Genomic DNA, 72,089 nt, shown 5'->3' on the forward strand with positions numbered 1-72,089 from the left:
TGAAGGTCTTGGAGAATGTGGTCTTCAGAGAGATAAATTAGAGGGAAGCCAGGACGTAATCTGTAGAGAAGGTGGATGGTTGGTGAGGTCTTCCTCCGATCAGTGGTTGGAGTGGGATCCCAGGAGCGGGCATGGAGATGTGGTCGTCTGCCCGAGCTTGGTTTACACGGTCGATGAGGCAACAGGAACATCTCACCGCGGCATATAAAAGGCAGATGAAAAAGAGAAGCATCAGGATATACACTCCCACTTCCTTCAACCAAGATCCGATGGAGAACAGGAAATCTCCCAATCCTCCCAAACCCTTGAACAGATTCCAACCCTCACTAGCTATAGCTCTAGCTTTTCCCTGTAGTTCACTAACTTTGTCCATATGGGCCTGGACCTTGTCATCGGTGTCTTCTATCCAAGTACAACAATCCTCTCCGATGAACTCACAGAACCCCCCTTTGGCGGCTAAAAGATAATCAAGGGCCATCTTCTCCTGAAGCACTAAAATTCCCATCTGCCGTTGTTCTTGGGCAATTTCTCTGACAGCCTCTACGGTCTCGTTAAACATACTATCCACGATGACAGAAAAATTGTTCAGGCGCTTCATAAGTTCTATTCCCCATCCTATCCATGAGGGGAACCAAGCCCATGCCTGGTCGCCCTCAGAGAACAGCTCCCTGCGAACTCTCCCTGCCATCCTTACCTTCTTGTGGACCATCAACTCTTCATGGTCCATCACTACATAGGATGCGGGGACTAGCTTTATGAGGGCACACGAACCTTTCGCGTTCTGGGGAAATGTTCTATAGGCTGCCGAACCACACAGAAAATAGTATGGACCTGTCAGAGCAGAGCAGGAGGAGTTCCTCGTTCGGCCTCTGGCACTGAGCAACAGTTGCACAGACTGGGGGATTGCTCCCTCAGTCTGCACATCACATCCATCCTTCCAACACACGTGGTCTGGTCGGTCAGTGTGGTTACTCAGAAAGGAAGTCTGGTTAGTCAGATTGACAGTTATACCTCCCTCGCAGGTGGTAGTCCCAACAAACTTGTTACCTGTGCCAAAGCTGATGTTAAAGCACACCTGAGGGCTGCCTAGCTGCCCAGTTACCCATAATGGACTGACGAGGGCCCTACAGGAGCTAGAGCTAATATTGGTGCTGAAACTGATGTTACCTGCTAAAAATGTGTCATTAAGTTCTACCGATAAATGTCTACGTGGGGGCTGACCAGGGGTCCCTTGCTTTTTCATGCCGACGCGGATGTCATATAGGGCATGAACAGCGGCCATTGCGGACATGTGATGACTGGGTGGGGGCTTAGAGCATACCCAACAGTTGGTTTTGTTGGCGGTTCTGGCTAAACGCAGGTGCATTTTAAATAAAAGGTTGGGGTATCTGCCGTCTTTTCCTCCGTTCACACACATGTATGACATACAAACAAAAAGAAAAAGGAAAATGACACCCCTCATTCTCTGGTGTAGCTGAGAAGCTTCTTGCAGTGGCTTGCGTGCACCCAGTTGTCTCGTCCCTCGAGCTTGAGTGAGGTAGGTGTCGTCAGCTGGACTTGGTATGGTCCGGTGAACCGTGGCTCGAGTCCGGTTCTTTGATGTTTCTTTAGGACGACCCAATCACCGCTACTCTCGGGGTGATATGGGGTGTGTCGCCGCTGACTCCAGTTCCACCAAAGAGATGCAGTCGTGTCCTTTGGAAGAGAGATTAGTAGTGGACAAAGAAGACATGTTAGCAGAAGAGGTGTTAGTATTGTTAGTCGTGTTGCAAAATTCAGCACTGTCATTGCTGTCCTCCCCCCCCTTCTCATCTTCCGACACAGGAAGAAGAGAAGCTGGGTTAAGAATAGTGCATCGTTTGATAGTGAGGTTAGTAGGGGTTAGGAGGGCTTTCCCCTGAGAGGGGTACCTTGCCTTGGATGTCCTGTTTTCGCAGGACCGTTCTTGCTGCACTGGTGTCGGTGAGGCAAGGGAGGGGATATTTTAATTCCTCTAGAAAAAGATGGATCTGGGCCGACACCGATTTGTCAACTTCCTATGAGAATTCATAGGAGTTACTTACCATGGTGGTCATAGGGGCGGAGGACTCATCAGGAATGAACTGCCACCGACCTTTAGGTAATTGGGGACAGCTCCTCCTCATGTGCCCCGTTTGGTGGCACTGGAAGCACCTGGGTGGGGGCCTATCCTTCCTGTGACCCAGATCCCTTGGTTTTTCGTGTGGGGTCTGGGACATAAGAACTTTGGCCTTGTCTTGTTTTCTTCTATCCATTTCCCTCTCTATTGCCGCAAGAGTGGAAAGGATAGCAGGGATAGACATCTCATTATATTCGGGTCGGGCCAGAACCAGCCTTTCCCGAATTTTAATATTGATGCCTTCCAAAAATTTGGCCCGCAACAGAATGTGCGTCGCGGTCACCTTTACCCCTTCAGTTGGAGCATCAGGTCCAACTTCCAGATCTGCATCCAGTGCCGTTTGCTTGAGACGGCGCCAGAAGCAGGCGCTTTCCTCATTAGGACCCTGGGTGAGCTTCATCATGTCCGTAGTAGAGGTAGCACCATACATTTCTGGAAGCTTTGCTGTGTACAGAACTCTTTGCCCCCTGAAGTCATCTCCTCATGCGTGGTTATAGAGCACCCTGCAATCACTGTACTGGCCACTTCCATGCCCACCTTTGCCCGTAGGATCTGTGCACAATCTGACCCGCTCATACCATAGCTGAACTGGTTTTGTCCAAACATTCGAGCAAATCCTCTCGGATTGACTCGATAGTCCGGGAGCTCAGCCAGAATAGTGCGGATCTCTGCCGGGGTGAAAGGGACATGCCAAACTACCCGTTCCCCTAAAGTCCGTTCCCCCCGTGCATTGGGAGGACCTTCAAATTGCTGCACCCTGACTGGATAGGCCTCGGTCCGGGAAGAGTGCAAGGGCTGACCCAGCTTCATCGGTGGGCTTAGATTAACCACCTCGCTTACTGCACCTTCAGGTTTGAGGTCCCTCAGATCAGGGTATAGCTGGGGGGCAGGGGTCTGATCAGTGGTTCGTAGCGCTTTGATGCAATCCGCCCTGTTTTTTAACCGGGTGTCTACTCCCCTTGATTCACAGATAGTCTGCAAATCGGTTGTTGAGAAGGCTTCATAGTTGGAAACAGAAGGAGCTGGGGTGAAGCAGGAAGAAAGGAGAGGTAGAGGTAGAGGCTGAGGCATAGAGACAGAAGACACAGAAGGTACATCAAGAGTGACGTCACTAACAGAAGAGACAGGTGCAGTTATACTTATCTCAGCCACTGTTGGTTGTTGGGGAACCCCAGCAGACCCTGATCCTGCCTGCCTTAGTAGAGTCAGCCCTGAAAGAGCTTCTTCCACCTCTGACACTGGATCCTCCTGTTTTATTCCCTCTGGAGGCCAGGTATACATCACCTGGTTCTTCCGGACAGACACCAGTTTATGTATGCCTTGCTTCCCTAATCGGATTGACCTGTGAAGCCATAGCTGTGCGATCTCTAGTTCTGACGCCTGCATCCGTGGTTCAAATTCAGAGATGAATTTTTCCCACCTCCATGCGTCAAATGTACCTTCCCGGGGAATTTCCCATCTGGTACCCTACGACCATTTATTCCACCTTTTGAGGGGTTCTGTAGACTTCCCCCCCAAACTCACCTTCATCAGTTGTGCAGCTGTCCTTACCCTGAAGAGGGCTGGTTCCCCCTCTCTCTTCATGGACTGACTACTGCCCATCGTGACTAGTCACTGGTATATATCCCGCGTCCGGGTACCTGTTTACCCCCTGGAGCACTCGGTGGGATCCTACCGAGAGGCCTGATTCCACCACTTTCCCAGCACAGCGTAATTTATGTGATACTTATCGATCACCCGAAGCGCATCAAGTGGCGGTCAGACTGAGAGCACACCTCCCACTCCCACAGCGCAATTTGTGTGATCCTGACCACCCGAAGTGTTTGTGGTAACCAGGATTTCCCTGGACCGCCCACTCACACAGCGTAATTTATGTGGTTCTCATCACCCGCTGTGTTTGGCAGGCCACACCGCACAATGATGAAAGTGGCTTTTCTCTCCCTGCACACAGTAGCTAACACAAGTCAAAACAAAAAGAGGGGTTCTTGGATGTTACTTAGGGGTCACTGGTTGGGCAGAAACCTGCTAACTGACCTTTAGGAAATTTGTGTAAAGAAAAAAAACTTTCCTAATACACACAGAAAAACCCTTTTTCAACCTGAAAAACTGTTAAAAAGGACAAAGTGGATCCTTATGAAAAACACGGGACGTTTCACAGTAAAACAATTACACAGAGGTAAACCGAAAAACTGCGCCAAAAGTAACCTTGTTGCTGACGCAAAAATCACTCCTATCAGCACCGCTAAACGATCTGCGCTACACACGCAATCTTTACTGCAACCACCTAGAACCGTTTACACAAAAAGTCTGCTGGACGTGAAACACGCGACACAGCAGCTTAAAACAAACCCGCTTTACAATAAGGAACTACTTTTAACAGGAAAAACACAAGAAAAACATAATCACTATACAAGAAATCTATGTGCAAAAACCCAGACTACACCGCGCTCATTAAATGTGGAACACGTGAAGGGAAAACTCGCTTAATACACTTTAAATTGGCTGGCAATACGCAAATTTAAAGCTAAAAGCAAACAAATGAAACTGTAAAAAATTTGGATTAAAAACACAATATGGGTCAAATGCATATAGGAAACTTCATGCACATTGCATAGAGATTACTGCACATTTGGTAGCCAACAAAATGGCCACCAAACAAAAGGAGTCCATGTGGTTTAGTCAAGAAAATGACCCCCCACAGAGGAGCACATGGCAGATACTAGAATGACCCCCCACAGGGAAACACACTGCAGACTCTAGCCTCAAAATTGCCTCTTACATAAAACAGACTTTTAGACAGAACATACACTGGACAATTACACAACAATATGAAGCACACATACAACACAATTTGGGCACAATCACAGAACGGACATAAAACACCAACATATCACACTAACATGCACATGTAACAGAAAGGACCCCCTGCTGCATGCTTGCTGGGAGCAGTAGTACCACAAAACATTGTACAGATCACATACACACAGAGATCTTACAACAGTTAACAATTAACCTAAGCCTTTCAGCACTGTAATAATTACCTCACGTGGAGGGGGGTAAAGCAATCACCACAGTACCTACAGCCCACAAATACTTACCTAACACTATGCAACAACTTTTACCCACTAAAACATATACCCGTTTAATTTTTGGTTGGAAGATTTTTAAACTTGACCAAATCCAGCCAACCAAACCCACCCCCCCTGCTGCTCTCAGCAGAGACAAACCCTCGTCTTTTCACCCACAAATCAAGAGTTTAGGACAAAAAATGAGGTCCTTACCAAGCGGTATTTCTTGTTAGCTAACAGAGAGCGAAATCAGCCACACGAACACGCAAAAAGCGATCCTCTTAATGGCAGAGAGACCTGAAATGTGCCGGCATACTTTTTGCTAGTTCATGATGGCCATTCCCCCCTCGTTCTAGGTTAGCTACGCAAGAATACGCGTTAGTATCCACCAGGCTCGCCAAACTGTCTTGGAAATTCGCTTTAACGAATTTCTCCTTACCGTGAGTACTCGCAGTTGGATGCGCAGAAATCCCCCATAAAGCTGTGCGAATCTCGCTTACCACGACTGCAGCCAAACTACACGATTCCTGCCCATCCAAATACTTTGGTTCTGTTGAATTTGTGGGTGATTGGAGCTCCGTTACCCTAGAATGATCACACGACACTCTAAGGCTGGTTGCAATCCACATAAGGGCCGGCTTTAGGCTCAGCTCTCTGTTTTTATTAAAAATACACACATGCCCCCCACATGAATAAAGTCAATCCCTCCCACCGAACAATACAATGGGGATTGCCTATACAGAAGATGTACATTCCAATTGGAGCATAGCCTTTGCTATTATCTATCACTGGTCCTCCCCCATGAACCTTCTGAGGTCAGCAGACTTCCTCCCCTTCCCCCCTATGAGCCATCTGAGGTCATATTTCCTGTCCTACTAGCTTCTATTGGTATGTAAAATTCTCTGCACAAGCATCTCCTAAAAATATCAGTCTGTACCTGGATGGGCCCGATACGATCTTTATTAAAACACATCCATCCAAGATACAGTTTCAAGTTGGTAATGGGTTGTAAGATATGCATAAGCCTACACGTGGAGTTCACACCGCTTGCGCATTGCGTTATGAAGCCCACGTGGTACCATGCTGCTGATATGTGGATACAGGCCCACGGTCTACTGACAGCAGCATTCGCATGGAATGCCGTGGTGGTATACACGCCGGTCTATAAGCGCAGATCTGCCATCTCATCCATTACCAAGCTGAGTACTGTAATACATACATTGTACATGCGCATGGCCCAATTGCAGCCTTCAGAGCTTTAATTAAGCCACACGAGAGACATATGAATAACACGAATACATGACACATTTAAAGTTCGACCAACAATACAAAATTTCCATGACAGCAGTGGTGTACATACCTTGGGTTTGGTCACTCTCCCCATATTTGGCTTTCCATCTCTCACTTTCCCTTATTCTGGGTCCCATCTCAGATAGACTCTTGCTTTAGCTAGGGATCACAATGCAGAATTTGTGGCCTTGCCTCCTTTTACCATGGAATCAACCGACCACACCATGGAACTACTTCCTATGCTTACATACAACTCGGGATGTAACTTTAATGTCACCCCACTGATCCAATAATTAAACAGTTAAAGAAATTTTAAAGCAACCTTGTCCCCTGCACACATACATAAATGCAAATGCACCCATGAAGCACACGTGTGCCTGTTTCATTAAAGCCCAGGATGGGCCACTGATGTCACCCAGGGGTGAGGTTGGCATGTACATGTGCACAGACCTTTTTTCTAGAACTTTGCTGATGACTGGGAGAGAGAACACCGCTCATGTGCTGGATTTGAATGAGGAACACCACTCATTCCTGTGATACTGGGGGTGAGCAACCAATGGGTTGTGGCAATAAGGCAGGACAGAGAACGGGGGTTTTTAGCAAAAATTCTGGGGGCTCAAATGGCTTACCTATAGGGCGTGTACATTAAACAACATTATACCAGACTGCACAGGGAGGGGAATTTACTAATAATGGAGAAATCAGAATCTGGAGCAGCTATGCATGGGAACCAATCAGCCTCTATTTGTCATTTTCAAAGCTTATCTGAACAACCTGAAGACAGAGGATGATTGGTTGCCAACATTGTACCCAAACTAAAATTTTATCATTTTCTTCACACAACTAGAGCTTTCTTTTGGTGGTATTTAATCACCGCTGGGGTTTTTATTTTTTGCTAAATTAACAAAAAAAGACCAAAAATTAAAAAAAACAATACACGTTTTTCTTTGTTTCTGTTATAAAACTTTGCAAATAAATAATTGTTCTTCATAAATTTAGGCCGAGATGTATTCTGCTACATGTCTTTGGTGAAAATAACCCAAATTAGGATGTATTATTTAGTTTGTAGGAAAGTTATAGAGTTCACAATCTATGGTATAGATCTGAATATTGATCAATCCTGAAGTACTGACAGCCAATCTAATTTCTTGAGGTCCAAGAATGTCAGAATAGTACAGATATCCCCCAAATGTCAGGATGGTACAGATATCCACCCAAATGTCAGAACGGTACAGATATCCCCCCAAATGTCAGGACAGGACAGATATCTCCCCAAATGTCAGGACAGGACAGATATCCCCCAAATGTCAGGACAGGACAGATATCCCCCAAATGTCAGGACAGGACAGATATCCCCCAAATGTCAGGACAGGACAGATATCCCCCAAATGTCAGGACAGTAGAGATATCTCCCCAAATGTCAGGACGGTACAGATATCCCCCCAAATGTCAGGACGGTACAGATATCCCCCAAATGTCAGAACAGTACAGATATCCCCCAAATGTCAGGACAGTACAGATATCCCCCAAATGTCAGGACAGTACAGATATCCCCCAAATGACCCCTATTTGCAGAGTAGACAGTCCGACGTACTTCATAAGAGGCATGGCGAGTTTTTTGAAGTTGTATTTTTTGTCATAATTTTTTGGAAAATGGAAAAATTAAAAAAATTATATTCACTATTTTGTTTTTACATACTGTCACCAGTGCAGTACAGCGTCATCATATAACTGGCATGGCGGTGATCAGGGACACTGACTGGTGATAGTATGAAAAAAAAAATATATTTTTTTTATTATTTTTTATTAATTTTTTCTTTTTTTAAAGTTTTTTTTTTCATATTTCACTATGACCAAAGTAGTGCAATGTTACCATAGTAACATTGTACTTCTTTGGGGAAGTGATCAGTATTTTTTTTTTTACACACAATTTGCTTATAGCAAAGAATTACTTTGCTATAAGCAAGCATTTACCTGAATGACATCGATTCATTCAGGGCTTTTTTTGTGTGCTTAGCTGTGATTTGGCCACAGCTAATCACATGACATGTGTATGTGATTAGCTGTGACCATTCACAGCAAGACACTAGTATACAATGGATGGCATGAATGAAGCCATCCATTGTATACAACTGTCATGTGACCTGCTGTGATTGGTCACAGCAGGTCACATGTTACTGGCAACGGGGGACGATACTCAGATCTGTCATCAGCTCCTAGACATAGAGGCCTTGTAGAAAGCACCCCTCTACCTGATCACATCTGATTGCATACTGAGTTTATCATTTTATTGCTAATAAACTCTTTTATTGCACCAGATCCATTAACTTCATCTCTTTTGCTTTTGTTTTATGGCCTGCATGCATTCCTTGTGCCGTATATTAGACAGCTGCAGGACCATATAGTGCAATTAAGGGGAATATATGGACATTGCATTGGGCCGGTAGATGCATGGATTGGAAAAGTTGTATGTTCTATGTAACCAAGTTAAATATAGTATATATCAGCGTAGTCCTATTGTTTTACAGCAGCCCTAGAGTGAGTAGCTGTTGTAGGGGAATTAAGGGCTGGATGTGAGGCTGGAGAAGGTATGTACTTCGTTTTATTAGAAAACAAAAAAATAAAGATGAGATCTTGTGTGCCATTTATATATTATATTTCTCATATTTTCGTTGTATAATAACATCCCGTTGAAATCTTTCCAAATATCTTATCCAGATCAGTTATCGAGTCGTTGACACTCCCCGTATTAATGGAAAAATGTACCCAACTTTCTTCCGTATGACACCAGACGACCGGGCCCGGTATACAGCTCTTTTTAAATTGTTGCAGCATTTTGGGTGGAATTGGGTTGGAATATTAACAGCATGGGATGGCAGTGGTGATGAAGAATCCCAAGAACTGAGTAAGATGATGAGCCAACATGGGATCTGCACAGATTATATCATTCAAATCACTGAAGGTATTGAAAGTGATATTCGGAAAATAAAGATCATTAGTGAATCAACAGCTAAAGTTGTCATAGTGTGTGGACCTTGCACAAACCTCTTTTATCATCTTACTTTCCATATACCCTCTGTTATAGGAAATATCACCTTTATTTTTCCACCATCATGGAGTAAAATAAGTAATCTGTATGACGGCAACCGAACACCAATCAACTGCAGCTTCATATTTTTATGGCCACCAATACTGGACCTAAACTATGATAATTATAGTCACGGCAACGTCTCTAGCTGTCTATATGACCCAATACTGGAAGATATGTGGATTTTATGGTATCGCTGCCTTTCCCCTAACCAATACAAAAATGACATTTTAAAACACACCTATAGGTTTTCTTTAAAATATTGTCCAGATTTAACAGATTGGTCAGAACTTTTTGCCGGTTATACACCTATACCTTCCTATGCCTACAGGGCTGTACATGTTCTGGCCAGAGCTCTACATGAAATGTACATGAAGATAAACAAATCTGAACCAAATAGATTCCAGCACATAGTAAGTTGGGTAATAAAGGTTTATATTACTATAATCCTATTGTATATGATATAAGATCCCTCTTTTGGTCTGGATGATTAGGAAAACTGAAATCACCAATTTTTGTATTGTATTGATTTGTTTTTTTTTTTTTGCTAATTGCTTTGTGTACACCATAGTAAGAGACACATTCTAATAGTCCAAATTTAAATTGTTTGAATGTAGATGGGGTTCCCTAGCAGTCCTGCAGAGTTCATGCCTGACAGCAGCTTTCCACGTCACTGGCCGAAAAGGTAGTCCTCCAGGAGATGTCAGTAGCAGGGGCGGACTGACCATTTGGCCCGGGGTCAGTAGGGGGCCCCATGAGATGCCCCTGGTACCTTTTTCATAGGCTTTTTTGAGTTTGGGCAAGGACACAGGGGGCCCCATGAGTTGTCAGTCCGCCCCTGGTCAGTAGTCAGCTATTCCTCCCTTTATCTCCACTCTCTCACTCTACGGCCCAGTCTTGTCCTCTGGCGTTCTGCACAAGCTTCTCCTCACACCTGCCTTCCAACTCTCCCAGCTCACTTCCTGTCATATATATATATATATATATATATATATATATATATATATATATATGCATGCCTCTGCCCACACGCCAGCTCCTCTGGGAAATGTAGTCTATTAATATGCTGTCTCCCAGCAAAATCCTACGGTTCAGCCTAAAAAATTCATAAAGCTTTTCACCAGAGCGCGTGCCACTGAGTTGCAGGACATTGCCACCTTGCGTCTCTTTTAACATCCTCTGAAGAACGGCAGGGTGTTACATATTTATTTATTTCTCGGAGATCTCACCTGGACCCACTCACCCAGGCCCAACGGTCGTAAAGGTGGTGGGGTTGGTCTGCTTCTGTCACTGCAGAGCACCTTCCGAGTCCTCCCAACCCCCCCTCCCTATCCTTCTCCTCCTTCGAGGCCCACTGCGTCCGACTATTCTCCCCAACCCCCCTGAAGATTGCTGTGATATACCGGCCTCCTGGATCCATACCCCGCTTCCTGGATGACTTCTCCTCCTGGCTACCCTTCTTCCTCTCCTCTGAGCTACCCACCATCATCCTTGGGGATTTCAACATCCCTGTCAACCTCGACAACCCGGACACATCCCATCTCCTCCACTTAACATCCTCCTTTACATTTGCACAGTGCATACAATCCACCACCCACTCCGACGGCAATATCCTTGATCTCGTCTTCTCCAACCGCTGCGCTCCCCACAACCTCACTAACACCCCTCTCTAACACCCCTCTCTAACACTCTCTCTGACCACAACCTGATTACCTTCTCTATCTCCTCGTCCTCCAACACCTACCCCTCCAAATGTCACACTTCTACCAGCCGTAACCTCCGCAAACTTAACCCTGCCCCCTCCACTCTGCAGCTGATCAACTCCATGACAGCATCCTCCCCCTGTCCTGCCCCGACTTGGCTATGACCGCCTACAACAATGCGCTCTCAACAGCCCTTGACTCACTAGCGCCTTTAACCACACGCAACATCAGACCCCGACTGCTCCAGCCCTGGCAGACTGATCACACCAAAACCCTCAAACGACACAGTCGTGCCCTGGAGCGACTATGGCGCAAAACCAAATCCCAACAAGCCTTCACCCGCTACAAATCTGCCTTTCACTCCTACAGCTCCTCCCTCCATGCAGCCAAACAAGCCTACTTCCTGACCCTCATCAAGGCCCTCTCCTCCAATCCTCGCCGACTCTTCTCTGCCTTCAACTCTCTACTCTCTCCACCCCCACCTCCACCCAGCACCTCACTCACTGCCCTTGAGATTGCCAATCACTTCAAAAACAAGATTGACACAATTCGCAAGGACATTGACGCAACTCACACGTCCTCTCAACCCGTCCCCTCTCACACAGCTACCCCCTCATCCCCCCTCCCCCTCGACATAACCCGCAGGGACTTCATCGCTGCTCATACTCTCTCCAACCCCCTTCACCCTCACTCAGCTACCCCCTCATCACCCCTCTCCCACGGCCCCACCACTGCTCTGACCTCCTCTTCCACCCCACCCTACATTCCTCATATTGAAGCCCCCCCAACACTCCGCACCTTTGACCTTACTACCATCGAGGAAGTCTCCAAGATCCTCTCTGATGCCCGCCTCACCACCTGCCCCCTCGACCCTATCCCCTCACAACTCCTACGACCTCCCTCCCCCTCCATCCTACGTTCCCTCACCCACATCTTCAATCTCTCCCTCTCCTCCGGCACTTTCCCCTCCCCTCTTAAACATGCACACATCACCCCCATACTTAAAAAGCCCTCCCTGGACCCCAATGACCCGAACAACCTCAGACCCATTTCCCTGCTCCCATTTACATCTAAACTCCCCGCCTATGCTCTCACCTCAACGACAACAACCTCCTCGATCCCCTACAGTCCGGCTTCCGTCCCCTACACTCCACCGAAACTGCCTTACTCAAACTCTCCAACGACCTGCTAACTGCCAAAGCTAATGGCCACTATTCAGTGCTCCTACTCCTTGACCTCTCTGCGGCCTTCGACACAGTCGACCACCCCCTCCTCCTCAAAAAACTACACTCCCTCGGCCTCAGAGATTCTGCTCTCTCCTGGCTCTCATCCTACCTGTCACAACGCTCCTTCAGCATTACCTATAATACTACCACTTCCCCCTCACTCCCCCTCTCTGTTGGGGTCCCTCAAGGCTCTGTCCTCGGGCCCCTTCTCTTCTCCATCTATACCTCCTCCCTTGGCCAACTCATACACTCTCACGGCTTCAACTACCACCTCTATGCCGATGACACACAAATCTATCTCTCAACCCCCCACCTCACCCCCTCGGTCTCAGCCCGAATCACACACCTACTGAGCGACATATCAGACTGGATGTCGCTCCACTTCCTTAAATTGAACCTCTCCAAAACCGAGTTTCTTGTCTTCCCCCCAGCCCGGACCCCACCCCCCATTGACTTCTCCGTCACATCCAACAACGCTACCATCAATCCCGCCCCGCAGGCCAGAGTACTTGGTGTCATTCTGGACTCCATCCTATCCTTCCAGCCCCAAGTCCAATCTTTAACAAACTTGTGCAGACTCCACCTCCGCAACATCGCCAAAATCCACACGTTCCTAACCCCAGAAACCACTAAACAGCTCATCCACTCCCTCATCATATCACGACTCAACTACTGCAACTCCCTCCTCACTGGCCTGCCTCGCCGCTGGCTATCCCCGCTTCAGTCCATCCTGAATACGGCTGCCAGACTCATTCACCTTTCCAACTGCTCTGTCTCCGCCACCCCCCTCTGCCAATCCCTCCACTGGCCTCCACTCAGTGTCCTCCACCCCCCTCTGCCAATCCCTCCACTGACTTCCGATTGCGCAACGGATCAAATTCAAAATCCTAACACTGACGTACAAAGCTGTCCACCATACTGCCCCGAACTACATCACTGACCTAATATCCAAGTACCGCCCAGCACGCACACTCCACTCCTCACAAGGCCTCCTCTCTAGTTCCCTGGTCTCCTCCTCCCATGCCCACCTCCAGGACTTCTCCAGGGTGTCACCCATCCTCTGGAACTCCGTGCCCCAACCCATCAGATTATCACCTACTCTCCTCTCCTTTAGGCGCATTCTGAAAACCCATCTCTTCAGGGAAGCCTACCCCACCCCCTTGCTACTGTACAGCGCTGAGCATACCCATTGGTGCTATATAAATACTGTATAATAATAATATTTATTTATTTCAGGTACTTATATACCGCCATCTATTAACGCAGCACTTTACATATATATTGTACATTCACATCAGTCCCTAACCCTCAAGGGGCGTACAATCTAAGGTCCCTAACTCACATTCATACATACACATATTATGGCCAATTTAGACAGGATCCAATTAACCTACCAGCATGTCTTTGGAGTGTGGGAGGAAACTGGAGTACCTGGAGGAAATCCACGCAGGCACAGGGAGAACATGCAAACTCCAGGCAGGTGGTGCCGTGGCTGGGATTCAAACCAATGACCCCTAGTACTGCCAGGCGGAAGTGCTAAACATTTAGCCACTGTGCTGCCCTATATACATATTTGCACTGATTATTGTATTACTGCCACTGGAGATGTCAGTGAGTCTGTTACCCAGAGTCAGTTAGTGTCAGATTGCCTGCCACCCTATCACAGCCCCATTATAAGTCGCTGATCACCACCATTAAATAAATACATATGCCTGTATTTATATATCATAGGTTTTAGATGCTTTAACTTTCGCACAAACCTTTTAACCATTAGCCGCCCGGCCAATAGCCGTTTGGCGGCTTGAAAAGCGCTGCAGCTTTCCGGGTCCACGCCATTTGGCGTGCTCCCGCACATGCGCCGTTTGCGCTATTGCAGAGCGGCGCAGCAGCGGGATCTGTCACCGCCCGTGCACCTCGGACACGGCCGATGACAGATCCGAGTACCGGCTCCCGTTGCCGGTACCATGTGACCTGCCGCGACCAATCACAGCAGGTCACATGACAGTTGTATACAATGGATGGCTTCATTCATGATGCCATCCATTGTATACTAGTGCCTAGCTGTGAATGGTCACAGCTAATCACATGCACATGTCATGTGATTAGCTGTGACCAAATCACAGCTAAGCACAAAAAAAAAAAAAAAAAAAAAAAAGCTGAATGAATCGATTTCATTCAGCTAAATGCTTGCTTATAGCAAAGTAATTCTTTGCTATAAGCAAATTGTGTAAAAAAAAAAAAAAAAAAAAATACTGATCACTTCCCCAAAGTAGTACAATGTTACTATGGTAACATTGTACTATTTTGGTCATAGTAAAATATGAAAAAAAATCTTAAAAAAAATAAAAAAAAATGTAATAAAAAATTAAATATAATAAAAAAATAAAAAAAAATTAAAAAAAAATATAATTTTTTTTTTTTTCATACTGTCACCAGTCAGTGTCCCTGTTCACCGCCATGCCAGTTATATGATGACGCTGTACTGCACTGGTGACAGTATGTAAAAAAAAAAATAGTGAAAATAATATTTTTCATTTTTTCATTTTCGGAAAAATTATGACAAAAAAATACAACTTCAAAAAACTCGCCATGCCTCTTATGAAGTACGTCCGACTGTCTACTCAGCAAAAAGGGGTCATTTGGGGATATCTGTACTATTCTGACATTCTTGGACCTCAAGAAATTAGATTGGCTGTCAGTACTTCAGGATTGATCAATATTCAGATCTATACCATAGTTTGTGAACTCTATAACTTTCCTACAAACTAAATAATACATCCTAATTTGGGTTATTTTCACCAAAGACATGTAGCAGAATACATCTCGGCCTAAATTTATGAAGAACAATTATTTATTTGTAAACTTTTATAACAGAAACAAAGAAAAATGTGTTTTTTTTTCAAAATTTTTGGTCTTTTTTTGTTAATTTAGCAAAAAATAAAAACCCCAGCGGTGATTAAATACCACCAAAAGAAAGCTCTAGTTGTGTGAAGAAAATGATAAAATTTTAGTTTGGGTACAATGTTGTATGACTGCGCAATTGTCATTCAAAGTGTGAGAGCGCTGAAACCTGAAAAATGGCCTGGGCAGGAAGGTGTAAAATTGCACGGTATTGAAACGGTTAATATACACTTACCAGGATTTTTTTTTCTATCAAAGACATGTAGCAGAATACACTTTGGTCTAAATTTATGAAGAAATTCGATTTTTTAAATATTTTTTTTATGTATTCTGTTTTATAACAGTAGAAAAATATTGTCTTTTTTCAAAAGCTTTAGGCTTTTATCATTTACATAATAAAAATAATAAAAGACCCATTGTTGATAAATACCACCGAAAGCTCCATTTGTGTGAAAAAAATTATATAATTTACATTTATTTACAATGTTGCATGACCGCACAATTGCCAGTGCTGAATAGCAACAAATGATCTGGCCATGAGGGTGAAACCTTCCGGAGTGAAAGTGTCACAAGTTAGCCTGCAGTTTCTTGCTGTGTATTCTTTGCTGCAGTGCTTTTCCTGCCCTGATCCCTTTCACATGTGTGGTTTGGCTGTGCTCACCTATGGGCATCGCCTGCTGTTTTCTGGATTTTATTTCCTTCCCTTCCATCATTTCCTGGCCCGCCCCCTTGTTTGGTTGCCTATATAAGACATGCTCAGCTCAGGCCACTTTGCCTGAGCAACTTCACAGTTCTCTGGGCACCTGGTCATTGTTGTGCATCTTGTGCCTGACTACCTGTGTACTGACCCGGCTTTGTTCACCATCTGTGCTTGTTTGCTACCCATCCTGACCTCGGCTTGTCTCCTGGATTTCCTTTTATCTCCTGCTGGTTGTAGTCTGCACAGGCAAGTGGTCTCCGCATCCTCAGCTGGACATACCTGGGGGGCCATGACCTGGTTCCAGCTTGCTGCAAGTCCATCCCCACCATCAGGGGCTCTGGTAAAGAAGCAGGCTGCTGCTTAGATTCCATGCCCTGGGGAACCCTGAGTTGGCAATCTACAAGAGCGCACTACCACAAACTCTGGACATCAAGTGCTTAAAGGATAAGTTGACCTTTAGTAACATTATATTCTGCATCCGCATTCAGGGAGTAACATGTTACCAAAACACTTGCCAGCACCCTGATCTGACCCCTATTGTGACACCCACACAGCTGCATCATTCATTTACATTTTAGTTAGTCCTGTGAATTAATGAACTACAACTACCATCTTCCATTGTGGCAGATGGCTCGTAGATCTCAATGAACTGCAAGGGCGCTGGTGAGCACTCTCGTAGTTCATTGATCTTCCTGGACTTCAGTAACTGCCTGCCTATGGGAGTTATGGACAGAGAGCTATAATGACAGTCTGCAGAAGTTTGACATTGCATCCGAAATCTACTGATCATGGGTACAATGCGTTACAGGCTCCTAAGAAAAAAAAAAAAAGTAATCAACTTTACCTTTAAATATTTTGTGCATCTAGATTATGTGCCCCTGTCTCTAGGACAAAGCCCGTAAGAGTGAAACATGTCAGAGAAGGGAGGTCCTCAGGTGTGAACAAGAGGGTGTCTTTGGTTGTCTCAAAGTTTTAGTGAGAAAGTGATGCCACCATTGTTCAGCCCTATGTGTTCTTTGAGCCGGTACAATCTGGTATTTGGGAATACAGGTGCTATAGATACATAAATGCAGAAATGTGTGACACCATGATACCTCTGCTCATCACCCCGCGCTCTACAGTGAAAACATAGCTTTGTTTGTCCACAAAATGGTGTCCATGGACATGCCCTCTCCATCACAGTATTCCTACTGGGCTTCTCCAGTGAGATCCCACCTCCAGTATACAGTACATGCAGACGGTCATTAATTAATACGACAGTTCAACAGCCATTCTTAAAGTCACCAATGACCTGCTAACCGCCAAAGCCAATGGCCACTATTCTATCCTCCTGCTCCTCGACCTCTCTCCGCGGACTTCGACACTGTTGACCACCCTCTCCTCCTTGCCAAACTGCGCTCCCTTGGCATCAAGGACGCTGCTCTCTCCTGGTTCTCCTCCTACCTTTCCCAACGCGTCACTTACAACACTGCCACCTCCCCCTCCCTCCCCCTCTCTGTCGGGGTCCCCCAAGGCTCTGTCCTCGGGCCCCTCCTCTTCTCCATCTACACCTCCTCCCTTGGCAAACTTATTCACTCTCACAGCTTCAATTACCACCTCTATGCCGACAACTCCCAAATTTACCTCCCCACCCCCCACCTCACCCCCTCAATCTCTGCCTGCTTCGCCCACTTCCTAAACGACATATCAGACTGGATGTCGCTCCATTTACTCAAACTTAACCTATCCAAAACCGAGCTCCTGGTCTTCCCCCCACCATGCACCCCCCCATCCTCTCCATCACTACTAACAACGCCACCATCTCTCCCACCCCACACCCTGGACTCCCACCTTTCCTTCCTACCCCACATCCAACTGCTATCTAGATCTTGCAGGCTTCACCTCTCCAAGATACGTACATTCCTCACCCCAGACACCACCAAACAACTCGTACACTCCCTCATCATCTCACACCTGGACTATTGTAATTCCCTTCTCACCGGCCTACCCAAACGAACACTATCCCCACTCCAGTCGATCCTAAACTCAGCGGCTAGACTCATCCACCTCACCAAGCGCTCCACATCTGCCTCCCCCACTGGCACTCCCTTCATTGGCTCCCGATTGACCAACACATCAAATTCAAGCTGCTAACTCTGACCTACAAAGCCATTCACAACGCCGTCCCAAACTACATAACTGACCTGATACCCAAATACTACCCTACCCGTGCCCTCCACTCCTCACAGGACCTCCTACTCTCTAGCTCCCTGGTCTCCTCCTCCCACACCCGATTGCAGGACTTCTCCAGGACTTCCCCGTCCTCTGGAACTCCCTACCCCAATCCATCAGACTGTCGCCTACCCTCTTCACCTTCAGGCGCACCCTGAAAACCCTCCTCTTCAGGGAAGCCTACCTCAACCTCACCTAACACCCGACCTCACCTAACAACTAACCTCCTCCACTCCTCCCGCCACTCCATCCCCCACAGCCATTTCCTCCTGTACCACCTTCCCCTCCCTCCTAGATTGTAAGCTCGAAAAAGCAGGGCCCTCGAACCCTCGTGTATTGTATTGTTACTGTCTTGTATCATGTTCTGTCCCTCTTGCTACTGTACAGTGCTGAGCATACCCATTGGTGCTATATAAATACTGTATAATAATAATTACTGCACCTCCAGGTTACTAATTAAGGGTGTGACGTGCTGCAGAGTTCACTGAGGATCACCCATTCAATGTGAAGTTATGCACACTGCAACTGGCACTATAGCAAATGCAATATTGTTGTAGTCAAAGGTACACAAATATTATATTTCAATATTTTTACTGAAATTTTTGAGAACATAACATAGAATATTCGGTTCATTGCCAAGCATGGTAATACATCATGGTATGAAATATTTACCCCACCAATCGGTTGGGGTTGATAAAGGTTTATAAAATATCAATATTAGAGGTATTCTTGATTTCGTGTTGAACCTTGGCAAAGCATATGGAGTGTTGAGGGGGTATTAAACAGGGAAGGAGGGTAGGAAGAGGAGGGGGCACACAAATATTAGAATCACATGTTCTCACATTATTAGCAGGCATTGACATTTAATTAGCAGGTGGTCCCTGTTAATTAGCTCCCTTTGTCGCCAGTGGTGTCAATATTAATTCTATTGCATGTTTTTTTAATGTGTTTTTCCATGTTCAAAAAATAACTTACAATACATTAAAATAGACAGAGAAATATTTAGAAAACAAACAAATGAAAGACGTCAATTACAGTCATGGCCAAAAATATTGGCATCTCTGCATTTCTGTCGGGTAGCGCACCAATTTGCCTATAAAATTGCTGCAATGACAAATGTTTTGGCATTCTCATATTTATTTATTTTTTTTGTATTGGTATGACACAAAAAAAGTGGAGAAACAAAAAGCAGAATCTGACACATTTCACACAAAACCCCAAAAATGGACTGGACAAAATTATTGGCATCTTCTCAAAATTATAAGCCATAAATTGCATTCCAAGTCTGTGACACTCCTGTATTTTGTAATTAAATTCACCTGTATCAATGACCAGGTGCTGACAATATAGAAATCAGACTGGCAACCAGTGAGAATGGTGGCAAATGGCCTCCACCTTTCTGTTGGGTGTCTCTGTGTGCCACATGGAGCATGGAGAAGAGAAAGAGCAGCAAAGAATTGTCTGAGGATTCGAGAACAAATATTGTTGAAAAGCATAGACAATTTCCAGGCTACTAGTCCATCTGCAGCGATCCTAATGGTCCTGTGTCCACTGTGCACAACATTGTCATAAAGGTTTACAGCCCAAGGCACTGTAGCTAATCTCCCTGGAAATGGACGAGAGAGAAAAACTGATCAAGTATTGCAACAAAGGATTGTTGGAATGGTGGATAAAGAACCTCCATCAACTTCCAGGCAAATTCATGCTGACCTTCAGGCACCGGGTACAACTGTGTCAGCTCACAGTATACATCGCCATCTGAATGAAAAGGGACACTATGGTAGGAGACCCCGGAGGACCCCACTGCTGACACAGAAACATAAAAAAATCCAGATTGGAGTTTGCCAAAACTTACCCAAGCAAGCCAAAATGCTTTGGAAGAATGTGCTGTGGACAGACAAAATAAAATGACAGCTTTTTGGTAAAGTCCATCATTCTGCTGATTTCAGAAAAAGCAATGAGGCCTTTAAAGAAAAGGATCCAGTCCCTACAGACCCACATGGGGGGGGGGGGGTCACTGATGTTTTGATTTATGAGATGGCTCAAATGGCAATGAAGAGGGAGGTCTTGACTATGTATGGGTGACTTCAACATACCTGACATTAACTGGAATTCTCAGTCTGCTATTACAGGCAAGTGCAGGGATTTAATAGGAGCACTGAATGGTCTTTCTCTAAAACAGTTAGTAAAAAGTCCAACGTGAGGTGATCCTATTCTAGACCCGGTACTGTCCAATGGGGATCAACTGTCTAATGGTGAAGTGGGAGAAAATTGGGGTTCTAGTGATCAAAATCTTTGGTTTGATAAAATATGAACTGAAAAATCATCTACAAAAGTTTTCGATTTCAAAAAGACAAATCTTGTTGAAATGGATGAATTTCTAAAAAAAAATAAATTAAAAGGTTGGAGTAAAACAGGAGTAAGTAATCAGTGGGCACTTTTAAATTCTACCATCCTGGAGGCAACTAGATTATATATCAGGCAAGTTTGTAAGAATAAACAGAAGAAAAAAAAAACAATATGGTTCACTAAAAGATAAGTAGGGACTTCCGGTTCCGGCGCCGGATGCTGTGACTAACGGGACCCGCGGCTCCCGGGAACCCGCCCGTATAACATCTGCCATCTGCCTCGGGGACCCCCGCATCTTGGCTTTGGGGTGCCTCCTCACATCCCGCGGCGGCCCCAGCATGGAGCGGTACCTTCTCCCGATGCAGTCCGGCCACGAGTCGGCTGCTGGGGCGGAGGGGTGCGGCTCTCCCCCTCCTGCAGCCAAGATGGCCGCCGAAGCTGCCTGTCACAGCATGGACACAGGCACAGAGGGAGATCACAACGTGGGAGCAGGTATGTCTGCACCTCTCCCCACCATCCTCACTGCCTCTCCACTCACATCAGGCACTGATAGCTCTTCTGAGCAATATATAAAAATAGCCCAGGCAGTTTCTTCAATTTTGCTCCCAAATATCACACAGGCTGTGGATAAGGCTGTAAGCCAGGGCATTGAACAGCTGCGAATAGATTTGGGCGAACATTCTAAACGGTTAACTGTGGCTGAGCAGCGCTTATCTGACTTAGAAGATGAAGTCCATTCCATACAAGCAGTTACGTCACAATCCAATCGTATACAGCAAAATATATTGGATAAAATCGACGATCTGGAAAATCGTTCACGTAGAAATAACTTACGCATCGTGGGTCTCCCAGAATCTTTTAATACAGGTTCTCTTCCCGATCTCTGCTCAGCACGAATCCCTGCAGCTTTGGGTCTATCCTCCTCCTGTCAGGTGGAGAGAGCTCATCGCCTGGGGCCCCCATCTAACGAACGCCGGGTACCACGTTCGGTGATTGTCCGCTATCTCAACTATGCTGATCGCATGGCGATCCTCACCTCTTTTCGTAATTCCCATTCTCTACAAATTGAGGGTCACAAATTATTAATATTTGCGGACTATTCACAGGAAGTATCACGTAAACGGAAAGCGTTTCAGCAAGTCTGCGCCACTCTTCACCAGAAAGGAATAAAATTCACATTAGCGTATCCGGCTACGTTACGTTTCAATGCACCATCCGGGGAATCCAAATCTTTCGTCCACCCTGAAGAAGCCCACCAATACCTCCAAGATCATCTAAATGACGGGGATCCGTCGACCCGTATTGCGGGCAGGAATTCTGGCCCTAGAGATCAACGTAGTCCTCGCAAAGACCCACCTAAGCGTCAACGCACAAACCCAGCGTCTTCCAAATCTCGCCCGCCTTGAAGGTATAAGAGGCCATTGGTCTCTACATATTAGCTTTAAGCTTCTCTCCTGGCCCGATTGGTACGGATGTGACTGTTTTTCATTTTTTGCTTGGTTTCTATTGCTTTCTATTGCAATGCACATACTTTCCAAAGTCTGAGTTTTATTGGTTGTTCAACTTGTAATGTTATATATATATATATTATCTGATGGTGCGGCGTTCTCTCACGCTCACCTGCTTCAACATTATTGTGTAAATCATATATCTGCTTGAATTTATACTTTCCTACTCCTGCATGTGCCTGGTTCCCTATTTCAGCGGTGCTGGGGGGGGGGAGATGCTGGAGCCGTTGATGGGAATAAATTTGAGGGAGGCCCTCTCCCATCCCAACAATTATACACTGGCCCCTGGGGCAGGCTCTTCTCCCATATACTCCCGGTCACGCTGGTATTGGTGGAAACAGCATGCGGAATGACGTGAAGTCCTGTATACTGTATTGGTATATTGTATGTTTTGACTTTTTGTTGGGCTCTATTAGGGCCCTTGATCTTGTTCTCGCCTTTCTCTCTCGCTTTTCTTTTCTTCTCCAACTTTATTTCTTGGGAGAACTCCTCCGTCCTCTGAGACCGGTTTCTAATCACCCCCAATTGTCTAGCGAAGCAGTGTTCATTATGCGTACATTTCTAATGGGTAAAATGATTCTCCTTCTATCATATCAAGCACATCAGTTAAGATGACACGTATTTTCTCTTGGAATGTCAAGGGTCTTAGGTCCCCTCACAAACGCATGGCGGTTCTCCGACATCTACGGCGCTTGCGTGCGGATATAGCTTTGCTCCAAGAAACTCACCTTACCCAATCTGACTTTATCCGCATGCGTAAACTATGGGTGGGTCATGTGTTCGGCTCCTCCTCCCTAAATAATAAAGCAGGGGTACTTATTCTTATTCACAAACGGCTTAATCCGGAATTAGTCGCTATGGATGCTGATACTGAAGGCCGTTTCATAGCAGCTCATATCAAACTCGGATCCCAAGAATTGGTTCTTACTAGTTTTTACGCACCCAATTCCCCGACGAGGCAGGTTTTCCAGGCCCTCTCTTCACGGCTGGCGGCATATGTTCACAAGCCGCTCGTCGTGGGAGGGGACTTTAATTCTGTTATGCAAGAGCAGGAGGATAAATCGCAGAATGTAGACCGTGGCCCTCGCTCCCCTCAGTTTCCCCGTCTCACACCTACTTTGCTATGTAGCTTCGCTGAAGCAATGCAATTTACCGATATATGGCGCTTAACCCATCCGGACGGCAAAGATTACACTTTCTATTCCCCTGTTCATCATTCTTTATCTAGAATAGATTATACCTTTTGTAATTCCGTTCTACTGCAACATGTTGTATCATCTACCATACATGACATAGCCATATCAGATCACTCTCCAATCTCTATTACTATAAACTTTCTAGACCCTACGCCACATCCTAGGATATGGCGTTTCCCCTCGTTTCTGGCGAATAATCAGGAGCTCTCCAAACTATTACAGGACACCTGGGCAGACTTTCAAATTACGAATGCTGTCCATGTCTCTAATCCAAATTTGTTTTGGGATGCAGGGAAGGCTGTGTTACGCGGCAAAATCATCGCTTTTACGTCCGCTTATAAAAAAAGAATTTCACGTAATTTCACTGAAGCTAGTAACCTTCTTAGACTGACTCAAAGAAAAATGGCGGACTCTAATACGCAGGACAACAGAAAAGCTTGGGCGGACGCTAAAACCCAATTTGATACCTGGGCGGCTGCTCAGGAAGCATTACATCACTCACACCTTGACTTACAATATCACAGGTTTGGTAATAAACCAGGCAAACTGCTGGCGCGCATGTGTAGGAAGCCTTTCACCCCTACGCAATTCACCTCTCTTAAAGACTCCCAGGGGGCACTTAAACAATCTCAGGAAGAGATTATATCTATTTTGGAAAACTTTTATGCAGACTTGTACGGGCCGGATCCTATTGACCAGGCACGAGCACAGTCCTTTCTGGAAAGTGTAAATTTGCCCCAAATAGATCCAATAGCACTGCAATCTCTAAATGCCCCTATTTCTCAGGCGGATATTTGTCTAGCTATTAGATCTCTAGCTAATGGTAAAGCTCCAGGTCCAGATGGGTACACCTCTGAATTTTTTAAACTAATGGACAAAACTCTGTCTCCTACTCTCCAGCTAGTTTATCAGTCCATCCAGGAGAGCGGGGTATATCTCCCATCGGCTTCGCAAGCCCACATTAAACTAATAGCAAAAAAAGGTAAAGACCCTTCTGATCCTGGATCGTATCGTCCCATTTCCCTCCTTAACCTAGATGCAAAGATCCTTTCTAAGATCATAGCTAACCGTTTGGCCATTATTTTACCCTCTATCATTCACCCTTCTCAAGCAGGTTTTATAAAGGGTCGATGGGCCACGTCTAATATCCGCAAAGTGCTTACAGTTCTGCATCAGGCTAAAAATAACCCCCTTCAGGATTTAGCGATTATTTCTCTCGATGCTGAAAAAGCCTTTGATAACGTTAGTTTTCAATGGCTTCAACTAGTACTCTCTAAATTCGGCTTTTCCGGTTCGTTTATACAGTTAATTCAGGCTATGTATTCTGCCCCAACGGCTCAGATAGTAGCCGCGGGAAAAATATCTAACTCTTTTCTACTACATAAAGGAACAAGGCAAGGCTGTCCACTATCTCCCTTGCTTTTCAATTTAGCATTGGAACCCTTAGCCCGCTTCCTGCTTTTTCAGTCACAACTTCATGGCGTTCAAGTTGCTCAACAAGACCTTCGCCTAGCTTTATTTGCGGACGACATAATAATATTCACATCCAACCCGTCACTAGATCTGCCATATATTCAGAAAGTTTTTGCAGACTTTCGGTGTTGCTCGGGTCTTCGTATTAATTTTGCAAAAAGTGAGGTCCTTCCCCTATACCACGCCCGACTTCCAGATTGGGCCTGCGACTCCCTCTTTAAAATCAATACACGTTACATTACCTATCTGGGTATCAAAATTGGGAAATTGGCTTCGTCCCTTTATTCTCTTAACTTTTCGCCAGTTATTCAAAAAATTTTAGCGGAATTGGAAGTGTGGAAAGACCTGCCATTATCCCTCATGGGTAGAGCCCATCTCTTCAAGATGACAAGCTTTCCGAAGCTTTTATACCCTCTCCAAACTATCCCTCTTCTGCTCAAACGCACGGATATAGTCAAGTTAAACAAGGGGATTTCCAGTTTCCTATGGAGAGGGCGTCGCCCGCGTATAGCTATACACAAGCTGTTTCTCCCTAGATGTGAGGGCGGCCTGGGCCTCCCCAACATCCGGCTCTATAATTTATCTTGTATTTTACGGGTGTGTATAGATTGGTTATCCCAAGCGTCCATGTTCTCCAATTACCTACTTGAATCAGCCATGGTGAGTCCGTTCGACCTGTCGGCCCTATTACATTCTAACTCCAACTCAATACCGGTTCATCTTAAACATAATCCACTCATACGGGATACACTCTTCACTTGGAGGGAGGTCAGACGTAGACTAGGAGTTTCTCCCTGGATATCTCGCTTTCTTCCCATACATCACAATCCTTCCTTCTCTGTCTCTCAACAACATGCAGCCTACGATTTGTGGTATAACCAGGGTCTTAGACTTGTGAACCAATTGTATGATGGTGCATCAGGTTCTCCCCTTTCGTTTCAACAAATTCTTGGCTCGTTTGAACTACCTTCCCATCATTTTTTGTATATTTTACAAGTGAGGAATTTTGTGAAATCCATAGCTCAGGATAAGTCCACCCGTTTTTGCACGACTATGATAGAGGTTCTTGTGAGGAACCAGAAGTATAACATATCTAACATATATAATCAATTGTCCTTGCAATATGCTACACCGTTGGACTCCTCTACCTCCATCAAAACATGGTTGCGGGACTTCGACAATGTTTTCACTGCGGAACAAATACTTGCAGGCTTTAACACTACCTGTGCGTTCAACACGAACGAATTTTGGCGGGAGCAGCAATTTAAAATTATGCATCATGCCTATATGCCTTGTTTGTACTCAAGATCGGACCCAACGATCTCTGCGTGTCCGCTTTGTGGCTCATATAAGCCATCCCTCCACCACAGGTTTTGGAGTTGTCCCTCGATCTCTAATTTCTGGTCCCAACTCTTGAACTTTATACTCTTCGTTACTGCTCTCCCGCTACCTAGAGACCCACTGCTCCTTCTTTTTGGAAACCTGGATGTTCCCGTAACTGTTGCTTCACATCAGCACATTGCTCTGCTCAGAACTGCCAAACCGTGGCTCTCCACCTGCCTGATGGCAGCGAGAAGGTCAATTTTAAAAAAATGGGCCTCCAACTGCCCGCCAACCATTTCGGATGTCAAATTGGACTTACACTCTCTACTCCGTTTGGAGCGGCTCAGCATTCATAACTCCCCATCTACTCCAGGAGAGGAAAAGTTCAACCGCAAGTGGGGACAATATGTTTCAAGAATACTCCCTTCCTCGGAGTCTCAGCACCCCTCACATGGATTTCTAGCCTGGTCCTAATGTAGCCTCTGGGATATTCCTGATGCATTATGTATTGCTCGTATTAGGGGTAATCTGACTGTTTGAATTATACTTTCTGGGCCTTCTTGGACCTTTGACAATCTACCCTCCTTCCACTTTGGATTCAGTTTTCACTTTTCTTCTACTCTCTTTCTTTCACAACTTCGCTTCTTTGATGACTCTTCGGGAACTGTCCCCATACTAGCCCATCTACACCTCCACACACTGTCGAGCTGTTTCTTGCTACTGACATGTTCTTCCGGTCATCTGGCCTCTGAACCTAGGTAATACATTCCTAAGTCTTCTACCTCTCCCTCTCCCTCTTTTCTTTCTTTCTTTCTTTCTTTCTTTCTTTCTTTCTTTCTTTCTTTCTTTCTTTATCTTTGTCTTTCATGATGGTCTATTTCTTTCTAGACTTGTTTTCTCAATTTTCTTTCTCCTTATTTCCCTACGGTCTAATCTCTATTCTTTATTCTATGTTTTCTGTTTTTGTTCCCACTTCCTATCCATATGCACGTTGACCCTCCTCCTGGTCATTTGACTATTGGCTAACATGGAATATATCTGCTTGTCTCTCTAGAATTATACCTTTGCATGTTTTGACTCGTATCTTCTTAACAACCTGGATACATTACTCCTAAGCCCTTACATTTCGACACTTCGTGCGATGTCTCCCTTTCCATAAGTAAATCTTTTATTTCTACACATCTTTGTTTTTCTCTTTGTCTCTCTTGGGGCTTTTGCATATTCGTTATGAGAACAATTGGTATTTTTAGATTTTGTTACCTGCTTTGACATGTTGCTACGCTACGTATACTGTATAACTTTTATCGTTGGTTCATGTGTGTATAAGATAAAACCTAATAAAGTCTCTTTTAAAAAAAAAAAAAGATAAGTAGGATAAAGAAGAAAAAAAACTCAGCATGTCGGAGATTCCAGGAAACAGGAGGCGTAGCTGACAGAGAAGAGTAAGAACAGATAAAAGGAGGCCAAACACATTATCAGCGCTGTCAAAGCACAGAAAGAGGAAGAAATTGCTAAATCTATTAAGAAAGGAGATGAAACCATTTTTAGATACATTAGTGATAGAAAAAAATTTGATGGGATCACAAAAATCAAAACTGGGCACAACACTTATGTTAAGGGAGATCTGGATGTAGAAAATCACTTAAACGACTACTTTTGTTCAGTCTTCTCATAAATATATTATACTAGCAATAGTACGTTGGGAAATCATATTGGTTCTAGTAATGATGGAACATTTTTAGGATTTCCTGAGACGAGGTAGCAGAGGAACTGGTTTGGTTAAAGATTAATAAAGCAATGGGCCCTGATGGATCATCCCAGAGTTCTAAGAGAACGTTGAGGTCTAGTTGCTGGACTATTAAATGATCTTTTTAATAAATCTCTTCTAAAAAGGAGAAGTTCCCCATGACTGGCAGACAGCTAATGTTGTACCTATCCACAAGAAGGGCAGCATGGTAGAAACCGGCAATTACAGGCCAGTGAGTTTAACATTTTTTCACAACTTCCTATAGCTTTTTGTAGCACACCCGTGGGTGTTAGCAATATATTGGTATATGATGTGGGTTTCACAGCTCTTACCTGGACTGACGACACAGCAGAATCCAATGAAACACACACTGGCTTTAAGAGATAAAATTTCCCTGGGGGATTTATTCCATCTAGAAACAGGGTGCAAATATCACCTATGACTCTAAGCGTAGTGAATCTTAGTAACCGTATTGGATAATCATGTATATTAACTTATGTCCATAAGATGTCCTATACCAAACACATATATTAACAAGTATAAACGTTACTGCATAAAATAGTTACCAGCACTTAACTATAATGAGTGCCAAACATTCCCCTTGTTTCCTGATATCTGACCAGAACAAAAGTTCTGCAGTCTCTAGATGGGGCCCGTTGGAGCTCTTTTTAACATAGGTGAACTGTTAGACATTTTTGTAGGATTTTGTGAAGAAATCAGCCACATTCTGTTTTTGGAAAATATAGTAGCAATCCTGGGTAAATGGCTTGTTCTCACTTCAGCACATATCTCTCATTTAGGGATTTCTCTGTAATTTCACGGTCTCCGATATATGTATTCAGACTTTGCAGACAACCGAGGGAGACGACACACACTTTACTAGTCTCTGGTGCTGGTAAAATCAATACAGCGACTTGGCGGAAAATTCCACTGGGTATCTCTCTCTGTGTCAGTGTGTCTCTAAAATGGCGACTCAGCAGAGTACCACCGACCTCATGGAGGGAGTTGCAGACAGCAGTACTCACGTCCTATATGATCTTTCACTCAGTTCAACTGTTCAGCCTCCTCTCAGTCCTCTAAGATCCTGCAGCGCTGTCTCTTGTGTCCAACAATGACAACGGGTTCCTCTTTTCGCCAGCCCTTCCGCACTGACCTTCACCTACCCTCTCCAAAATGTCTCTCCCTCTTTTTCCTGTGTCCTCCCTCCTAGACTTCCTGTGCCAAACCAATCATAGAGCTGGATCTGGAACTGTTGCTAGTGGCATCTTGTGGCCGAATAAGATATTGCATCAAATTCACATACAGTACTATAATGTCTGCAGTTCTATTATTAGTAATAAGTGGTTGTTACATTTTGCATAGTACCGTACGTTCCATCACACTGTTATGTGGAGGGACATCTTCAACTTGCCTAGCAGTCCACCTTTAATACACCAAATTACCAGGCAGCAACCCAGCAGTGAACATTGAAACAATTTTCAATATTACCAACAAACACTGTATCAAACTCTTTCAACAATGACCATTTTTGTCTAGTGCAGCCTGCCATACCAATTAGTAGTACTCCACAGTACCTGTTCGTCCAACCGACCAGGACCCCTCAAGGTAAATAGCACAAGTAAATAACATGTTTGTTATTATAAAGGGAACCTAGAATCCACACCTAAATCCTTAAGGATATGGGGAGGTTGAAGCTATAGAGGTTGTGTTTCTTAAAGGGGCCTCTTCCCAGCTGGAGGTAGCCTTGTCGTCAGCTGCCACCATAGCCTGGTGCTCTCTATGAATGTTGCTTTGCACCATTTCTACTATAATCCTATCATACCCATCTAGCTTTGAACCTTTTCACAATCTTGCCAGATACTTTGTCTGTTTGCCACACCGTATCTTTAAACAAATTCCATTACTACATTTTCCATATTGTAAGTCTGTGTTTAACCCACCAGTATTTCATCAATGGCAGACTGCTATAATATAGTCTCATTGTTATGAGTTTCTGGGTCTTCCAAAAACACAGAAAAACTTAATTTGGGAAAATACTCTTACCCGACAGGGTGGCCCACGGTTGTTTGGGTAATCTTTGGCTCTAACACATCAAGCTCCTTGGGACGCCTCTGCTGTCTTAACCTCTTCACGCCGTCCGAATGCAAATGTGCGGCCTCCCGACGTCTGGGCCTAGCTGCCGAGCGGCCACACATTAACATTAGCGTTCTATTAAAAAAGAACACATGTGCTGAGAGCGCGCACCCTGCATGCTCCCAGCATACATGCCCGGTACTCGCAGAAAGGTCCCGATCTCCTCTTTCGATCGGGACCTTTCCCAATCATGTGATGGCGTGTCACGGTGGTCACATGACCCTAAACCCCGCCTCGCCTCCCGGCTTCTTAAACTCTTAAAGGGCCGGGAGGCACTGGTGTGAAGGGGTTAAACGCGGTTGCCAGGGGAGATAATACATCTTACACAGGTATATTCCCAGTAGCGGCAAACTTTGACATTTTTATGATCAGTAATCCATATCACATATGCACCAGCATCTTTAACTCTTGCATCCTCACTATAGAGAACATTGTAAGGAGGCAAGTGTCTCTCAAGGTAACATTCAGTGGGTCTCCCAATCGGGGTCACTCTCACGTCAGTGGACAGTCTCACAATCATTGTCTTTAATCACTGCATTAGCAATTCCAGCATTTGAGTCATGAGCAAGAGTTTTCTCCATCAACATACATTTTCTCCATCCTGAAAATTGTATGTTAGTACAAATAAAAAAAAGTATCACGGACAGTACTCAATTGTTTCTGTTGCAAGTGCACTAATACGGCTACAATCACCTCCATCAACATAGTAGGCCTCACCATTTTCATTTGAGTGTGTTGGATCTGGAACTAATCTGCTATGTCCTGTGCTTTACTTGTACCTGCCATTTCACCCAGGCGGCTAAAGAGTGAAACTACAGCAGGCATCTCAGGCTCTTTGACAGCCCATGTAGGCTCAAAAGTAACTTCCTCGGTGTTGCCGGGGCATGAAAGACAGTCATTTTATATATGAGACTGGGCTTGCAGGTAAAGCCTCTTGCCTAGCAATTTTATCTCCAGCCATATTCCAAAACCTGGGTCTAGTCATGATATCCTGCCCCATCTGATCACATTCCAAGCATGGTACCGGATGACGTTTCACCAACAAGTTTCCCTCCTGGTGTCTCCCAACAAGTAGAGTGGGATGCTGAGTCACATTTCCCCCGATACTCCTCCTTCCTGGCAACCCACTTTCTGTTGTTGCAATCGGAGATGGCTCTCTCTCAGCTGAACCTTGCTGGCTCTTTCAAGCATGCTGAATTCTTTCTTTTCCTCTTTACTTTGCCTCCATCATCTGTAGGCAACATCTTTACCATACAGTCAGCAGGCCTGACCTCACCAGCATTCCTACGGGGAACCACACTCCTCTTACACTTCTGGTCAGCCTCTTGCTCTTTCCTGGCACTCCGAGCAGGCTTCCCAAATGCAGACACAGGTCATGTCTGGCCATGTCACATTGTGCTGTAAGTTGTAGCAAAAGACATTTGGAGACAGCATGCCCCCACTCATTGCACTACAAACAACACCCTTGCCTCAGTGTCTTGCCTGGGTTTCCCACACTAAATCGTCTTGCAAGCTGTACATTGATAGCTGGTCTACCTGCACCTGCATTGTCAAGGGAAACAGCATTGGATATGGACAGCCACTGGCATTGAGAGTTGACCTGACACTATCCCACTCAGACTGGTTCTCACATATGGTGGAGGGTTCCATTGAACAGATATGGAGTTTCCGCTGAAAAGTGAATGTTATACAAGTTATGATCTGCATTTCTGAGCATAAGAGAGCACAGTCTGTACAGATGGGGAGGACCTGCAGGAAAGAAACTAGGAGCCCTTAAAGAGACAGTGCTCCATTTTTGTTGTTGAATTGTGCAAAAGTGCTTTGGAGTGACTGCAGTGATGGGGTGTTCAGATAGAAAGGACTACTTTAAAGAGATGAGAGAATTCTGTGGCTGGAGGGGGTGTCTTCCCCTGTTCAAACCCACAAGTGGCCATCACAAGAATCATCTGACAAATAACTCTACACTTGGGTTGGGTCTGAGTTGGAAACTTATTGGATTTATTTTTGTGTACCCCAAGAAAGAGGTGTAGGAGTGTGAGTGTGAATGTGTACCCCAAGAAAGAGGTGTAGGAGTGTGAGTGTGAATGTGTACCCCAAGAAAGAGGTGTAGGAGTGTGAGTAGATTCAAGTGATTCCTTGTTATCATAGACTGGAGACATCATTTTCTGTTAAGCATGAGGATTTAGAAAAAGATCCTAGAATTTTTCATGAATGTAACTATTGAGCAAGAAAGTTTTGGGAGTGGTATAGCAGATCCCTGAAGAAGCCGCGTGACTCGTGGCGTAACGCGCAGGACGGAAACTTGTGAGGTCTTTTCTGGTGTGTGCAGGAGCCGCCATCTTTGTTTACCCTGTTTTTACCTTAACCACTTCCCGACCAGCTGTTGTATATAAACAGCCGGACGGTGGCAGTGCAGGGTCAGGTGGGCGTTTATAAATGGCCTCCCCGCACCCTGCTTATGCACGCTCCCTGGGAGCGCACAGCACTGCAATCCGGTGCCCGCTGTGTCCTCCGGACACAGTGAAACACCGATCATCGGACGCGACCTCTGTACGAGGTCCTGATCATGTGATCACTGATTGGCCAATCAGTGATCACATGCAAAGTATACAAAAAACACTCCTATTGAATGCTCTCAGTCTGGATAGGCTTTTCTCCTACAGATACTACTGACATTAACTCTAGTTCAAAATCACAACTGGAATATAAAAAGAAATCCATTATGTTTCCAACTCAGACATAACCCAAGTGTAGAGTTATTTGTCAGATGAATGGTGGAGGAGATAGAGAATATGGCCTTAGGATCAGGGGTGAACTGACAACTCATGGGGCCCCGGGGCAATAGGGGATCATGGAGCCCCTGTGTTCTTGCCCAAACTAAAAAAAAGCCTATGAAAAAGGTACCAGGGGCATCTCATGGGGCCCCCTACTGACCCCGGGCCCTCGGGCAGTGCCCGAGTTTCCAAATGGTCAGTCCACCCCTGCTTAGGATCTATCACATGAAATTTGACAGTTGAACAGTATCAAGCCCTTAGAAGTCTAAAAGAGAGGAACGGTCCAGCTATAAAACCCTCAGACAATGGCGATACCATTGTGGTAATGAACAATACATAAAGATGGGTTTGAAAATTCTTAATAACAATCAGTGCCAATCACTTCATATGACGCTTTCTCTGTCCTCTGCTTATCTCTTAGTGTTAATAGCCTGAGTCTAATAGAAAAATCTTCCAAATATATACACTGTGTTGCCAGAAGTATTGGGCCAGCCCTCCAAATCATGTGATTCAGGTGTTCCAATCCCCTCCCAATCATGTGATTCAGGTGTTCCAATCCCCTCCATGGACACAGGTGTATACAATCAAGCCCCTAGGCATGCAGACTGCTTCCACAAACATTGGTGAAAGAATGGGTCGCTTTCAGGAGCTCAGTGACTCCAAGCGTGGTCCCGTGATAGGTGGCCACCTGGGCAATAAGTCCATCCGTGACATTTCCTGGCTACTAAATATTCCACGCTCAACTGTTAGTGGGATTATAACAAAGTGGAAGCAACTGGGAACAACAGCCACCAAGTGGTAGGCTACGTCACATGACAGGGCGGGGTCAGCGCATGCTGAAGGCACCAACTGTCTGCAGAGTCAATGGCTAAAGATCTCCAAACTTCATGTGACCTTCAGATGAGCCCAATAACAGTGCGTAGAGAGCTTCATGGAATGGGTTTCCATGGCCGAGCAGCTGCATCCAAGCCTTACATCACCAAATGCAATGCAAAGCATCACATGCCATGGTGTAAAGCACGCTGCCACTGGATTCTGTTCTCTGGAGTGACCAATCACGCTTCTCTGTCTGACAATTCGATGGATGTGTCTATGTTTGGCAGTTGCCATGAGAACGGTACTTGCCTGACTGCATTGTGCCAAGTGTAAAGTTTTTGGTGGAGGGGGGATTATGGTGTGGGATTGTTTTTCAGGGGTTGGGCTTGGCCCCCTAGTTCCAGTGAAGGGAACTCTTAGGCTAGGTTCACACCTATGCAGGTTGCATTTGAGCCATTTCTGCATTGCGTTTTTGCACATTTTTGATATTTTGATGCATTGTTTATGCGTTTTGCATTTTTTCTTTTTTTTTTCTTATTCTTGTAGCTAGGCATATTTAAAATAAAAATGCAGTAAAAACACACTCCATGCTTTTCTTCAGCGTTTCCATTGAAGTCTATAGAACCAAAAATGCTACTTTTTGGACAATTTCATGCTCCCAACTTTGTGGGAGCAGTTTGGGGATGGCCCCTTCCTGTTCCAACATGACTGCCCACCAGTGCACAAAGCAAGGTCCATAAAGACATGGAGGAGCCAGTTTGGGGTGGAGGAACTTGACTGTCCTGCACAGAGTCCAGACCTCAACCCCATAGAACACCTTTGGGATGAATTAGAGCGGAGACTGCGAGCCAGGCCTCCTCCCCCGACATCAGTGCCTGACCTGACAAATGTGCTTCTGGAAGAATGGTCCAACCTTCCCATAGACACCCTCCTAAACCTTGTGGACGGCCTTCCCAGAAGAGTTGAAGCTGTTATAGCTGCAAAGGGCGGGGCCAACTCAGTATTGAACCCTACGGACTAAGACTGGGAGGCCATTAAAGGTCATGTGCGTGGAAAGGGCGGGGCCAACTCAATATTGAACCCTACGGACTAAGACTGGGGGGCCATTAATGGTCATGTGCGTGGAAAGGACGGGGCCAACTCAATATTGAACCCTACGGACTAAGACTGGGGGGCCATTAAAGGTCATGTGCGTGGGAAGGGCGGGGCCAACTCAATATTGAACCATACGGACTAAGACTGGGATGCCATTAAAGTTCATGTGCGTGGAAAGGGCGGGGCCAGCTCAATATTGAACCCTACGGACTAAGACTGGGGGGCCATTGAAGGTCATGTGCGTGGGAAGGACGGGGCCGACTCAATATTGAACCCTACGGACTAAGACTGGGATGCCATTAAAGGTCATGTGCGTGGAAAGGCTGGCAGCCCAATACTTTTGGCAATATAGTGTATATATACATATAAATTTGTCCATACTGAAAATAAAATGAAAGTTTGATGATTTTCTGAATTATTAGATCAGGGGTTTTCCTGATTCATTCATTTCATTTATAGAAAGGCCACCTCATACACTGAATCTGATCACTTTGTATTTTTTCAGCAGACTTTTTATTTCAGAACTCTTTGACCTGTATACGATAATGTGTGTATTTTTGTCTTCCATGAAAAGCTGCACAAATACGTGAGAAATGTTTATTACACCGACCAAACCGGAGCAAAGATCTACTTTAATGAGAAGAAGGAAATTCAAACAAATCTTATTTTAGAAAGTTGGGTTTTTTTTAGCCCTGTAAAATTTCAGTTTACCCAGATTGCCATTATCCAAGGCCCAGACTTTGTGCCTGAAACATATCCCAGAATGAGTGATATCATCCTCTGGAAAACCGGCAAAGTAAGAATGACTTGAAGTTTTCTGTTTATATTGTTTGCTGAAGAGGTTCATAATTTGTACTTAAAAGGATTTTTCAGCCTTCTTCTGAGATATAAGATATACTTGTAAATGTGTATGTTCGTGAACAGGGGCGGACTGACAACTCATGGGGCCCCCGGGCAATAGGGGATCATAAGGCCCCTGTGTCCTTGACCAAACTCAAAAAAGCCTATGAAAAAGGTACCAGGGGCATCTCATGGAGCCCCCTACTGACCCCAGGCCCTCGGGAAGTGCCTGAGTACCCGAATGGTCAGTCTGCCCCTGTTCGTGAAAGGGGTCATTTGTGGAGTCAGGGAAGGTTGTTGATGGCAGCAATCTTGTGCACGTGGAACGTTTCTTACAAGATATTTTTTTTCTATTTTTTTCTTATAGAATAAAGTTGTCATAAAAGGTAATGGGGGGGGGGAGGGTAAACCTTTGGAATATGTGACATTGGATATAGGTTTTAAATAGATACAGCAGTGCTGAAATAAAGAGATTTTCATTAATACATCAATTGTGACCCTCAAGAAGTTCATAATGTCCTTATAACATAATGTAATGCCTATGAGATGTGTTGGCCTTGAACCCTTTGTTACTTCGGGGATTTTTACATTGACGCATTGCTGTCCATATGCCAGAAGCACAGGGAGTGACGTTGATGTCATTCCTTAACCATTTGACGCCCGGCCTATGGCCAAATGGCATCCGTAAAAATGCACTAATTTTCCGGGAGGCCACCATATGGCGTTCTCGCGCACATGCGCAGTTCGCGCACTTGCAGATCCGCGCAGCAGCGCGATCTGTCACCGGCCGTGTACCTCGGACACGGCCGATGACAGATCTGAGTATCGGCCCCCGTTGCCGGTACCATGTGACTTGCTGTGACCAATCACAGCAGGTCACAGGACAGTTGTATACAATGGATGGCTTCATTCATGCCATCCATTGTATACTAGTGCCTAGCTGTGAATGATCACAGCAATCACATGCACATGTCATGTGATTAGCTGTGGCCAAATCACAGCTAAGCACAAAAAAAAAAAAAAAAAAACCCGAATGAATCGATGTCATTCAGGTAAATGCTTGCTTATAGCAAAGTAATTCTTTGCTATAAGCAAATTGTGTAAAAAAAAAAAAAAAATACTGATCACTTACCCAAAGTAGTACAATGTTACTATGGTAACATTGTACTACTTTGGTCATAGTAAAATATGAAAAAAAAATCTTTAAAAAAAGAAAACAAATTTAATTAAAAAAAAAATATATATATATATTTTTGTTTTTCACACTGTCACCAGTCAGTGTCCCTGATCACCGCCATGCCAGTTATATGATGACGCTGTACTGCACTGGTGACAGGATGATCTCCATGTATAATACATAAGAGGGGGATATGAGCTCCATGTATAGTACATAAGGGGGGATATGATCTCCATGTATAATACATAAGGGGGGATATGATCTCCATGTATAATACATAAGGGGGGATATGATCTCCATGTATAATACATAAGGGGGGATATGATCACCATGTATAATACATAAGGGGGGATATGATCTCCATGTATAATACATAAGGGGGGGGGGGATATGATCTCCATGTATAATACATAAGGGGGGATATGATCACCATGTATAATACATAAGGGGGGGGGGATATGATCTCCATGTATAATACATAAGGGGGGGGGATATGATCTCCATGTATAATACATAAGGGGGGATATGATCTCCATGTATAATACATAAAGGGGGATATGATCTCCATGTATAATACATAAGGGGGGATATGAGCTCCATGTATAATACATAAGGGGGGGATATGAGCACCATGTATAATACATAAGGGGGGGATATGATCTCCATGTATAATACATAAGGGGGGATATGAGCACCATGTATAATACATAAGGGGGATATGATCTCCATGTATAATACATAAGGGGGGATATGCTCTCCATGTATAATACATAAGGGGGGATATGAGCACCATGTACAATACATAAGGGGGGATATGATCTCCATGTATAATACATAAGGGGGGATATGATCTCCATGTTTAATACATAAGGGGGGATATGATCTACATGTATAATACATAAGGGGGGATATGATCTCCATGTATAATACATAAGGGGGGGGGGATATGATCTCCATGTATAATACATAAGGGGGGATACGATCTCCATGTATACTACATAAGGGGGGATATGATCTCCATGTATAATACATAAGTGGGGATATGATCACCATGTATAATACATAAGGGGGGATATGAGCTCCATTTATAATACATAAGGGGGGGGGATATGAGCACCATGTATAATAAATAAGGGGGATACGATCTCCATGTATAATACATAAGGGGGGATACGATCTCCATGTATAATACATAAGGGGGGATACGATCTCCATGTATAATACATAAGGGGGGATACAATCTCCATGTATAATACATAAGGGAGGGATATGATCACCATGTATAGTACATAAGGGGGGTAATGATCTCCATGTATAATACATAAGGGGGGATATGATCTCCATGTATAATACATAAGGGGGGATATGATCTCCATGTATAATACATATGGAGGGATATGATCTCCATGTATAATACATAAGGGGGGATATGATCACCATGTATAACACATAAGGGGGGATATGATCTCCATTTATAATACATAAGGGGGATATGATCTCCATGTATAATACATAAGGGGGGTTATGATCTCCATTTATATTACATAAGGGGGGATATGATCACCATGTATAATACATAAGGGGGGATATGATCTCCATGTATAATACATAAGGGGGATATGATCTCCATGTATAATACATAAGGGGGGATATGATCTCCATGTATAATACATAAGGGGGATATGATCTCCATGTATAATACATAAGGGGGGATATGATCTCCATGTATAATACATAAGGGGGGGGATATGATCACCATGTATAATACATAAGGGGGGATATGATCTCCATGTATAATACATAAGGGGGGATATGAGCTCCATGTATAATACATAAGGGGGGGATATGAGCACCATGTATAATACATAAGGGGGGGGGATATGATCTCCATGTATAATACATAAGGGGGGATATGCTCTCCATGTATAATACATAAGGGGGGATATGCTCTCCATGTATAATACATAAGGGGGGGATATGAGCTCCATGTATAATACATAAGGGGGGGATATGATCTCCATGTATAATACATAAGGGGGGATATGAGCACCATGTATAATACATAAGGGGATATGATCTCCATGTATAATACATAAGGGGGGATATGATCTCCATGTATAATACATAAGGGGGGGATATGCTCTCCATGTATAATACATAAGGGGGGATATGAGCACCATGTATAATACATAAGGGGGGATATGATCTCCATGTATAATACATAAGGGGGGATATGATCTCCATGTATAATACATAAGGGGGGGTATGATCTCCATGTATAATACATAAGGGGGGTATGATCTCCATGTATAATACATAAGGGGGGGTATGATCTCCATGTATAATACATAAGGGGGATATGATCTCCATGTATAATACATAAGGGGGGATATGATCTCCATGTATAATACATAAGGGGGATATAATCTCCATGTATAATACATAAGGGGGGATATGATCTCCATGTATAATACATAAGGGGGGGGGGGATATGATCTCCATGTATAATACATAAGTGGGGATATGATCACCATGTATAATACATAAGGGGGGATATGATCTCCATGTATAATACATAAGGGGGGATATGAGCTCCATGTATAATACATAAGGGGGGGGGATATGAGCACCATGTATAATACATAAGGGGGGATATGATCTCCATGTATAATACATAAGGGGGGATATGATCTCCATGTATAATACATAAGGGGGATATGATCACCATGTATAATACATAAGGGGGGATATGATCTCCATGTATAATACATAAGGGGGGATATGATCTCCATGTATAATACATATGGAGGGATATGATCTCCATGTATAATACATAAGGGGGGGATATGATCACCATGTATAACACATAAGGGGGGGATATGATCTCCATGTATAATACATAAGGGGGATATGATCTCCATGTATAATACATAAGGGGGGATATGATCTCCATGTATAATACATAAGGGGGGAAATGATCACCATGTATAATACATAAGGGGGGATATGATCTCCATGTATAATACATAAGGGGGATATGATCTCCATGTATAATACATAAGGGGGGATACGATCTCCATGTATAATACATAAGGGGGGGATACGATCTCCATGTATAATACATAAGGGGGGAAATGATCTCCATGTATAATACATAAGGGGGGATATGATCTCCATGTATAATACATAAGTGGGGATATGATCACCATGTATAATACATAAGGGGGGATATGAGCTCCATTTATAATACATAAGGGGGGGGGATATGAGCACCATGTATAATACATAAGGGGGATATGATCTCCATGTATAATACATAAGGGGGGATATGATCACCATGTACAATACATAAGGGGGATACGATCTCAATGTACAATACATAAGGGGGGATACGATCTCCATGTATAATACATAAGGGGGGATACGATCTCCATGTATAATACATAAGGGGGGATATGATCTCCATGTATAATACATAAGGGGGGATACGATCTCCATGTATAATACATAAGGGGGGATACGATCTCCATGTATAATACATAAGGGGGGGATATGATCTCCATGTATAATACATATGGAGGGATATGATCTCCTTGTATAATACATAAGGGGGGATATGATCTCCATGTATAATACATATGGAGGGATATGATCTCCTTGTATAATACATAAGGGGGGGATATGATCACCATGTATAACACAAAAGGGGGGATATGATCTCCATTTATAATACATAAGGGGGATATGATCTCCATGTATAATACATAAGGGGGGGTATGATCTCCATGTATAATACATAAGGGGGGTATGATCTCCATGTATAATACATAAGGGGGGGTATGATCTCCATGTATAATACATAAGGGGGGATATGATCTCCATGTATAAGACATAAGGGGGATATGATCTCCATGTATAATACATAAGGGGGGATGTGATCTCCATGTATAATACATGAGGGGGGATGTGATCTCCATGTATAATACATAAGGGGGGATGTGATCTCCATGTATAATACATAAGGGGGGATGTGATCTCCATGTATAATACATAAGGGGGATGTGATCTCCATGTATAACACATAAGGGGGGATGTGATCACCATGTATAATACATAAGGGGGGATGTGATCACCATGTATAATACATAAGGGGGGGATATGATCACCATGTATAATACATAAGGGGGGATATGATCTCCATGTATAATACATATGGAGGGATATGATCTCCATGTATAATACATAAGGGGGGTATGATCTCCATGTATAACACATAAGGGGGGATGTGATCACCATGTATAATACATAAGGGGGGATGTGATCACCATGTATAACACATAAGGGGGGATATGATCTCCATGTATAACACATAAGGGGGGATATGATCTCCATTTATAATACATAAGGGGGATATGATCTCCATGTATAATACATAATGGGGGATATGATCTCCATGTATAATACATAAGGGGGGATATGATCTCCATGTATAATACATAAGGGGGGATATGATCTCCATGTATAATACATAAGGGGGGGATACGATCTCCATGTATAATACATAAGGGGGGAAATTATCTCCATGTATAATACATAAGGGGGATATGATCTCCATGTATAATACATAAGGGGGGATATGATCTCCATGTATAATACATAAGTGGGGATATGATCACCATGTATAATACATAAGGGGGGATATGAGCTCCATTTATAATACATAAGGGGGATATGATCTCCATGTATAATACATAAGGGGGGATATGATCACCATGTACAATACATAAGGGGGATACGATCTCAATGTACAATACATAAGGGGGGATATGATCTCCATGTATAATACATAAGGGGGGATACGATCTCCATGTATAATACATAAGGGGGGATACGATCTCCATGTATAATACATAAGGGGGGATACGATCTCCATGTATAATACATAAGGGGGGATACGATCTCCATGTATAATACATAAGGGGGGATACGATCTCCATGTATAATACATAAGGGGGATACGATCTCCATGTATAATACATAAGGGGGGATACGATCTCCATGTATAATACATAAGGGGGGGATACGATCTCCATGTATAATACATAAGGGGGGGATACGATCTCCATGTATAATACATAAGGGGGATACGATCTCCATGTATACTACATAAGGGGGGATACGATCTCCATGTATAATACATAAGGGGGATACGATCACCATGTATAATACATAAGGGGGATATGATCTCCATGTATAATACATAAGGGGGGATATGATCTCCATGTATAATACATAAGGGGGGATATGATCTCCATGTATAATACATAAGGGGGGGATATGATCTCCATGTATAATACATAAGGGGGGATATGATCTCCATGTATAATACATAAGTGGGGGATATGATCTCCATGTATAATACATAAGGGGGATATGATCTCCATGTATAATACATAAGGGGGATATGATCTCCATGTATAATACATAAGGGGGGATATGATCTCCATGTATAATACATAAGGGGGGATATGATCTCCATGTATAATACATAAGGGGGATATGATCACCATGTATAATACATAAGGGGGGGATATGATCTCCATGTATAAATCCATCAGTGGTTCATATAGTGAACTCGTTGTAGAGCTATTCACCCTGAGATCATCACAGAGGACAAGGGGGCGCTCTTTGGAGGAAAAGAAATGTAATCTCCAAATACAGAAAGGTTTCTTCACAGTAAGAGCTGTGAGAATGTGGAATACACTCCCTCAAGTGTTGGTTGTTGCCAGCTCAGTGGATTGCTGTAGGAAAGTCCTGGATTCTTTCTTGGATACACAGAATATAACTGGATATAATATTTATAGGAAATGTTGATCCAGGGAATATCCGATTGCCTCTCGAGGAATCAGGAAGGAGTTTTTTTCCCCTGCAGGAGCAAATTGTATTGTGCTTTGCTGTTTGAACTGGATTGACTTTGGTCTTTTTTCAGCCAGACTAACTATGTAACCTTGAACCCATGGGAGAGGAAAACCTGAACCTCATTCCTATTTGTAACACTTAATTTGCATGGCCTCATGAGAAGTTATGGAAATAATATTAATAACATCTGATTTCAGGTTCCGGTATCTCGGTGCTCAGATCGCTGTTTACCTGGAAGCAGAAAAAAGTTTGCATCTTCCATTCATAAATGCTGCTATGAGTGCGTCTCGTGTCCGGAAGGGGAGATATCCAACATTTCCGGTAGAGTTTGTATTTGTTAATAAATTATTGTTGGACTGGTCAGAAGTTATCGCTGTAGTTAGTGTGTGTCAGGAAATAATCTATGAAGTACATCTCTGTAATGTGTGCACATTCCCCATCTATCACTATAAAGACCCTGCAAGTGCAGAAAGATATCTGTTGATCCTGCCAGAAATGTATTTATCTCCTAAATCCTGTTGTCTGTTGACATCACAAAGGAGTTTGTGGACTAAAACCAAAGGAATGGTATCAGCCCTGCCCAGTTATATTTTCTACTGAAGGAAACTCGAGGGCTGGGCCCACAGATTCAGAGGGTACACGATGCCACACAGACACAGACAGCGGTTCTTTTAAAACAATTACGTTTACTGAACAGTTATAGTGATCATGTAGTTGAGCATAAATAAACAGAATAACAGCGCATAACCATACAGTAAGAATAATGCTGTCTAACACTAACCCCGTACTTGCGGACTTTTCCCCAATGTCCAGAAAGCAGCCTGGCTGCGCCTGAATGTTCCTGAGCAAGATATAACGTTGGGGTGCACCCTAAGTATTGTGCAATACTATTTGTAATCCAAAGGAAAGTGGAGTGTGCCTCTTGTAACTTTCTGGTATATCCAAAATGTCACTGACCACGTGTGGTGCGATGTGCTGCGGCAAAGCCGCACTTACGGTTCCCTGGCAGGCTCTTGGTGCTTTCTCCTGACCCACTCCGGAACCAGACCATACAGTCACTTGTTTCCTGGCCTCGTTGTGAATCTTCCTTAGGTGCCCTCGCCAGATTCCTCTGTGAGCCGTAAATCCTCTTCTAGGCCCCACACAGATTCTCCAGATGTCCTCAGCATCCATCAGCCAGACCCAGACTCCACTTCCTCCTCAGCACAGGAACTCCTCCCCTTCCCATAGAGTTTGTGATGCAGTAAGTCATTTCTTAATTGCAGCCTCAAGCCTGCATTTACAGTTCACTATGACCCTTCTGAGGGTCCTACTCGGCCCCTAAATTAGTATTCATTAAACTTTATAGGGTAAATAAGCATTTATCTTGTCTTAGCAAAAGTCACTACAAAATCGATTCTTGTACTTTGCTGCCATCTACTGACCAAAGAGCATATTGCAGTTTAACATTGCACACTAGATTTAATCCATGCGTCACACCCTTACACTACTACAACTACTTCCACTATTACTACTACAAAACTACTGAATTCCCCCTCATTTTTTCTGAGAGCATCAATAGGTATTTTTACACTGTATAACTAAAGTGGACCTTTCATAGCCTCACAAGTCTAAATAAATAAATTCCTGATACGTCACAATCAAGGGCAGACTGACCATTTGGAAACTCGGGCACTGCCCGAGGGCCCGGGGTCAGTAGGGGGCCTCATGAGATGCCCCTGGTACCTTTTTCATAGGCTTTATTTAGTTTGGGCAAGGACACAGGGGCCCCATGATCCCCTATTGCCCGGGGGCCCTATGAGTTGTCAGTTCGCCCCTGGTCACAATGTACAGCAACAGTAAAGTTTTTTTTCTAAAGTTCCACATATAAGATGTTAAAAATGTTATCCTTGAGCTCCAGTCAGTGGCTTTTCCTAAGCTAAGATGATGTCATTGGTCTGCTGCAGGCAGGAGGAAGCGTTTCCTCAGTCTCCTCTTTCCTGACATTGTAGCTTCATAGCAAGTCACAAGGTGGGAGTCTGTAGCAGGGGCTGATCCGTGTCTGACATCTAAGAACACAGCCAAGAGATTGTGACATCTCTCAGCCCAGGAAGTAGATGATGACCCTGTATGATGCCTGAACAACGCTGGTTTCATCCTCCTGGAGACAAAATCAGATGAAGGCATTGTCAGGGCAGTACTGTGATCTCTGGTACTAGATAATTATTTATTTCAGGTACTTATATTGCACCATCAATTTCCACAGCACTTTACATATATATTGTACATTCACATCAGTCCCTAACCCTCAAGGGGCGTCCAATCTAAGGTCCCTAACCCTCAAGGGGCGTCCAATCTAAGGTCCCTAACCCTCAAGGGGCGTCCAATCAAAGGTCCCTAACCCTCAAGGGGCGTCCAATCTAAGGTCCCTAACCTTCAAGGGGCGTCCAATCAAAGGTCCCTAACCCTCAAGGGGCGTACAATCTAAGGTCCCTAACCCTCAAGGGGCGTACAATCTAAGGTCCCTAACCCTCAAGGGGCGTACAATCTAAGGTCCCTAACCCTCAAGGGGTGTACAATCTAAGGTCCCTAACCCTCAAGAGGCGTACAATCTAAGGTCCCTAACCCTCAAGGGGCGTACAATCTAAGGTCCCTAACCCTCAAGAGGCGTACAATCTAAGGTCCCTAACCCTCAAGGGGCATCCAATCTAAGGTCCCTAACCCTCAAGAGGCGTACAATCTAAGGTCCCTAATCCTCAAGGGGCGTACAATCTAAGGTCCCTAACCCTCAAGAGGCGTACAATCTAAGGTCCCTAATCCTCAAGAGGCATACAATCTAAGGTCCCTAACCCTCAAGGAGCGTCCAATCTAAGGTCCCTAACCCTCAAGGGGCGTCCAATCTAAGGTCCCTAACCTTCAAGGGGCGTACAATCTAAGGTCCCTAACCCTCAAGGGGTGTACAATCTAAGGTCCCTAACCCTCAAGGGGCGTCCAATCTAAGGTCCCTAACCCTCAAGAGGCGTCCAATCTAAGGTCCCTAACCCTCAAGGGGCGTACAATCTAAGGTCCCTAACCCTCAAGAGGCGTACAATCTAAGGCCCCTAGCCATCAAGGGGCGTACAATCTAAGGTCCCTAACCCTCAAGGAGCTTACAATCTAAGGTCCCTAACCCTCAAGGAGCGTACAATCTAAGGTCCCCGACCCTCAAGGGGCGTACAATCTAAAGTTCCTAACCCTCAAGAGGCGTACAATCTAAGGTCCCTAACCCTCAAGGAGCGTACAATCTAAGGTCCCTAACCCTCAAGGAGCGTACAATCTAAGGTCCCTAACTCACATTCATACATACACATACTAGGGACAATTTAGACAGGAGCCAATTAACCTACCAGCATGTCTTTGGAGTGTGGGAGGAGACTGGAGTACCCAGAGGAAACCCACGCAGGCACAGGGAGAACATGCAAACTCCAGGCAGGTGGTGCCATGGTTGGGAATCAAACCAATGACCATAGTACTCCCAGGTGGAAGTGCTAACCACTTAGCCCCTGTGCCGCCCAGGAAGCACTATACTGGCACATGACTCAGCATACACAACCTTAAAGCGTATCAACACCCAAAAACAAAACTCAGAAATTGCACCTTACCAATCCCTAAATGCGATGAATTATTTTTTTTTTTCAGCTGGTGATCTGGTCAGCAACTCACTTCCTGTGTAAGGGTGTCTCCACTGTAGATGGAGGAGCACAGGGGACACCTCTGGACATCAGTATTGTCAGTCTGGGGGGGGGTCATGTTAGGCCCCATGCACACAGGGCGTGTAGCTAAGCGCTAAACACCTTTCCTCTTCTCTGCAAAAACGCGGCCCAAAAAAAACACTTGATGTGTGTAAAGGCGTAAAATGCTTTTAGCAATTGGGCGGTAATTTGTTTCATTGGCCAGAATTCTGCCCATGAAATGAATTAACGCTTAAGTGACTGACATGCTAGCATTAATGCGTGTTTGATGCGTGTAGAAGCAGCAGGTTTTTTTCTGCCAAAACATGGCTGCCTCTAACCTGCCTTTCTGCCTCTAAATGCCTATGTGTATATGGACACACAGGACAACATGGAGGTCCGACTAGATCAGGGGTAGGCAACCTCTGAGAGGTGGAGATCTACCTGAACAACATAAAAGTGATCCAAGATCAATGAGGTTCAGCACCCTTTTTTTTTTTTTTTTTTTTAGGAAATTAACTAGCAAGACCTAACTATATAACAAGGAAAGTTTGGAAAAAAATATAATAAAACAAATATCACTGTAAAAATGTAAACTTATCCTACCTTAAAAGTGGACAGTGTCAGTCATTAGGGCAGAGGTTGGTGTCATTAGTTTTTTAATTTATTTTTTTTAATTTTTTACAATTTTAAACAGGGGCAGACTGACTACTCATGGGGCCCCCGGGCAATAGGGGATCATAGGGCCCCTGTGTCCTTGCCCAAACTCAAAAAAGACTATGAAAAAAGTACCAGGGGCATCTCATGGGGCCCCATACTGACCCCGGGCCCTCGGGCAGTACCCGAGTTTCCAAATGGTCAGTCGCCCCTGATTTTAAACAGACCCCTGTTGTCTCAATTTTGAGACAGACAAAGGGAGTGAGGACACAGATTCCCCAGTCCCTTTCTCTGCAGCCTCAGCTGCACTAGACAGTGAATGAATGGGAAGTGCTGTGTGCTGAGCGGCTTCCTGTCCATTCACAAACTGAAGAATAGTAAAGTTAGTTTACTATGCTTCTGTTCTCAACAGCCAGCTAGAGGAGGAAGCTGGCAGCTCTGCAGAGTTGGAGGAGGATACAAGGAAGACTGGGGCAACAGAGAGGAGAGGAGGTGGGGCGGCATTTACTAGAATCGTTTGGCTGTATTTTTCCCCTGCAGCTGCTGAATGCGGCGAGGGAGAGGAGGAGAAGCTGGCTTTCAGTGGCTGCTGGAGGGAAATACAGCCAATCGGTTCTAGTAAATGTCTCCCCCTCAATGACAAATGTAGCCGTAGCAAACCCAATAACAAAATATATGCCTTCTCTCCCCTAGTGCAGATTCCGGCGCCCTCGCCACCCATCCCCCTTCCCCGCTGGTCCTAGTCATTTTTGGGGATTTTTCTGTCTGTGTCAGCAGGTGTTGTGGGGAGGGGTGGGGGGCAGTGTGTGTCTGTGAGGTCAGCAGGGTGGAGGGTACAGAGGGTCCCCAATAAGTGGCACAGACCCAAGTAGTCTTTCCACACCAGTGACAGCAGTCTGGCTATTAGGCAGTGCTCTCCTCCTCCTCCTGCCTTGCTCAGCCCTGTGACAGTTCGATGTCCATCAGCACCAACACTTCCTCCCCTGTCCCTAGCTGCTCTCATCCCATCCTCCTCTCTGCCCCTTGGCTGTGTGACAGGAGATGCAAGGACACTGCAGGATCTGAGCTTCATCGGGAGATGTAGATGCATGTGAGAACAAGTCTCCTCCTCCAGCTCTCTTCTCCCCCGCTTCACCCACCCTGCTCTCTCCTCCCTCGCTCCACCCACCTGGGTCTCTCCTGCCCCGCTCCACCCACCTGGCTCTCTCCTCCCCCGCTCCACCCACCTGGCTCTCTCCTCCCCCACTCCAGCCACCTGGCTCTCTCCTCCTCCCCTCCACCCACCCGGCTCTCTCCTCCTCCCCTCCACCCACCCGGCTCTCTACTCCTCCCCTCCACCCACCCGGCTCTCTACTCCTCTCCTCCCCCACTCCACCCACCCGGCTCTCTCCTCCCCCACTCCACCCGCCCGGCTCTCTCCTCCTCCCTTCCACCCGCCCGGCTCTCTCCTCCTCCCCTCCATCCACCTGCCTTTCTCCTCCACCCGGCTCTCTCCTCCTCCCCTCCATCCACCTGCCTCTCTCCTCCTCCCGACTCTCTCCTCCCCTGCTCCACCCACCTGGCTCTCTCCTCCCTCCACCCACCTGCCTCTCTCCTCCCCCACTTCACCCACCCAACTCTCTCCTACCCCGCTCCACCCACCTGGCTCTATCCTCCTCTCCTCCACTCACCTGCCTCCTCTCCTCCCCTGCTCCACCCACCTGGCTCTATCCTCCTCCCCTCCACTCACCTGCCTCCTCTCCTCCCCTGCTCCACCCACCTGGCTCTCTCCTCCCCCGCTCCACCCACCCGGCTCTATCCTCCTCCCCTCCACCCACCTGCCTCCTCTCCTCCCCCGCTCCACCCACCTGGCTCTCTCCTCCCCCGCTCCACCCACCTGGCTCTCTCCTCCCCCGCTCCACCCACCTGGCTCTCTCCTCCCCCACTCCAGCCACCTGGCTCTCTCCTCCTCCCCTCCACCCACCCTGCTCTCTACTCCTCCCCTCCACCCACCCGGCTCTCTACTCCTCTCCTCCCCCACTCCACCCACCCAGCTCTCTCCTCCCCCACTCCACCCGCCCGGCTCTCTCCTCCTCCCTTCCACCTGCCCGGCTCTCTCCTCCTCCCCTCCATCCACCTGCCTTTCTCCTCCACCCGGCTCTCTCCTCCTCCCCTCCATCCACCTGCCTCTCTCCTCCTCCCGACTCTCTCCTCCTCCCCTCCATCCACCTGCCTCTCTCCTCCTCCCGACTCTCTCCTCCCCTGCTCCACCCACCTGGCTCTCTCCTCCCTCCACCCACCTGCCTCTCTCCTCCCCCACTTCACCCACCCAACTCTCTCCTACCCCGCTCCACCCACCTGGCTCTATCCTCCACCCACCTGCCTCCCCTCCTCCCCTGCTCCACCCACCTGGCTCTCTCCTCCCCTGCTCCACCCACCTGGCTCTCTCCTCCCTCCACCCACCTGCCTCTCTCCTCCCCCACTTCACCCACCCAACTCTCTCCTACCCCGCTCCACCCACCTGGCTCTATCCTCCACCCACCTGCCTCCCCTCCTCCCCTGCTCCACCCACCTGGCTCTCTCCTCCTTTCTCTCTCCTCCCTTGCTCTCTTCTCCCTCGCTCTACCAACCTGGCTCTCTCCTTCCCCACTCCAACTGCCTGACTCTCTCCTCCCCCGCTCTAATCATCCGGATCTCTCCTCCTCCACTCCTCCCACCTGCCTCTCTCCTCCCCCGCTCCACCCACCCGGCTCTCTCCTCTCCCACTCTGCCCACCCAGCTCTCTTTTCCCCTTCTCCACCCGCCCGGCTCTCTCCCTGCTCAGGAACTTCTGTCCCACCATGCTCTTGCTCTGACAGTACCAGGGAGGACCAGTGCAGTTCAGGGTCAGCAATACAGAGACATGGTCTACCCATCACCTGGCCACAGTTGACCAGTAGATCGCGATAGATGGGTTGCTGATCCCAGATCTAGAGGCAGAAAAAAAACTCAAGACATCCCTAGTGGTGCTGAAATCTCTGTGTGTGAATGAAGCCTGAGGCTTCAGGTACACCAGAGCTCCTAAACACCTGTTTTACAGGCATTTGTCTTTTTTTCTGCCCCTAAATGCCCCTCCATGTTAGCTGCATTGGTCCCATAGTTGCCCAATTAAATAATGCTTTGAGGTTGGGTCCCTTTACTGGATTCCGATTGCCCAGTGAATACAATTAAAAATACCAGCAACATATCTGTTCAGAGCTACATCACCAATCTTGTCTCAAAATATCACCCAGACCATCCTCTCCGCTCCTCCCAAGACCTCCTGCTTCCATGCTCATCTCCAGGACTTCTCTAGAGCCTCTCTAATCCTCTGGTACTCTCCATCCAATTTTCGCCCTACTCTGGCCACCTTGAAGAGATCCCTGAAAACTCACCTCTTCAGGGAAGCCTATTCCACCTCCACATAGCAGACTAACTTTTTATTCTTCTATCAGCTCATCCCTCACAGTTATTTCCTTTTGTACCATTTGCCCCACCCTATTAATTGTAAGCTCTTAGCAGGTTCCTCATAATCTATTATTTTATTGTATTGTAACTGTACTGTCTCCCTTTATTTGGTAAATCACTGCACTAACTGTGGGTGTGATATAAATCCTGTATTATAATAATCAAGTATTAATGTAGGGTGTTACAATAATATTCATAATAATAAGCTGTCATCTTAGGAATCTTTCCAGCTGGAAAATGTGTTTCCTGGAAAAACACTACTTTAATTTTATACTCCTTCAGGTCTGCCGCCTAACATGGATGGCTTGTCTCTAATGATCTACTGATACATTTGCAAATATATTGCCAACTGCCGAAGTGAGAAGGAAAAGTAGGTAAGCGGGGGGGTGGTGGAGTAAGAAAAGATAACATTTACCTAGGCCACCTTAGAAGTATATGGAAACAACCAAGGTATAGGGCGTTAACACAACAATCCCAGGCAGGAGCAGCCAAAGAGCCCCAGGCATTACTACATGGGGCAGGTAACAGAACATGGGGCAAAGGAGCCATCCATGTGCTTACAAATGAACAAAGATGAACCTATGGATTAGGTAAAGCACAGTGTGGTGGCAGAAAGTACACAGGGTTCTGGATTGCAATAATCTATGTATTACAAAATAGTAAAACAGTACAACAGCTCGACGGGGAATCACACCCTATCGGGAAGCTTCCAACAATCAAAGCAAAGAGTCAGCAGTGTGTTGGCCTGAGCTGGAGACAGCTCCTGTCCAGGGGAGTGGAGTGCAGCCTGGCCAGTCTAAGGCAAAGGGGAGCTTTTTGAGTCACAGGAGAAGGCCCTAAGTTTTTCCTACTCCTCCGGAATTTCTCCCTACCGCTAGTGCTGTCCCTGACACGCTGGAGCTCTGTCCCTACACTAGGCACTTTGCTCCAATGCACCCCAAAACCTGGGGGCAGGGAGTTATAAAGACTCTGTGTGACCCAAGATGACCACCAGGGTCACCTAGATCAAGTGTAGCCAATCAGAACACTGCCCCAGAGGACAGAGGTAATCACGGAGAAACTCGATTTGTGACTTCCTCCACCAGCTACATTGCCACTACGGACGAGCACCAAAACTGCACCTGCCTACCTGTAGACTGCACCTGCCTATAAACGGCATGCAAGGAAACATCTCAGAAGTGATCAGCGCAACATAGAAAGTTTCAAGTCAGAAAGAAAACCTTTGGTGGAGGTCTCTAAAGCAATACAGGGAGTATCCTGGAGTAAGGACATATGACTATGTATAGAGTATGAATGCTGTAATGTTCACCTGGTCTTGGACAACTGGGCATCTCAACATTGTCAGATGAGGGTTCAATCAGGCACACGGGAGCAGCTGCAATGTAAATAGAGATAATACAGTATAGAAAACTATGCCCATACAGTGAGCTCAAATGAGTCAAACTGTACAATTCAAAGGTGTTAACAAATCCATAGATCTGAAGTCAGGTAATTATCAAACTGCTTTATGGTTAGACCAAGGGAAAAAGAGGGTATTCTACTGCCATCCTCCTCCTCCGGAAAGGCAATCCACCTTGTAGGACAGATACCAAAGCTTTTATTGCATGCTGCACATATTCAGGGACTGAGGGTAAACCAGCAATGAAGAAGCAACAGAACCCTTTGAACTTCTGATATGAACATTAACATCCTTTTAATGTGTAGCCAGCACATATGGCTCTGGGATGGGAAAGACCAGGCATTACATGACGAAGAGCAGGTAGATGTGTCCCATTCCAGTAAATAATACATCTCATCCAAAACAAAAAATTAACAAAAGTGTATATAGAGAGGCAAAATTGTAGTAGGGAACAGGCCATCTCATACAAAGCAAACAAAATGTCACATGCCTGATATGGGCCTCCCAGATATCTCTTTAGGCTTCGGGTACACTGCTGCTCCTAAATGTTAGTTGAGGAGCTTTTGGCATTTTTTTCCAAAGCCTCTGAACTCAACTTAACTAAAGCCTATATGTGAATGTACACATAGGCTTCTGTCAGAGTTTAGGGATAGGTAAACATCCCTCCAGAATTCAGAAGAATCGTGTAGAGGAGAGGAAAATTTTGGCCACAATATACCAAACGTGCCTAATTGCTAGTTTTGTTTAGCAGTTGGGAATTGATTCATTTCAGTGGGAAGTGCTCTGGGCAATGGAATTAATAAACTTCAAGTGCTAAACGTGGCAAAAAATATGGCAAAAATGTGGTACCCCTTTTTTGCCACTTTTAACATTTTTCTGCTGCAAGGAGAGTTATGTTTGGGGCTGGCCAGTGTACACGTAGTTTAAAGAAGATTCAGAGATACAATGGGCAACAAAAGTTGGAATGAACTTAACATCAAATAATGGGGAGTGTACAAAACCATGGTCCCCTGGTAAGTAACCAGGAGCATTGCTTTCATGGCACAGTCCTCCATGTGGGAAGTTCCAGTGTGGATATGCAGAGTTGCTGGTTCCTGTGAACTGAGGTACTCGTGAAGAAAATCCAATAACAGCAACACAAAATATAATAGGTAAGAAGGAGAAGTTACACAAACAGAACACATGTAGCATATCTAACTTAATAGAACACTCACAGAGGGCGGACACTGCAGTAGCAGCCATCAGCTTATGTATTTTTTGTTCAGCCGGCTACTGTCTAATTGGCAATCCTTTCACAGAGTCGACAGTGCGGTGCCCACTCCCCTCCTCCTGCTGGTGCCCCCAACTCCTACCATGCTTCCCAGGATCTCCACTCTTAACTGAGCCTGAGAACACATCCTCTGGCTAAGGGAGGGAAAGCACTGTGAGACCAAGACAAATCCATGCCTCGATCTCTAAACAGCCAGGGGCACATCTAACAAAGCCAAACTGTGTTTGGTTAGATGGAGTGAGAGACATCTGTGGTCTTTGAAACCCCTAATGTCTCCATAAAGAGTACCTGTCACTTACTCCCTTATTATTTCATGACTTGATTACTGTAACTCCCTCCTCACCGGCTTACTTCACCGCAGGCAATCCCCGCTTCAGTCCATCTTGAATGCTGCGGCCAGACTCATCCACCTCACAAACCGCTCCGTATCCGCCACCCTCCTCTGCCAATCCCTCCAGTGGCTTCCGATTGCCCAACGGCTAATATTCAAAATGCTAACATTGATGTACAAAGCTGTTCATAATACTTGCCCAAACTACATCACCAATCTGGTATCCAAATACCACCCAAACCGTACAAGACCTCCTACTCTCTAGTTCCCTGGTCTCCTCCTCCCATGCCCATCCCCAAGACTTCTCCAGGGCTTCCCCCATCCTCTGGAACTCCCTACCCCAATCCATCAGATCATAACCTACTCTCCTCACCTTTAGGCGCTCCCTGAAGACCCATCTCTTCAGGGAAGCCTACCCCTCAGCTACTTACTGAACTCCTCCACTCTTCCTACCACTTCATCCCCCACAGTTATTTCCTCCTGTAAGACTATCCCCTCCCTCCTAGATTGTAAGCTCCAAGAAGCAGGGCCCTCGAACCCCTCGTGTATTGAATCGTATTGTTACTGTACTGTCTTGTGTACTTTCTCCCATTGTAATGTACAGCACTGAGCAAACTGTTGGCGCTATATAAATACTGTATAATAATAATAATACCCAGTGCTATCAGATCGGGGTTTATTAACCCCTTGTGATACAAATAAAGTAAAACTAAATGTAAAAAAAGAAAAATGTTTTAAAAATTAAAATTATAATAAAATATATTGAAATAAAAACAATTGCCATAAACCCTGTTAACCCCGCACACCTGCACAAACACGTATGTAAATCGCGGTCGCACTACATGTGTGACATATCACCGCATACCTCACAGTGAGAACAATAGCCCAGGAGACCCCAGTTAACTCTAAACTGATGAGCTGCAAATGCTTGTAAAGCATCACCTGTGTTACGATTGTGTGCGCCCACAATATCACCAAAAAACTAAAAGACTGCCCAAAACCTAAGACATGAAATATTTATCTTTTTACTCAAAAAAAGTCATCTTTTACATTATAAGCAAAAGTGGGTATTATCTTGAGTGTTTTTGCACTAAAATTCTTTTTATTATATTTTTTTCTTGACAATTTGCATTTAGTAAACAGTTGCGCAAATATCACGTGACATAAACATTTGCAACTACACAGCTTTTTATTCTGCAAGGCCTCTGCTTTCAGAAAATATATAATGATCTGGGGGTTTAAGTAATTTTATTGCCAAAAAATGAACCAAAATTGTTCTGGAGCCGCACTGGTAAAGAGGCACTCTATCCCTATACTAGATACTCATCAAAAGGTATTCATTTGGTCCCATTACAGTGGTCCATAGGGAACCGACATCTTTCTGAGGTTTTCCCCCTATAACATGTATTGCACTTGCATGTACATTGGTTATATCTAATCTGCTGATCTCATTCATGTAGTGTTCCTCGTCTCTTGATATTACCATTATAGTCCATTGAACTGTGTGTTTTGCTACAAATAGTTGTATTTCCCTAAGAAATAACTTGAGACGTTTTTAAAGGTATTCAATACAATTGTGGCTATTCCATTGCAGTGTCCATTGCCTTTATTGTGCTCTTTGCTGATATTCTTGGCAATTGGGTTGGTAAGCGCTGCTCTGTCTAAACATGTCTGAACCTGGAGTGTCAGAAGGGTGGGGGAGCTTGCAAGGTCAGGGCAGCAACAGGGGACAGACATCATCTAGTGGCCCCTACTGGAGTAGTGCTACTGATCTATCTATATTAACCCCTTCCCGCCGGCGCCTCCCGGCCCTTTAAGCATTTCAGAAGTTGGGAGGCGGGACGGGCGGGGTTTAGGGATCATGTGACCGCCGTGACGCATCATCACGGCGGTCACATGATCGGGAAAGGTCCCGATCGAAAGAGCAGACCGGGACCTTTCCGTGAGTACCAGATATCTGTGCTGGGAGTGCGCAGGGTGCGTGCTTTCAGCACATATGTTTTTTGTTAATTACACGCAAATGTACGGCTCGGAGTCTAGGCGTGAAGAGGTTAAATTAGTAAATCTAACATTTAAATATTATATGTATATTTAGCCCATATTTTATATCTTCTTTTACTCTCCCACAATACACTGATGGAAATCCCATTGTTAGCTTTGAGACAACACAAGACAATTTGTTTCCTCAAAAGCTTGGACCCTGATACTCATTGTGTTTGTATTGTTCTTCCTGCAGACAGTGAAAACTGCATGAAATGTCCTGATGATGAATGGCCCAATGAGAAGAAGGATCGGTGTGTTCCAAAATTGGTGGAATTTCTCTCCTACACTGATGACACCATTGTGGCAGTATTTTCAGCCGTCTCCATCCTCTGTTGTCTTCTGACTGGTTTAATATTGGGAATATTTATACATTACCAAGACACCCCCATTGTTAAAGCCAATAACCGTAACCTAAGCCATCTTCTCCTGGTCTCCATCATGCTGAGCTTCCCTTGTGTCTTCTTGTTCCTCGGCCATCCAGTAGATGTAACCTGCATGTTGCGTGTCACCTCTTTTGGTGTCATCTTCTCAGTTGCTGTCTCATCTTTACTTGCCAAAAGTATCATGGTGTGTTTTGCTTTTAAAGCCACCAAACCTGGGAGCCACTGGAAGAAATGGATGGGAGCTAAACTGGCCAATCTTATCATTTGTGTATTTTCAATGGTTCAAGTCATAATCTGTGTCACTTGGTTGTCTATTTCTCCTCCCTTCCAGGATCAGGACACTCACTCTTATCAGGGAAATATCATCATTCAGTGTAATGAGGGTTCAGTTATCGGCTTCTACTCTGTCCTGGGATATATGGGGCTTCTGGCAGCTGTGAGTTTCATTATAGCATTTTTAGCCAGAACATTACCGGACAGATTTAATGAGGCCAAGCACATCACCTTCAGCATGCTAGTGTTCTGCAGTGTCTGGATCGCCATGATCCCGGCCTATCTGAGCACCAGAGGGAAATACATGGTGGCTGTGGAGGTGTTTGCTATAATGGCATCAAGTACTGGACTTCTTGGCTGTATATTTTTCCACAAATGTTACATAATTCTGTTCAGACCTGACCTGAATACAAAAACAGTTATCCACTAATATTTATGGAGGAACACTGGGCTACCAGTAGCTATAGCTTCATGTCGAATATTGTTAATTTTAGTATTTTGTTAGTGTATTGAGAATGATAACTTTAAACATTTACTACTTACCTCTCAGGTTGATGGTTAGTCTAATTTTTGCTCTCTTGAAGAACTAAGAACACCGCCAGTATCTGACACTTTGGGTTATGGGAGACCTTGTCTCCTGCTGGGTGTAGTAGTTCCTCCCACTGGCAGTTATATCGCTATAGAACAAAGTAGTCACTTTGTGATGTTTTTGTTCCCCTCTGGACACTGGTTTCTCCTTATTAAGTGTCAGATACCATCACCACCCATCGCTTTTCAAGATGGTAAAAATTTTACCCTCCATAAATGTAAATTATTAAACATGTTCTTTAATAAGCTGCTAATGTCAGTGGAACACTTTGTTGTTTAACCACCCAGCCAGTGCCAGCCAAAGGGTATGTGGGTTCAGGAGCAAAGCAGTGCTGAAGGCAGGAGGCTGATGTAAAAGAGAGCTTTCCTTTGAGCCAATCAATCTGCGGGTTGTGAGCCCTCAGCCATGCAATTCCAAGGATTACAGGAAACATAGGTTAACAAAGTACATCAAAGCAGAGGACTTCTTGGTGACCACAGTCTGTCAGCGTAAAGATAGGTATAGTCTCTTGAGTAGAAGGCCCTAATCGGGGGGTGGTACCATCAGACAGATGAACTTCCAGTTTTGGTTCTTGAAATTAAGAGGTATCTGTAGTTTATTTGCCAAAGTAATGTCCAGAAAGCAACTGCATGATCTAGAGTCAATTATTGCCTGAACTTTGACTTCCCCTTCTGCCACCTGTAAGGAGATGGGAAGAGTGATATGAGCAAAGGAAGATCCAGAGAATAGGAAGTAGGCAGGACAAGGTGAAGTGGACTTACTAGGTTTCACTGGTCTGTTGTGTAGGAGGTGTCCAGCTCCACCACAGTAGAGACAGAGATTAGCCTGTTGGCAGCACATTTTCTTCTCAGGAGTCATAGTGGAATGTACCAGGCCAATTTGCATAGGTTCTCCCTTCGAAGCAGCAGCCGGAGAGGAGGCATACATATACATAGTGATAGAAGGAACCTTGGGCAGCATCCAAGTGTGCATGAAGGTATGAGTTTGTTCTGACCACCGTTCCCGCAGGCATCAATCAAGTTGGATAGCCAACTGGATGAGGCCTTCTAATAAAGTATGAACCCCCACTCTGGCCAATTCATCCTTGAGTTCTTTGGACAGGCCAGGCCACTACTGATATCTTACAGCAGCTTCATTCCAACCCATGTCTGCAGACCATTTACTGAAGTCGACAGTATAGTCCTCCACAGCTTCACGCCCTTGCTGAAGGGAATGAATTGCATCAACAGTTGCCCCATGGCTTTAAAGAACATGGAGACAGAATTGAGGACAAGACTCTTTTGCTCCAACAGGTTGTGGGCCCACGGCTGAGGTTCATCAGAGAGAAGGGAGATGAAAAACACCAACTTTACAGTTTCAAGGGAAAAAGTCCTTGGCTGGAGTGCCAGATATAGTTTTCAGGCTTTCTTGAAGGCCCTTAATATCCTTTGGTCACCTGAGAATCGTTCAGGAACAGTCACCCTTGGTTTTGGAGGAGGTACCATCACAGTGGGGGAAACAACTGAATGTTCCTGAGCAGGAACAGCAGATACTGCAGATGTGGCAGGTAGGCTCTGATCAGTGGGAGCAGTAGACATAGAAAGATTCTGCAGGTAATCCTTCAATTGATAATATCCCTCTTGCAAGTTCTTTAACGCCTGAGTGAGGGTTGCAAATTGCTTACATAAAACCTCTAATGGGAAACCATCTCAGTCATGTACTTAGTTGGAGACCAAACAGACGAGAGGGGAAAATAATTATTTCCCCACTGCAGATTTTATACAGTTGCCCACTTACAAAACAATGAAGGGTCTATAATGTAATCATAGTTGTATTTTAAATGCTAGAGACAGAATATCAACCAAAAATCCAGAAAAAACAGATGATACAAATGTTATAAATTGAGTTGCAGTTCAGTGAGTAAAATAAGTATTTGATCCCCTACCAACCAACAATAATTCTGGCTCCCACAGACTGTGTATGTGCTTATGTGGCACACACATTAGTCCTGTCAATTTAAGAAAGTGATCCTAACGACAACTCGTGTATAAAAGACACCTGTCCACAGAATCTCTTTCATGGGCACCACTGTGGGCAAGACCAAAGAACTGTCAAAGGATGTCAGGGACAAGATTGTAGACCCCCACAAGACTGGAATGGGCTCTAAGACCATCAGCAAGAAGCTTGGTGAGAAGGAGACAACTATTAAACTGATTATTCACAAATGGAAGAAATACAAAATCAATTGCCCTCGGTCTGGAGCTCCATGCATGTTTTTACCTCATGGGGTAAGGATGATCATTAGATGGGGTAAGGATGATCATGAGAAAAGTGAGGGACCAACTCAGAACTACATGGGAGGAGCTTGTGAATAATCTCAAGGCAGCTGGGACACAGTCACCAAAAAAAACCCATTGGTAACACAATTTTCCGCCATGAATTTAAATCCTGCAGAACCCACAAGGTCTCCTTCCTCAAGAAGGCACATGCACAGGCCCACCTGAAGTTTGCCAATAAACATCTAAATGATTCAGAGAAGGATTGGGAGAAAGTGCTGTGGTAAGATGATACCAAAGCTGAGCTTTTTGGCATTAACTTGACTTGCTGTGTTTTGAGGAAAAAAAATATGCTGACTATGACCATAAGAACACCATCCCTACAGTCAAGCATGGAGGTGGAAACATTATACTTTGGGGCTGCTTCTCTGCTAAAGGTACAGGCTGACTTTGCCACATTAAGGGGCCAATGGATGGGACCATGTATTGTAAAATCGTGGATGAGAACCTTCTTCCCTCAGCCAGAACACTGAAGATGGGTGGTGGATGGGTCTTCCAGAATGAGAATGTCCCAAAACATACCACCAAGGCAACAAAGGAGTGGCTCAAGAAGAAGCACATTAAGGTCATGGAATGCCCTAGACAGTCTCCAGACCTTAATCCTACAGAAAATTTATGGAGGGAGCTGAAACTTCGAGTTACCAAGTGACAGCCAAGAAACCTGAAGGATTTAGAGATCTGTGAAGAAGAGTGGTCCCAAATCCCTCTTGAGATGTGTGCAAACCAGGTAACCAACTACAAGAAACGTCATACCTCAGTACTTGGAGGAGAAACTCTTGTTGGCAAGCACAAAGTCATGTTTTGCTTGTGGATCGAAAACTTATTTTACTCACTGAACTGCAACTCAAGTTATAACATTTGTATTGTGTTTTTTTCTGGATTTTTGGTTGATATTCTGTCTCTATCAGTTAAAATATATCTATGATAACATACAGTTGCAAGAAAAAGTATGTGAACCCCTTGGGATTACGTGGAGTTTTGCATGAATTGGGCATAAAATGTGCTCTGAACGTCATCTAAGTCACAACAATAGAAGAACACAGTCTGCTGAACATAATACTCCACAAAAATTAGATGCTGCCATGGTTTAATTGCACATAACATGTAAACACTCACAGTGCAGGGAGGAAAAAGTATGTGAACCTTTGGACTTAATAACTGGTTGACCCTCCTTTGGCAGCAATAACCTCAACCAAACGTTTCCTGTAGTTGCAGATCAGACCTGCACAACGATCTGGAGTCATTTTGGACCACTCCTCTTCACAAAACTGTTTCAGTGTAGCAATATTCTTGGGATGTCTGGTGTGAATCGCTCTCTTAAGGTCATGCCACAGCATTTCAATCGGGTTGAGGTCAGGACTCTGACTGGGCCACTCCAGAAGGCGTATTCTGTGCTGTTGCAGCCATTGTTTTGTTGAATTACTTGTATGCTTTGGGTCATTGTCCTGTTGCATCACCCATCCTCTGCGGAGCTTCAGTTGGCGGACAGATGGTCGTACGTTTTCCTGCAAAATGTCTTGATAAACTCTGGAATTCATTTTCCCATCAATGACAACAATCCGTTCAGGCCCTGAGGCAGCAAAGCAGCCCCAAACCATGATGCTCCCTCCGCCATGTTTTACAGTGGGGATGAGGTTTTGATGTTGGTGTGCTGTGCCATTTTTTCTCCACACATAGTGTTGTGTGTTCTTCCCAAACAACTCAATCTTGGTTTCACCTGTCCACAGTATATTTTGTCAGTAGTGCTGTGGAACATCCAGGTGCTCTTTTGCAAACTTCAAACGTGCTGCAATCTTCTTTTTGGACAGCAATGGCTTCCTCCGTGGTGTCCTCCCATGTACTCCATTCTTGTTTAATGTTTTTCTTATTGTAGATGTGTCAACAAAAATGTTAGCATGTGCCAGAGATTTCTGTAGGTCTTTAGCTGACACTCTGGGATTCTTCTTTACCTCATGCAGCATTCTGCGCTTTGCTCTTGCAGTCGCCTTGGGAGAGTAGCAACAGTGCTAAACTTTCTCCATTTGTAGACAGTCTGTCTTACCGTGGACACATCAACATCAAGGCTTTTGGAGATACTTTTGTAACCCTTTCCAGCTTCATGCAAGTCAACAATTCTTGATCGTAGGTCTTCTGAGAGCTCTTTTCTGCAAGGCATGGTTCACATTAGACAGTGCTTCTTGAAACCAGTAAACCCAAAACAGGTGTGTGTTTTTTAAGGGCAGGACAGCTGCCAGCAACACATCCAATATCATCACACTGATTGGAGTCAAGGTTGGCTCACTCCTGGCTCCAATTAGCTCTGGGAGAAGTCATTAAGCTAGGGCCTCACATACTTTTTCCTCCCTGCACTGTGAATGTTTACATGTTATGTGCAATTAAACCATGGCAACATCTAATATTTGTGTAGTATTATGTTCAGCAGACTGTGTTCTTCTATTGTTGTGACTTAGATGACGTTCACAGCACATTTTATGCCCAATTAATGCAAAACTCCACGTAATCCCAAGGGGTTCACATACTTTTTCTTGCAACTGTATATAGACCTGTTATTTCTTTGTAAGTGGACAAACTTACAATATCTGCAGGGGATCAAATAATTATTTTCCACATTGTATGCAGTATATACTGTGTGGATATATATATATATACACATTATGTATATACAGTATGTGTATATATAAAATATACAGTTGTGTTCAAAATAATAGCAGTGTGTTAAAAAAGTGAATAAAGCTGAAAATCCTAACAGATTTTATTTCCATCCACACAAATGCATTGGGAACACGACACATTCTATTACAAATCAAAACATGAAAAATACATCAAATTTGTGTTGTTCCTCTAAAAAAAAAAAATTGAAGAAAAGTGAATATTAGACGGTTCAAAAAAATTGCAGTGTTTGTATTCCTCTTTACAAACTCAAACATTCACTATATAAACTGAAAAAAACTTGAATCACTTCATGAATATTTGGTTGTAGTCGCACTGTTTCTGAGAACTGCTGTACATCTGTGTTGCATGGAGTCACCCAACTTCTGGCCCCTGTGATCAGGTATTCCAGCCCAGGATGATTGGACCACATTCCACAGTTCTTCTTGATTTCTTGGTTTTGCCTCAGAAACGGCATTTTTGATGTCACCCCACAAGTTTTCTATTGGATGAAGATCCGGGGATTGGGCTGGCCACTCCATAACGTCCATCTTGTTGGTCTGGAACCAAGATGTTGCACCTTTACTGGTGTGTTTGGGGTCGTTGTCTTGTTGGAACACCCATTTCAAGGGCATTTCCTCTTCAGCATAAGGCAGCATGACCTCTTCAAGTATTCTGATGTCTTCAAACTGATCCATGATCCCTGGTATGCGATAAATAGGCCCAACACCGTAGTATGAGAAACATCCCTAGATCATGATGCTTGCACCACCATGCTTCACGGTCTTCATAGTGTACTGTGGCTTGAATTCAGTGTTTGGGGGTCGTCTGACAAACTGTCTCCGGCCACTAGACCCAAAAAGAACAATCTTACTTTCATCAGTCCACAAAATGTTGCTACATTTCTCTTTAGGACAGTCAATGTGCTCTTTGGCAGATTGTAACCTCTTCAGCACACGTCTTTTTCCCAACAGTGGGACTTTGCGGGGGCTTCTTGCAGATAGCTTGGCTTCACATAGGTGTCTTCTAATTGTAACAGTCCTCACAGGGAACGTCACACCTTCTTTCATCTTCCTGGAGGTGATTGTTGGCTGAGTCCGCGCCATTTTGGTTATTCTTCTATCCATTCCAATGGTAGTTTTTTGCTTTCTTCCACGTCTTTCAGGTTTTGGTTTCCATTTTAAAGCATTTGAGATCATTTTAAATTATTTGCCATGTAGAAATATCATTTCTACCAAAAACAGTGATTGATCCGGTTAGTGATGTCTGACTGCTATTATTTTGAACACAACTGTGTATATATATATATATATATATATATATATATATATATATATATATATATGTGGCTGGTTGAACAAAAATAGTGACTTATGTATGGACTGCCTTACTGAGCCTACCGTAAAGTGTAAGTTCACCTTTATAAAAAAAATTTGTAAGGTGACATAACACTTCACCCTTCCCACCCCACCCCCCCCCCCCAGCCCCGCTGTACTTACCTCGCATGATCCTGCGCCGTCCGGTTCCCACATGCCACGTGGTTTAATCTCCTCTCTGCACTGTGCAACCAGTACAGACCAGACGGATTCTAATTGGTCAGCACTGTCACATGAATGGCACTTCCTGTCAGCACTGCAAGGAGAGGAGAGAAAGCCACAAGGATTCCAATCCTGATTAGTGGAGCTGCATGCAGAAGCCTGACAGTGCAGGATTGTGGGAGGTAAGTACAGTGGGAAAGGGGGGGTGGATAGGGGTCCAGTGTTAGGTCATCTTACAGATTTTCTATAAAGGTGAACTTACACTTTAAGGAAGAACTTCATTAAAACCAACAGTTGAGACAATGAACACCTTAATCAGGTCTATGTACGGCATAATGTATAAAGTACATGGGTCAGGAGGAAGTGAAAAAAAGAAAACCGGACAGAATGTAGCAGTCAGGATGAGCGCCATGTTCACATCGGAGTTCTCCCTTATATCAAAGTCAACAGTATTCCCCCTACACATCAGAGTCCCCCTTATATCAGTGTCTTCAAAGCCCCACCTTACATCAGAGTCCCCCTTAAATCTGTGTCTTCAAAGCCCCACCTTACATCAGAGTCCCCCTTAAATCTGTGTCTTCAAAGCCCCACCTTACATCAGAGTCCCCCTTAAATCTGTGTCTTCAAAGCCCCACCTTACACCAGAGCCAGGCAGAGTTCCCCTTTCACCACTGGCAGATGGCTGGTATGAAAAGGCTTTCAAAATAATTCCCTTGTTGCTGGATCTTAGCACAGTTCCAGAGCCAGCCAATTAGCGAACTGCCAGGTTCAGCCGAAATTCATGCGGTGGAGTGAGTGAATATAAGCCGTGCCGGATAAGTGTCATGATGTCACAGTACAAGGGCACACCCGGACCTGCCCATGCCCACACCCGGACCTGCCCACACCCAGACCTGCCCTGCTGCCTGATCTGAGACCGAGCCCCACAATTCTCTCATAGGATGGCTCCATAACTGAGCATGTGCAGGTCAGAGCTGATGACAAGGGGGTGGGGGATTAGGGCTCTTTTCTCCTGTCTGCATTTATGGATGGGAGAAAAGTGCCTGTTTTTTTTACAAACCATATGTACATTTACAGACCATTGACAACACACGACCAATGTGATTCTTTGTTTCGTGGCCATGACAAAAATAATCCCCTCTGTTGCTTTCTGTGGGCACAGTGCCTGATGACCGAGTTCTAGTCAAGTGAATGGGGCTGCTCTGCAAGCACTGCACAACTGCATGCAATATATATGGCTGAGGTGTGCTAATGTGGCTTTCAAGGGGTTAACCGCTTCCTGTCCATCCTACAGCAGTAATACTGCTACAGGGCGGCACAGGTGGGCATAATCACGTGATTTTGCATTTCCAGGCAGGGGGTGCATGCAACCAACCCACGCTGCTATTCATGGCCTCGGCTGTCAATCACCGGGTCCCGGAAGGTGATTACTCGGCAGCACCTGGTGATCAAAGAGAATTACCGATGGAGGGAGAGAACTGTAAGTATACAACACAGATCTCTCCCCTGTCAGCTCCTGTACACTGCTTTGTATGGCTCTGAATAGCAGTGTGTTTACAGTGAAGCAGACACACAACACATAGTAAAACAGCACACAGTTAACCCTTTGATGGCCACTCATGTTAACCCCTTCCTGCCCAGTGCCATTAGTACAGTGTCAGTGCTTTTTAATAGCACTGATCACTGTATTGGTGTCACTGGGGATGTCAGTGGCAGTTAGTCAGTCCCCCCCAGTGTCAGAATGTCTGCCGCAGTCCCACTGTAAGGCGCTGATTGCCGCCATTACTAGTAAAAAAAAATTCCAGTCTATATACCGCCATTGGTAGAATCTATAACTTTCACATAAACCAATTAATTTACACATATTGGGTTTATTTTTAGCAGACATGTCGCAGAATACATTTTGGCCTAAATGTATGCCGAAATTTGATTTTTTTTATTGGACATGTTTAATAGCAAAAAGTCCAAAATATAGTTTTTTTCTCAAATTTGCCTTGTCTTTTTTTGTTTATATAGCAAAAAATTAAAAATGCAGAGACGATCAAATACCACCAAAAGAAAGCTATATTTGTTAGGAAAAAAGGAAGTAAATTTAATTTGGCTGCAGCATTGCATGACCGCGCAATTGTCAGTTAAAGTAATGCAGCTCTGTATCGCAAAAAATGGCCTTGTTATACAGAAGCAAGACAAACTTGTGAGTTAAAAATCTATCAATTTATCCAACTAGTAGTTGGTCAGCCATCCCCACTAGTACTTCAGGTGTCCCTGGACATGAAACCAACTCTGAAGGTTTGTGAAACCTTCTAGAACACTGAGGGGGAAAGAAGGGAGGAAGACGGAGACAGGTCTCAGGGAGGGGGAGAAAAGGGAGGAAGACGGAGACAGGTCTCAGGGAGGGGGAGAAAAGGGAAGAAGACGGGGACAGGTCTCAGGGAGGGGGAGAGAAAAGAAGAAGATGGGGACAGGTCTCAGGGAGGGGAAGAGAAGAAGACGGGGACAGGTCTCAAGGAGGGGGGAGAGAAAGGAGGAAGACAGGAAGACGGAGACAGGTCTCAGGGAGGGGGAGAGAAAGGAGGAAGATGGGGAAAGAAGGGAGAAAGACGGAGACAGGTCTCAGGGAGGGGGAGAAAAGGGAAGAAGATGGGGACAGGTCTCAGGGAGGGGGAGAGAAGAGAAGAAGACGGGGACAGGTCTCAAGGAGGGGGGAGAGAAAGGAGGAAGACAGGAAGATGGAGACAGGTCTCAGGGAGGGGGAGAGAAGGGAGAAAGACAGAGACAGGTCTCAGGGAGGGGGAGAGAAGGGAGAAAGATAGAGACAGGTCTCAGGGAGGGGGAGAGAAGGGAGAAAGACAGAGACAGGTCTCAGGGAGGGGGGGGATAAGGGAGAAAGACAGAGACAGGTCTCAGGGAGGGGGAGAGAAGGGAGAAAGACAGAGACAGGTCTCAGGGAGGGAGGAAGACAGGGACAGGTCTCAGGGAGGGGGAGAGAAGGGAGGAAGACGGGGACAGGTCTCAGGGAGGGGGAGAGAAGGGAGAAAGACGGGGACAGGTCTCAGGGAGGGGGAGAGAAGGGAGAAAGACAGAGACAGGTCTCAGGGAGGGGGAGAGAAGGGAGAAAGACAGAGACAAGTTTCAGGGAGGGGGGGATAAGGGAGAAAGACAGAGACAAGTTTCAGGGAGGGAGGAAGACAGTATACATGGGGAGTTGCCTGAGTGGATGCAACTGCAATCTGGGGGGGGGCATAGCCAACCCCATCACCCCCCTAGATCCAGCTATATATACACAGTTGTGTTCAAAATAATAGCAGTCAGACATCACTAACCGGATCAATCGCTGTTTTTGGTAGAAATGATATTTCTACATGGCAAATAATTTCCTAGCAGGTGTAGTAGAGTCATAGAAATCCAACAGACCCAACAGTCATGACATGCATGCTGCTGATTCTGTGTCATTGAATCACTCATTGAAAGGGGCGTGTTCAAAATAATAGCCGTGTGGAGTTCTATTAGTGAGGTCATTCATTCTTTGACAAACAGGTGGCAATTATTGCCCTTATTTAAGGAAGGAAGGCAGCAAATGTTGTACATGCTGGTTACAGTGCATTTCTCTCTGAAATTCTGAGGAAAATGGGTCGTTCCAGACATTGTTCAGAAGAACAGAGTACCTTGATTAAAAAGTTGATTGAGAGGGGAAAACATATAAAGAAGTGCAGAAAATGATCGGCTGCTCAGCTAAAATGATGGCAAATGCTTTAAAATAGCAACCAAAACCTGAAAGACGTGGAAGAAAGCCAAAAACTACCATTGGAATGGATAGAAAATAGCCAAAATGGTGCGGACTCAGCCAACAATCAGCTCCAGGAAGATGAAAGAAGGTGTGACGTTCCCTGTGAGGACTGTTACAATTAGAAGACACCTATGTGAAGCCAAGCTATCTGCAAGAAGTCCCCGCAAAGTCCCACTGTTGGGAAAAAGACGTGCTGTAGAGGTTTTCAATCTGCCAAAGAGCACATTGACTGGCCTAAAGAGAAATGGCCCAACATTTTGTGGACTGATGAAAGTAAGATTGTTCTTTTTGGGTCTAGTGGGCGGAGACAGTTTGTCAGACGACCCCCAAACACTGAATTCAAGCCACAGTACACTGTGAAGACCGTGAAGCATGGTGGTTCAAGCATCATGATATGGGGATGTTTCTCATACTACGGTGTTGGGCCTATTTATCGCATACCAGGGATCATGGATCAGTTTGAATACATCAGAATACTTGAAGAGGTCATGCTGCCTTATGCTGAAGAGGAAATGCCCTTGAAATGGGTGTTCCAACAAGACAACGACCCCAAACACACCAGTAAAGGTGCAACATCTTGGTTCCAGACCAACAAGATGGACGTTATGGAGTGGCCAGCCCAATCCCCGGATCTTCATCCAATAGAAAACTTGTGGGGTGACATCAAAAATGCAGTTTCTGAGGCTAAACCAAGAAATAGAGAAGAACTGTGGAATGAAGTCCAATCATCCTGGGCTGGAATACCTGATCACAGGGGCCAGAAGTTGGGTGACTCCATGCAACACAGATGTATAGCAAAAAAAGACTTGATCCTCCTGCGCTCTTATGTAGGGCAGAAACAATATATAAAATATAAACTAGAATAAAAGATAAAAAAATTATTAGGACAGCCGCTAGCATCCTATCCTATACCATATAGGTCTAAAATCATAAACACATAAAATTGATGCAGCGCTAATCCTCATGTAAAAAAACAATGTACTGTGTAAGAACAAATAAGATCAAATGATAATCACACAACACACGTGCCCCCAATCCACATAGGGATATATAAACTCGTGACCCATATGAGATCAGAAACATACACCATGTGAAACACATATAAAACATATACACCGTGTTCCAAATTATTCTGCAAATGATATTTTTCTCATTTCCCTAAATAATTGATGTAAATAACAGTCGGCATAATTCTCAGGTTACAACTAGAAGAGTACAATTCACATTTTATTGAACAAACCTAATGATAACAGGATTTTTGTTCCAAATTATTCCGCACAGGAAGTTTCAAAACACTTTATAGGTTGTAAAGAACTGAAAATTGTCATTTGTTGTGTTTGCAGCATATTTACTGAAATCAAAAGCTATTTCAATCAAACCTTTAACAACATTATAACTTTGTAAACATTTGAAGCGGTCACGTTACATTGTAACATAGGAGCCCTTATTTGATAGCAGATCACAAGTCTCGCATCCATTGAACTTGGGAGTTTTTGGACAGTTTCTGCTTGAATTTGATTGCCAGATGTCAGAATAGCCTCCCAGAGCTGGTGTTTGGATGTAAACTGCCTCCCACCCTCATAGATCTTTTCCTTGAGGATGCTCCAAAGGTTCTCAATAGGATTGAGAATAGAGGCCACACCATGACTTTCTCTCCTTTTATCCCCATAGCAGCCATTGATGCAGAGGTATTCTTTGCAGCATGAGATGGTGCATTGTCATGCATGAAGATGATTTTATTACGGAAAGCATAGTTCTTCCTTCTGTACCAGGGAAAAAAGTGGTCCGTCATAAACTCCACATACTTTGCAGAGGTCATCTTTACACCTTCGGGGACCCTAAAGGGGCCGACCAGCTCTGTTCCCATGATTCTGGCCCAAAACATGGCTCCACCACCGCCTTGCTGATGTCGCAGCCTTGTTGGAACAGGGTGGCCATCCACCAACCATCCACGGTTGCACAGCCCTCATCAGTGAACAGGACTGTTTGAAAATTAGTCTTCATGTATTTTTCTGCCCAATGCAGCCGTTCCTGCTTGTGAGCATTGGTTAGTGGTGGCCGAATAGAAGGTTTATGCACAGTTGCAAGACTCTGGAGGACTCTACACCTTGATGTCCGTGGGACTCCAGAGGCACCAGCAGCTTCAAATATCTGTTTGCTGCTATGTGATGGCATTTTAGCAGCTGCTCTCTTGATCCCTCCAGAGTAGTGCACGGTTACTATGGTAACACTGTATTTCTCTGGGCACTGTGTGTATATTATATATCATAATAGAGAAAAATATAACTTTGTCACTAGTCCATTTCCCTGATCACTGCTACACCAGTTCTGTAATGACATTGTACTGCACTGGTACTAGTATGTTAACCACTTTCCTACTGGGCACTTTACAGAAAGGATTAAAACTGCATTATGTTCTTTTTTTAAAAAGGTGTTTGGCGGTATGAGTAGAGTTGGTGCTTGTTCTGGCTTAAAAGAATTGTTCAGTGAGAGGCAATAGAGGGTTAAAAGGGAGGTGTGAAAATGTTATTTAATTTTTTTTTTCCAAGTGGGAGAGAGATGAATGTGGAAAGTGAAGTTTTGCTACTACTTGATGAAAGTATGCATGGCTGGATTAATGGAGGGGCTGTTGGAGCTGCAGCTCTAAATCTCTATCTTAGAGGCTCACCAGGGGTGACAGACCCTTTGGGCACTACCCAGAGGCTCCTGGTACCTGCTGCAGTAGAGGAAAGCTGACAGTTGGGGGTGATCAGTGCGATGGAGGAGAAATACAAGCACCAATCTCCCTCTATAATACTCTAAGAAGCAGCTGAAGGCCACTTCTCTGCTCCCTCCCATGGCTTTCAGCTGCTTCATGGAGAGCCATAGAGGGAGACCAGTGCCTGTAATTGCTGCTGCACAAATCACCCCTTACTGTCCATCAGATTTCCACTTTTTGGGCCCCCCTTCCTTCATCTCTGTGCAGCACTGCCAGCTTTCCTCCCAGCCCACCGGCTGCTGCAGGGGATGAATCAGGCTGGAGAGTGGGGAAGGGGGTAGTGTAAAAAAAAAAAATATATATATATATTTTTTTTTTTTTCTTACCAACCCATTCCTTGTCTGAATGAACAGTGATCTGTTGCAGTCACTAACTATTCATTCATAGCTGAAACCTAGTAAACTGGAGCTTCTGGCTCCTGTTCGTTCATCTGAGCTACAAAGAAAGGAACTTTACTGGCAATGTGTCCTCAGTCCCTTACTCCATCTCAAAAAGGAGACTTTAGGAGCCTGTTTAGACCTCCGATCTCTCCAAAGCCCCCCCCAAGAGTTCTGTAAATAAAAGAAACACCACACATTAAACCTTAAAAAGAAACACAATCACATCACACAAAACCAATGCATACTCTGTGTACCAAAGAAAAAAAAAAAAAAAAAAAAACACAAAAGCCACAAAGTTTAATACAGCCTTGTTTTTTTAATTAAAAAAAATATGGTTACAAACAATAAAAACACAAAACAATTGCAAAAATAAAAGCTTGTTAGGCACAACAAAAAAATAGAACACAAATTTTCCAGCTCAGTATATTCTCCCCATTGAATGGACTGGTTTTTAATGGTTCTTTCAATATACTATGCCAATAGAACTAGGGGATACACACAGTGTGGCATATTGTCCCTCTTCGAGTTCTTCTAATACAACAAAAGAGGCACCTATTTTATCTAGATAGGATCGCTTTGACCTCTAAACTGACTCCATTTAAAACCACCCTAATAACTTTAACCCGCATTACACAGATTTGGGTTGTCGTATTGATAACTCTCAGTCTTCAGTCCCTTTGTGGTCACCAACTATATTACCTGCAATTGGTATTTTTGATATTTTATAGCTCATGCAATATGAGGTTGAAAGGAGAGCTATTACCCAAAAGTGAAAGCCTCAAAGCACAACAGAAATGTAATGGTAAATAGTATGAAGGCCGTAAACTACCAAACCGTCATCTATCTAGTTATGGAAAAAAAAATAAAAAATTATGAAGCACACAGTAATTTAACATATTATTACACAAGCAGTGAGAGACCACATAAGAATCATGTATACATGAAAGTGCCAATGAGATGTCTGATATTTACCAATGCACAGTGTAGGCACCTCCTTGATGTTCGGATAAGGTAATGGAACTTTATAAAGATGGAAAAAAGGACATAAAAAGATACCAAAACCTTGAACATGCCAATCAGTACTGTTAAATCACTTAAGTGGAAAGTTTGGGGATCTCTTGGTCTACCTGACCTTGGCATCAAGAAAGATTGCAGCCATAACGGACAGTAGAATTGTCCAGGATTCAAAGAAAAACCCCCACAGGTGACCTCAAAAGAAATGCAGGCTGCTCTGGAAAAAGATGGTGTGGTCGTTTTAAAGGAGTAAAATACGGTGATACTTGAACACAAATGAGCTGTTTGGTGGAGGTGCCAGGAAGAAGCTTTTACTGCACCAATGCCACAAAAAAGCCCGGTTACAATATGCCTGACAACACCTTGACATGCCTAACCGGGCCTCCTTGTGTCATTGATGCAGTAAAAGCTTCTTTCTGGCACCTCCACCATGCAGCTCATTTTTGTTCAAGTGTCATCATATTGAGCTCCTTCAAAACAATTACACTGTCTTTTTCCAGAGCAGCATGGATTTTCCTTGTGGTTACCTGTGGGGGGTTTCCCTTTATATCCCAAACAATTCTGGCAGTTGTGGCTGCAATCTCTTGGTCTACCTCAAATTGCCTAGTAAGAAGTAGAAAATTCAGGGACCTCTTGATGCCAAGTAAAAACAGTACTGATTGGCATATTCAAGGCTTTGGACATCTTTTTATGTCCTTCTCCATCTTTATAAAGTGCCATTGCCTTGTTATGCAGGACTTTTGACAGTTCTTTTCTGATCCCCATGGCTCAGTATCTAGCCTAGTCAGTGCTTCCACTTAAGGGCTAACAAACTCATTGACTATTTATACACTGACATTGATTGCAATTCCAAGACCTAACCTAATAAAGACCTC

General features: G+C 44.6%; 1 protein-coding gene across 1 annotated transcript; it reads left to right on the forward strand.

Annotated features, from left to right (window-relative positions):
* The first annotated feature begins 9,255 nt into the window (after positions 1-9,255).
* Positions 9,256-56,614, forward strand: LOC149470422 (vomeronasal type-2 receptor 26-like). Its single transcript, XM_089664313.1, has 4 exons — positions 9,256-9,996; positions 35,313-35,534; positions 42,872-42,995; positions 55,722-56,614. Exons 1-4 carry the CDS (start codon positions 9,256-9,258, stop codon positions 56,612-56,614), a joined length of 1,980 nt encoding a protein of 659 aa, XP_089520439.1.
* Positions 56,615-72,089: the final 15,475 nt, after the last annotated feature.

This window comes from Staurois parvus, unplaced genomic scaffold (genome assembly GCF_062004578.1).
Source record: "Staurois parvus isolate SC_StPar_1 unplaced genomic scaffold, SC_StPar_1.0 ptg000046l, whole genome shotgun sequence".
Classification (NCBI taxonomy): Eukaryota; Metazoa; Chordata; class Amphibia; order Anura; family Ranidae; genus Staurois; species Staurois parvus.

Bases quoted from the DNA above. Each gene is read 5' to 3' on its own strand.
- LOC149470422 (XM_089664313.1), top strand. From the start codon at position 9,256: ATGTACCCAACTTTCTTCCGTATGACACCAGACGACCGGGCCCGGTAT. The intron at 35,535-42,871 runs GTAAGAATGACT...ATCTGATTTCAG, and splicing joins TCCTCTGGAAAACCGGCAAA to GTTCCGGTATCTCGGTGCTC. The intron at 42,996-55,721 runs GTAGAGTTTGTA...TTCTTCCTGCAG, and splicing joins GGAGATATCCAACATTTCCG to ACAGTGAAAACTGCATGAAA.